This window comes from Neoarius graeffei, chromosome 22 (assembly GCF_027579695.1).
Source record: "Neoarius graeffei isolate fNeoGra1 chromosome 22, fNeoGra1.pri, whole genome shotgun sequence".
Lineage (NCBI taxonomy): Eukaryota > Metazoa > Chordata > Actinopteri > Siluriformes > Ariidae > Neoarius > Neoarius graeffei.
Genome location: NC_083590.1, coordinates 893,323 through 962,463, shown reverse-complemented (window position 1 = coordinate 962,463; position 69,141 = coordinate 893,323). Strand labels below are relative to the sequence as shown.

General features: G+C 40.6%; 1 protein-coding gene across 1 annotated transcript; it reads right to left on the bottom strand.

The window, feature by feature from the left end:
• Positions 1–10,088: 10,088 nt before the first annotated feature.
• On the bottom strand, positions 10,089–39,994 carry LOC132870492 (alpha-tectorin-like). Its single transcript, XM_060904148.1, has 27 exons — positions 39,924–39,994; positions 39,646–39,694; positions 39,469–39,495; positions 37,637–37,663; positions 35,642–35,763; positions 31,691–31,969; positions 31,427–31,522; positions 31,175–31,328; positions 30,819–31,072; positions 30,592–30,738; positions 29,934–30,513; positions 29,243–29,829; positions 28,542–29,094; positions 27,827–28,425; positions 27,064–27,610; positions 26,636–26,832; positions 21,868–22,077; positions 19,854–20,042; positions 19,475–19,764; positions 18,944–19,221; positions 17,267–17,386; positions 16,984–17,168; positions 16,722–16,882; positions 16,355–16,600; positions 11,799–11,961; positions 10,923–11,028; positions 10,089–10,601 (listed from the first exon to the last, which is right to left on the bottom strand). The coding sequence occupies exons 2-27, from the start codon at positions 39,683–39,685 to the stop codon at positions 10,594–10,596; spliced, it is 6,165 nt and encodes a 2,054-aa protein (XP_060760131.1). The 5' UTR covers positions 39,686–39,694; positions 39,924–39,994; the 3' UTR covers positions 10,089–10,593.
• Between the last annotated feature and the right edge of the window lie 29,147 nt (positions 39,995–69,141).

Below are 69,141 nucleotides of genomic sequence, written 5' to 3'. Positions count from 1 at the left end.
CATTTTCTCCATACTGAGTACTCCGCCATTACTGCTCATCACCGGTTTTAGCAACAACCCTCGGCTCACACTCCAGGAGAACTGGTGCAACTGAACTTACTTTCCCTTTTCTTATAGTTTTATTTTCTTTCATTGTTGGTACTGCACCCTCTTTCAATATGGGCTTATAGCCAACGCTCCTCAACAGATCAGAGGTCTTGTATGAGTCTTCAGTAAAACATGCAGAGCAGAGGAGAGACCACTTCATAGCCAGCCAATGTGCCCATGAACTTCTTGCAAAACATGTCCAAGTCTTTTCAGTTTGAATATTCTTGGGCCATGAATGCAACATAAATCCAGCTTCTGTCATGTTTCTGTACTGGCCAGCAACACATCTACGTGACATGGCGATAAATTATCTCAAAATGGAAGCTCTAAGTTGCAGTCAGCTCTGTGTTTTAGTATAGCTGTATAGTTTTATAGTTTTAGTATAGTCTTTTTTTTCATTTCCGTTTCCGGTTGAGAGTACGTCGTGCACGTTCTGGCTGCCGCTTCTCACCAGAGCTTTTTTTATTTTATTTTTATTTTCTTTCTTTTTCTATTTTCATTTTTTAATTTATTTTTTTCTGTGTGTTTGTGTAGTTTGATGTTTGTTTGAGTGTTTTGTCTGCTGGTTGTGGTGTAGCTCCAGACCCAGTTTTGGGCGTCGGTTCCCTCCAGGCCTTGGTTCGCCGTGGGTGATGCCTGTGCTCCCAGCTATGGACTGCAGTGAGCCTGTTGCTCATTTTACTTCATGGTTGTCCAGCGCTGTGTGCTTTAATGCTTGGCGTGATGTTCCGAGCGATGTTGCTCGGTGGCGTCGCAGCGGCTGTGCAGGCGGTTTGGGACACACCAGCGCTCTGCGTGGCGGAGCTTCTGTGCTCACTTTGTGGATCCATGGCGTGGTGTTGAGCAATGTTACTGATGGCGTCATGGCGGCGGTGCTGGAGATGTGGAACTCGTTTTCGTGCGCCTTTTGGTGGGACTGTGGCTGCTACACCACGTGAATTACATCCTGACCCCTACTCGGTGGACTTTTTACTTTTTATTTATTTATTTTTTATTATTATTATTTATTATTTTTTTTTTCTTTGTCTATAATTGTAAAGCGTCCTTGGGTTTCTTGAAAGGTGCTATATAAATTTAACTTATTATTATTATTATTATTATTATTATAGCGGAAATGGCGATGAGACCAATAGCCTTCCTGCGGTGTCATCACAGATGTCAAGGTCATTCACTCAGACCGTGCCCTATATGAATCATTTTAATTGTAAAAATTACTATATTAGATTTATTGTTAGTGTCAGCCATGTGATGATCTGGCAACTTGTCCAGGGTGTACCTTGCCTCTTGCCCATACTCAGCTGGGATAGGCTCCAGCTTGCCTGCGACCCTGTAGAACAGGATAAAGTGGCTAGAGATAATGAGATGAGATGAGATGAGATGAGATGAGCACTTTCCGAACTTTTGGGAGCTTCCAGAGGTCCAATGTGAGACCATCTAGTCTGGGAGCCTTTCCTGGTTTCATGGCATTTAGGGCTTCATCTACTTCAACTTGAGAGAAAAGATCAGTCTTGATGTCAGGGTGAATGCCAAATTCTGGGTTGATGACGCGGTCACTGTCGCTAGGATTGTCTGCGTTTAGAAGCTTTTGGAAGTGATTCTTCCAAATCATTAGCCTATCATCACCTTGGATAAAGACAATGTTCTTCTTTTTGCCGGAGAGTTATTTGACGATTTTCCAGGCAGTCTTGGAGCTACTTCCATTTGGGTTGTCAAATTTAGAGAGAGTGGTATTTATCCAGTCATCTTCTAGTTTGTCAAAAGTAGTGTGTAGTCTGTTTTGGTAATTCTGGACAGTTTCAGTGGTGGCCCTAAGTGTTTTTTCCCCTCTCTGTCCTCATGGGAGAACATTAATCATTGCAATAGTGGGTGGAGAACTTTGTGGAAGCTGTTCCTCTCCTACCATAATACAGGTTGAGATAAATGAGGTGTAATTTCTAGTTGAGGCAGATAAAGAATTTAACTTCTCAACAATGCTTTCATCTACTATATTCACTAGTGCTTTATCCTCTGTCAATGCATGCCAATTAAGATGTTTGTTATTCATTTTCCTTCGTGTGCAGACACTGAGTTGTATCATGGTAGTTACTATCCTATGATCACTGCCAATCGAGTCGGAGGAAGAGTGAGCTTGACAATTACAGTGGGGCAAAAAAGTATTTAGTCAGCCACCAATTGTGCAAGTTCTCCCACTTAAAAAGATGAGAGAGGCCTGTAATTTTCATCATAGGTGCACTTCAACTATGAGAGACAGAATGGGGGAAAAGAATCCAGGAAATCATATTGTAGGATTTTTAATGAATTAATTGGTAAATTCCTCGGTAAAATAAGTATTTGGTCACCTACAAACAAGGAAGATTTCTGGCTCTCACAGACCTGTAACTTCTTATTTAAGAGGCTCCTCTGTCCTCCACTCATTACCTGTATTAATGGCACCTGGTTGAACTCGTTATCAGTATAAAAGACACCTGTCCACAACCTCAAACAGTCACACTCCAAAGTCCACTATGGCCAAGACCAAAGAGCTGTCAAAGGACACCAGAAACAAAATTGTAGACCTGCACCAGGCTGGGAAGACTGAATCTGCAATAGGTAAGCAGCTTGGTGTGAAGAAATCAACTGTGGGAGCAATTATTAGAAAATGGAAGACATACAAGACCACTGATAATCTCCCTCGATCTGGGGCTCCACGCAAGATCTCACCCTGTGGGGTCAAAATGATCACAAGAACGGTGAGCAAAAATCCCAGAACCACACGGGGGGACCTAGTGAATGACCTGCAGAGAGCTGGGACCAAAGTAACAAAGGCTACCATCAGTAACACACTACACTGCCAGGGACTCAAATCCTGCAGTGCCAGACGTGTCCCCCGCTTAAGCCAGTACATGTCCAGACCCGTCTGAAGTTTGCTAGAGAGCATTTGGATGATCCAGAAGAGGATTGGGAGAATGTCATATGGTCAGATGAAACCAAAATAGAACTTTTTGGTAAAAACTCAACTTGTCATGTTTGGAGGAGAAAGAATGCTGAGTTGCATCCAAAGAATGCCATACCTACTGTGAAGCATGGGGGTGGAAACATCATGCTTTGGGGTGTTTTTCTGCAAAGGGACCAGGACGACTGATCCGTGTAAAGGAAAGAGTGAATGGGGCCATGTATCGTGAGATTTTGAGTGAAAACCTCCTTCCATCAGCAAGGGCATTGAAGATGAAATGTGGCTGGGTCTTTCAGCATGACAATGATCCCAAACACACCGCCCGGGCAACGAAAGAGTGGCTTCGTAAGAAGCATTTCAAGGTCCTGGAGTGGCCTAGCCAGTCTCCAGATCTCAACCCCATAGAAACCCTTTGGAGGGAGTTGAAAGTCCGTGTTGCCCAGCGACAGCCCCAAAACATCACTGCTCTAGAGGAGATCTGCATGGAGGAATGGGCCAAAATACCAGCAACAGTGTGTGAAGACTTACAGAAAACATCTGTCATTGCCAAGAAAGGGTATATAACAAAGTATTGAGATGAACTTTTGTTATTGACCAAATACTTATTTTCCACCATAATTTGCAAATAAATTCTTTTAAAATCAGACAATGTAATTTTCTGGATTTTTTTTTTCTCATTCTGTCTCTCATAGTTGAGGTATACCTATGATGAAAATTACAGGCCTCTCTCATCTTTTTAAGTGGGAGAACCTGCACAATTGGTGACTGACTAAATACTTTTTTGCCTCACTGTATATATACTATTCCTCCATCTTTTCCAGTATAAGATGTAGTCAATTTGGGATAGGTGACCAGCTGGGTGTCTCCATGTCCAAAGTTTATGTGCAGGTTTTTGAAATGCGATGTTTCCTGCTATTAGACTGTGTTGTAACAGGAAATCTTTGAGCAAAGAGCCATTTTTGTCTGTTGATTGGTGGTATGAAAATTTTCCAATAAAATGTTCGTTAAAGTAACCACAAATGATAAGCATAGCATGGGGTGGAATCAAAGCTACTACTTCACTCAACTGGTGATAGAATTCCTCTACTTCCTCTTCTGAGAGGTGGTTATGTGGACTATAGCATGATATGATAACAGTTTTCGGGTTTCCTTTGAATACGGCAGTAATAATTCGGTTACTGATTTTAGTAACTTTCATCAGAAGGTGGAGATGATGTGTTTGTACTACAATCCCCATGCCTCCAATAGCAGCACCGATGTCATTTTTCCAGGCAGATGCAGTGAAAAGAGTGTTTGTACCAAAGTTGTGGGAAATAATATCAGGATAATTTTCTTGGTGTACTTGTTGATGTTCTTGGATGCACACTGATGATAAATTAAAGGTGTTAATATGTTTGTTCAGCTCCTCTCTAGAGAAATGTGATGTAAGAGAGCGGCAATTTAATGTACCAATGAGGTACGGTACAGCTTCTTAGGTCGAGAGAGTCCCTTTTTGTTTCTGATATTGGACAATGCCCGTCCAGGAGGATTTAGGGTGTTATCTTCACCTGAAGTTGTTACAACTTTTTCAGATTCAAAAGAGGATGGTATAGCATGGGCTTGTATCATGCAGCTGTAGTCTGAAATCATTCATGTATTTCTATTAGCCAGATTACTGTGGTGACTGGCTGGGACTGATACAGGAGCAGTTCCCCAATTTTGGGGGGCAGAATCTCCTAACCGTTGACTATTGAAAGTTCTGCTTAGCAGACATGCAAGGGAGACTAAGACGTCAGTCTTTCAAAGTTTACCCTCCAATGCTATCTCCATTCCTGCTTCCCAAATGGATCTTCGCATATCCCTGCATGGGTGGCTACTGGGCGCTGTGCCTTGCCAAAGGGCAACCCAGGATTTGGTCCAGGACTGCTTATACAATATATTTGCAGCTAACCCCCATATCTGAGGGCATCTCCTCAATCTGCCACCTGAGGCAAGGCAAGGCAAGGCAAGGCAAGTTTATTTATATAGCGCATTTCATACACAGTGGCAGTTCAATGTGCTTTACAGAGGTAAAAGCAAAACAATAAACAATAGAAAATAAAATTACATAAAATAAATGGGAAGAAAAATAATAAGAATGTGGCAGTGGGGGCGTGGTCAAGCGGCGGTCTGTGACAGGAGGGCGGAGTCAGGGAAGGTAAGTGGCAGAATCACGACACCTGAGAACAATTAACCTGTGTTTGTGTGTCTTCCCAGTGACCGCGCCCTATATCAGGAGGGACAGCGAGAGAGGAAGGGTCTCTCATCCCTGAACCAGACGCTGGTTGTGTGTGTCAATACGAGTGATTATTGTTAAACTGAAAAGTGTGGCAATAAAGCCGAATTATAGACCTGATCTCTGTCCTGCCGTCCTCTGTGCTCCACCCACACTTAGGGAGTCCTACAGTGGTGCCGAAACCCGGGACAGTGGAGCACCAAACCAGCAGCCCCATGGAATCCTCCCCGTTCGCCGATCTGGTCCACGCCCTCGCCACGGCTCAGCAAAGCCAGCACCAGGCACTCGTCACGCTCCGAAAGGAGCAGGAGCGGCGCTTTGAAGCCCTGGTGCTGGCCCAGCAGGAAGATCGCGAGGCGTTCCGGCATCTCCTCGCGTCGGCGGGGTCCACCAGCGCTCCGGCAGCGGGCCCGTCTCCCCTCTTTGTCACCAAGATGGGCCCGTTGGACGACCCCGAGGCGTTCATCACGTTGTTTGAACAGGTCGCCGAAGCCTCGGGGTGGCCGATGGAGCAGCGCGCGGTGCGCCTCCTCCCCCTGCTCAGGGGAGAGGCACAGCTGGCCGCGCTACAGCTCCCCGCCGATCGCCGGCTGGCCTACGCGGACCTCCGCCTGGGCCGTCCTCCAGCGCGTGGGGTGCACACCGGAGCAACAGCGCCAGCGCTTCCGCGCGCTGCGACTGGAGGAAGTCGGCTGGCCGTTCGCGTTCGGCCAGCAGCTCCGGGACGCCTGCTGGTGGTGGCTGAGGGCCAACAATCGCGACGCCGAGGGAATCGTCGACCAGGTGGTACTGGAACAGTTCATCGCCAGCTTACCAGCCGGAACCGCGGAGTGGGTCCAGTGCCACCGCCTGGCGTTGCTGGATCAGGCAGTCGAGCTGGCGGAGGATCATCTGGCGGCTTTCCCGGCGGCAGGACAGCAGATGGCATCATCTCTTCTCTCCTCTTCTCTCTCTCTCTCTCCCTCTCCTCCTGTGTCCCGTCCTCGCCCCATTCCCCCACCGCGGAGGCGGGGGCCGGCACCACCCCAGCCGGCCCGCCGCACCCGCGGTGCCCTCCCGTTTCTCCCTTCTGTGTCTGTCTCTCCCCCACCTCAGGTGAGTGAGCCCCAGATCACCGGTGCAGAGGGTAAGCCCGGGCCGGTTTGCTGGCGCTGCGGGGAGCCGGGCCACCTTCAACCCAAAGAAGTGTGCGATTGGGCGGGTGGAAGTACGGTATCTGGGCTTCCACTTGGGCAACGGGCAGGTGCATCCCCAAATTAATAAGACGGCAGCAATTGCGGCCTGCCCGAGGCCCAAGACCAAAAAGGGGGTGAGACAGTTCCTGGGGCTGGCTGGCTATTATCGTAGGTTTATACCTAATTATTCGGACGTCACCAGCCCGCTGACTGATCTCACTAAAAAGGGGGCACCAGATCCGGTCCAGTGGACGGAGCAGTGCCAGCGGGCTTTCTCAGAGGTAAAGGCTGCACTGTGTGGGGGGCCACTTCTACACTCCCCTGACTTTTCTCTCCCCTTTATGTTGCAGACCGATGCGTCGGACAGAGGGCTGGGGGCGGTTTTGTCCCAGGAGGTGGAGGGGGAGGACCACCCTGTCCTGTATATCAGCAGGAAGCTGTCGGTGCGTGAGGGGCGCTACAGCACCATAGAGAAAGAGTGTCTGGCCATCAAGTGGGCAGTTCTCGCCCTCCGGTACTACCTGCTGGGGCGCCCTTTCACCCTCTGTTCAGACCATGCGCCCCTCCAGTGGCTCCACCGCATGAAAGATGCCAACACGCGGATCACCCGTTGGTATCTGGCGCTCCAATCCTTTAATTTCAAGGTGGTCCACAGGCCGGGGGCGCAGATGGTCGTGGCGGACTTCCTCTCCCGTCACGGGGGGGGAGTCGGCTGCAGGCCGGACGGCCACCCGGCCTGAGTCGGGCGGTGGGGGTATGTGGCAGTGGGGGCGTGGTCAAGCGCCGGTCTGTGACAGGAGGGCGGAGTCAGGGAAGGTAAGTGGCAGAATCACGACACCTGAGAACAATTAACCTGTGTTTGTGTGTCTTCCCAGTGACCGCGCCCTATATCAGGAGGGAGAGCGAGAGAGGAAGGGTCTCTCATCCCTGAACCAGACGCCGGTTGTGTGTGTCAATACGAGTGATTATTGTTAAACTGAAAAGTGTGGCAATAAAGCCGAATTATAGACCTGATCTCTGTCCTGCCGTCCTCTGTGCTCCACCCACACTTAGGGAGTCCTACGAAGAATTAAACAATAGTAGAAATACAATAATAAAATGAAGTAAAAGTTCAGTAAAAAACAGCAGAATAAAATACAATAAAAGTTAAAGTTTAAAACATGTAAAGATGATGATATTTATCAGTTGGCAGAAAGCATCTGAGAACAGCTTGGTCTTTAGTCTAGATTTGAAGCTGCCAACAGCAGGAGCATTTTTGATGTCCTCTGGCAGTTGGTTCCATAGCTGTACTGCATAGTAGCTGAAAGCTGCTTCAACACACTTTGTTTTAACAACAGGTTTTAACAGTAAGTTTTGCTGCTGCGATCTGGTAGATCTGATTGGGGTAGGCCGCTGCAACATATCAGAGAGGTAATTGGGCCCTGTACCATTTAGAGATTTGTACACCAGCAGCAATACTTTAAAGTCAATTCTGTAGCTTACTGGAAGCCAGTGAAGGGACCTTAGAATTGGAGTAATGTGCTCTGTTCTTTTTGTTCGTGTGAGAACCCTCGCCGCTGCATTTTGAACCAGCTGAAGTCGTTTGATGGTCTTTTTTGGCAGGCCTGTGAAAAGGCCATTGCAGTAATCAACCCTACTAGAGATGAAGGCATGTATAAGTTTTTCCAGATCATTTTTTTACATAAGTCCTCTTAGTTTGGAAATGTTTTTTAGGTGATAAAATGCCGATTTAGTGATTGCTTTCATGTGACTGTCAAAGTTTAGCTCGCTGTCAATGAAAACACCAAGATTTTTAACCATGTCTTTTGTTTTAATCCCCTTTGTGTCAAGAATAGTGGTAATCCTGAGGACCCGTTGGATGGGAGTTTTCTTCTCCACACCAAAAATTAGCAAGATTACTAATGATACACAACATTTATTATTTTTGTTGTAAAAGAGGACTTTATCCAAGCCTGTAATAAAATGGTCCAGGATGACCAATGGCTCTCCCAACCAATCAGGAGTGAGCTTTCTTGACTGTTTAATCCAATGCTAGAGAGAGGAAAGTTCCAGCCAGATGGTTTCACTGCTATTCAGATGCTAATTAGAGTCATTCACACCTCCAGCACTGTGCCCTCTGAGCCCCCCCTCATGATTTACGGCGTTCACAGACTATAAGCAGCTTTTCACTGCCAGGAGTTAGTGGGGTTTGTGAGCATTCATGGAGCTAAACATCTGTTTTTATTTTCCTGCAGTGTATAGAGCTATCAACACACACACACACACACACACACACACACACACACACACACACCACTGATTAACCCAACAAGAAAATCTTCAAGAAATCAAGAAACCTGCTTTTTGTGCTGACTACAAGAAATACATCTTTCAGAAACAGACCGTCACACCCCCACACACACACACATTTCAGCCACACTTTCTCCACACAAGTCATTAATGTATAGTACTATTTAAATTCTGTAAAGCTGCTTTGCGACAATGTTTATTGTTAAAAGCACTATACAAATAAACTCGATTTGATTTACTGACTTTAGTTGTTCTGATGTGGCAATATGTTGAGTGGAACTGCATTGAGATAATGTGAGAAATAATCCAATAGAGATCTTGCAGTCACGTGACCGGAAAGTACACAACCGCCATCTTGTCGGTCAAAAACACCGCTGAATACTGCTGCACTCGTTTACAGAATGGATCAATTTCAACCGACGGACGACACGACTCATTTTTCTAATGAACAGATAACTAGATATATGTCTAAAATAAATGATCTACAGATTTGTGACCCTTATGGCTTACCGGACGGAGTTTTCACGACCGGATTTTGAACTGCCAGTGGAATACCCGGACGTGTATAATTACCTCATTAACTTTCCCTCGCTGTTCAGTGGTGAAGCACTGCATGCCTATAAATCTCTGGACAGTTATCTTTACAGAAATTCAGGATTTGTCAGCGACTCAGATGTGGCATCTTGTAAACAAGAATCCTCATTGGATGGGTAAGTCACTTAAGTATTGAGTATAGCACTGACCAGCCGATTATAGAATAGAATAAGGTAATTCCAGCTGTAATTCCAAATCGTCCGTCTTGTTTACATGGATCTGGCGTTGGAGAGATAGAGGCTTGGCAGTGGAGGTTTGAGTGGCTGTTTTCTGAGCTTAGTCAACAGGCCGGCTCTGCCTGCAGCCTCGCTTTTGCTTCCGTTCCCGACACCGCCCCCTTCGCTTTGCTTCCGATAACAATCCACGGAGACCCCGCTGTTCTTGCTATCTCGTCCGGAATGTTGTGCATGCGATGGAAATCGCTACAAACCGTCATTTTCTGCTGGAAACCAATGTCCAGTAAGTCCATACGGTTGTAGTGGATATTGAAGTCCAGTACAGACAAACAACACGCAAAAATACACACAAAAAACATAAATGTGCACAGGTAGGGACAGCTTGTAGCCGCAGCCGTTGTAGTAGAATTGTATATAGTAGGGTTTTCCAGAAGAAAAGGTAGAAGTAAAAGCAGAAGTAGAACCAGAAGTAGAAGGCGGAATATGGCGTTTGACCGACAAGATGGCGTCTGTCACAATCTGGATCGGCTGTGACGTCACATGCAAGTGCTCCATACCAACCCAATAAGCCAAACAGAACATTCTCAGTTTTTCAACTTTATTGAAAGTGCAAAAAAACCCAAACATGGAAAACATTTTCAGGATTACTATACAGTCGTTCTACAGGATGAAGTACATTTTTCACACCATTTAAACAGCCAGAATTAATTTACTGTCCCTGTGAGTGTCAGCTGTACTGCGACTCAGATTACTGACTTTCTGCTGCATGATCCCCAGTTCTGGTTCTGTACACCAAAAAACTCCCTCAGGGTTCAAAGGAATCAGAAGAATGAACATAAAGGATGTTAAATCATGTAAACAGACAGAGTTGCTCATTGTGTAATTAACGATTAATGTTGCTTTAGGATTCAGAAATCATAGAAACTCATTAACTGAGAAATGAAAAACAGGAAAATCTTTGCTTATACAATATTTGCATTCAGAAACAGATCCAGATGCTCAGGAAATCCATCCATCCATGTTCTATACCACTCAGGGTCGTGGGTCAGGAAATCCAAGAAAATACATTTTCATTTCATCTTTGGCCTACACACCTGTAAATAACAAAAAGTAAAAATGGGCGTTATAAACAGAAAAAGATGAGATTTTTTTTAATAAAGGTCATTGATGTAAGTTTCTATCATACTGTAAATAGAAATAACACCATTGTGGTCACTGTTTTTTTAAAGTGTGAAGAGTAAGTTCAGATTTTTTTTTCATCCCAGTTGAGTGAAAATTCAAGCTGTGTCCAGTGACTTCTACATGGATAAAACAGGATCATGCCCACTTTGCGGTCAGTCACTACAGTTTAATGGAGTTAAGAAAACTGAAATGTGAGGAAAACATGGCCCATCTCTCTGATTGAGAGTTTTTACCTCTGTTAGTATTTGCGGTCAAGATAAAAGGCCCGATGGAGATGGAGGCTCGGTCATGGACGTCCACAGATCTGCCGGAGCGGTGGAGATACGCATGGTGACAGCGCTGCACAAAACACACAACATCAAGACAACATGTTTAAAGTCTTCATTTTATTCCTGTTTTTAGTTCCTGATTCACAGATGGTTTTAATTATTTCAGATGTTTGAGTCCCTGGTTACATCACTAAAGTGTTCCATGCTGTAGCAGCTCCAGTGAAGTCAGATGATGGTGTAAATATTAACATGAACATTAACGGAGCACCAAAACTTAGACATTTTACTTTTCAAAAAATAAAAAGGAACATTCAAATGAGGTGTTATTTAACTTTATTGACTAACTTTAACCTGTTAGGTAGTTAATTCTTTTCCCGTCTTAAACACTCTTTACTGTTCCCACTTTTGCCATCAGTCCCATTTGAATAATCTGAAGTCCTCAGGATGCTGAGAGGATAAAACTCAACATCACTTTACTGTAGGGGACACAAACTTTATCTCAGACTGGATAGTTATCAGCCACACAGGTCTTTTTGTATGTGTAAAATAACTGACTGTAGTCCATCAGTCAAGCTTCACAAAGTGTGCCTCCCCGGCTGCTCCCATTAGGGTTCACACACCCTTCCCATTCTGTCTCCCCTCTCTGTCACTGGAAATGCACCAGCACTGAGCAGGTATAATTAAGGTGTGTGTGTGTGTTAGGTACAGCAGTGTTGAAATTAGGCTGTTATTATTACACAGTGTTCCCCCATAGGCTTGTTGTACATGCACTTTGCATGTTAATCATCCTCTTGCTTTCACTGGGGTAAGATTCTAAAGTTCTGGAGTTTATTAACTCACCGTGGCACAGTTGTGATTTCTCAGAAGGCAAAGGTGAATGCTGCAGTGAAGGAAAACCATGGTTTCTTCTTCATGAAAAGAAAACATCTTGAAAGAGAATCGCCCAGTTGTGGAGACACCGTTCTCAAAAATCCTCACCGTGCCGTCGTTTACATTCGGACACCTGAAAATTTAATATACCACAAGCTTAAATCAGGAAAAGGTATATTTGGTTAAATTTACACATAGAGGCAGCCTTCTGGACAATTAATTAAAAGCAAAAATTCCACTACACTGCACATTCTTCATCAAGAAACATGAATTAAAGATCTATGTAGTTATGTATGCTGTATGCAGTTTAATTTTATGCAGTTGTAAAATTAAAAGATGAATCAAACATAAATAATTGATATTAAACATTAAAAAATCAAAATTAATTGATCCTTGCTGTTCTGCCAGAAAAAAGAGGGTACTGGGTGGGTAACACACTGGATGACCTTGACCACCCGACTCAGGGATGTAGGGAGCTGTATTTCAACAGTGGGCTAAAATATCTCAGCTATCTTCCTTGGGCTTGGTGATATTGCTGTAATCACTTTACTCGGCTATTAAATGGGAAGTTTGGTGAGGATTCCTTGGGACAGCTGAGCTTCGTGTGGGTGATGGTTACTAACATAAATTTAAAGGCTATTCTCACAGTAAAATAAAAAAAAAAATAGCAGCAGAATCAACTTTGTCCTTCTTTAAAATCAGCAGCCAGTTTCGGATGTTTATAAAGAAATTGTTATCACACTAAACAGTCAGTTGTTGAGTCTAATCCTTATGGATGGACATATTAGTGTTGGATATAAGAAATATGGGTCATGGTTTGTGTGGCCAAAGTAGGACAGGAATCCTGATGCCCTACGTCTGGCTGGAGTCTCATCACATTGCTCCTGTGGAGGACGGCCCCATATGGACAGGCGAAAGTTGCACTGGAAGACGCTCTGGACACTTACAGTAATACATTTATGGCTGAGGACTACAATCGCCCTGATAATTTTAGGACTGCAGTTGTCATGAACAGTTTTGCACTCAAGTCTCCATCAGTGAACAGTTTATAACTTCAACAAAACAAACTTCCTGTTAAACTATAATGAATTTCCTGGTTACACAGTTGTAGTTTGTGAATCTATAGGACACAGTTATAGAAGTGAGTTATTTATAATCACACTATCTGTTATCACCCAGATGGGGATGGATTCCCTTTAGAGTCTGGTTCCTCTTGAGGTTTCTTCCTCGTGTCGTCTGAGGGAATTTTTCCTCGACACCGTCACCTCAGGGTTGATCATTGGGGATAAATTAGGGATAAAATTAGCTCATGTTTAAAGTATTTAAATTTCTGTAAAGCTGCTTTGTGACAGTGTTGTTAAAAGTGCTATACAAATAAATTTGACTTGACAGGAAAGGTGTTCTGAGGAATATATGGAGTTAAGTTCATTGTATAGGAAATAATGACATGGTACATTTTGTTCAAAGATCTATGCTGACATCAGAACCCTGGCTCTGGAGGTTAAGAGCCTTACGGGTTTGAGTATTAGATGCTAAATTTTATCTACTGCTGTATAAAAACAGCTCAGCCACGTGTGTCATTGCTGTCACTGTAAGAAAGGTAAATGTTGCTCAGAACTGAGGCTATAACTTTGCATAATTTTTATTTATAAGCTATGTATATTATTTACAAGCGTGTTAAAATGTTTACTCATATTTCAATGCTCGAAAAACCTCATGTCCAATCGTCCCAGATGACTAAAGTCTGTGCAAGGATGAGTAAAACTTTAATGGTAATCATCTGATCGGACGACAAAAGTTAGTGCTGGCAACCTAAGCAACACAGGCACACAGGCGCTAAGGGAGCAGAACCAGTCTAAAGTAGCTCATCTCGTTTCACGGGAAATGCATTAAAAAGTTTTCTTCATCAACATGACAATATATACAAGTACAAAAATATTTTGAGGACATCATTAAAATTTCCTTGTTTTTGGTTATAATTCATTGAAGTATGCGTGTGTTCGAGTGTACTGGAAAAGCTTGGCTCAGAGGGGTCCACGCAATGATGTAATTATACCAATTGGCTCAGGACGACGAGGGTCAAGGACATTGTGTGCCAGCAGCGCGGTTGAAGTGGGCAGGTCTCAAACTTTGAACTTTTATATCACGATTGGAGTTAATAATAAACAATATCACTGAATACTATTCCTTACCTCTAACCAGTACATATGATTTTTTAATTGTTTTTGATGGTTTCATATATTTCATAATTATATAATTTTTATTTTCTAAATATTTATCAACATACCGCCATTGTGGCACAGGAGCCTGTAATTGGTGGACAGCCGACAAAGGGTGTCTCCCATTCGTTGTAAATTGTGACATAAAAATTGTAAACACATACGGGACCTGCTGATTGGCTGTTTACATACTGAAGCCGAGCGGAGATGTCCAGTGTCTGTTGCTGTTGTCTGAAGAAAACTACAGCTAAAAAAGCTCTACTACTGGATTACTTGGACAATCTTAGTTGGAAAGAAGCGCAGGATAAATATACATGGAAATTAGTTTATTAGCGGTTCTGATCCGTGCAAAATTCCTCAAAACAACTGGAGTGACGGTGCAGCTTTGTGGCCTAGCATTAGCTACTGTACATGTTGGAATATGCATTCTTTTTCCCGAAAAGTCCCGACACAGAAGAAGTTTTAAAAAACTACAGAAGCAAGAAAACCTTCTTTGTGTAAAGACTTTTTCCCGACATCAGCTTTTGGGAACAGAATGTTGTGAAATCCAAAGCATTTACTCTCAAAGGGCTTTGACTTGAACTGTGGGTTAGCTCTTATTCCCACTTGTCCATGTCTCATCAACCCTAAGGACATGTAGTTACACACTATCTGCACTCTATCATTTATACAGTGATGCTTATTATTGTTAAAACAATATCTGAAGTGTTATTATTTGTAAAATAACAAAATATCTTGCTCTAGACTTTCAAACAATATTGTAAGATTTTATTTTAATTTTATCTAATAGTGGATGGTGCAATAATTACAAACGCTAACAGAATCAGCACATTCCAGTTGTAGCTGTAGTTATATAGTAGCTATAATCATTCTTGTAATAATAATTTCAATAAATGGTTAATGTTCAGTTTCCTTTTCATTAATTCTCAATTCAAAGGCATAACTGAGTCACACAGGTTGATCAGTGTGTAATGGACAATAATAATTTTATCTAAAATAGTTTTTTTTTCCTGCACGAGTCGATTTATTTCCATTTCATGTGTGCAGCTGTTGTAAAGTTCAGTGTGTGTGTGTGTGTGTGTGTGTGTGTAGAACTCTCTTGAACTGTAGGTTCATTTCTACACTCTGGTTCCACGGTGACATTTTGCACAGGACTGGGGCCCTTTGATAACAGAAACAAAGCTCCAGCATTATTATTATTATTATTATTATCTTTCAAAACTTTACAACTTAATATACCCTAAATTATTAATTCCTCTACTACTAGAACTTCTTTCTTTCTGAATGCATCTGCATATCTCGGTGTTATGGTTTTGTGGATTTATCATAATTATGCTGCTTCACTGATATTAAATAAATAAATAAATAAATAAATAAACTGCATTCTGTCCTCTCCAAAATAAAATAAAGCTCTGGGCAAGTGGAATTGTTTTTCGGGCAAGTATGTTTTAGGTGCTGCTTGCCCATTGGGTAAGTAAGGCTGGGAGATTTTTTTGAGGACTGTATTTATTTATACACATAATTTATAAGTGCATATTTAATTTTGTATATAATAATTGAAATCTGTTTATATTTAGGTAAATTAAATCTAGTTAGTAAGATGGTTAACCTAGCTGAGACACTCGATAATTGTAGCACTAATTTTGATGTTCCTAGCATCTTAAGTGTAAAGTTTATGTCAGTCCTGCACGCTGTGGCACGTGTACCAAAAGGTGCACCTCGGGCTGCATGTGCGCCGAGTGAGCTCCAGCACGCGCGCCGTGAACAAGGCGCACCTGTTCTCAATTAATGAACTAAGTGTTGGGCTATTTAAGGACTGCGCTGATGCAAGGACGATGCAAAGTATTATGCCATGTTCAGTGTGCATTACCGAGCCTTGTTTCCCATGTTTGTGGTTTTCCTGGTTTCTCAACTCCTGTTCCTATTCCTAGTTCTTGTTCTCGTTTACCTCCGACATCCTGTTTGCACCTCGATTGACCCTTTGCCTGTTTTCTTGTTCATGACCTTGCCTGCTGATTTGGACTGTTTGCTTTGTGTGTGTGTTTCATGCACTTTTCGTATATATATCGCACTGTATTATAATAAACACTTCTGCACTTACATCCGCATCCCTCACGCATCTGACAGTTTACAGATGTAAAATAGTTTTGCAGGTCATAACTAGTCTTGCTGTACATACCTACCACCCTGAAATTTATAAAGAGTGTATCTGTACTTTTGTAAGAGTAAGCAGTCAGAGGCTCCTATTCCCCCGTGTCCTTGAACATACAGTATGTATCAGTACAGAGGGAGGAGGAAGTTACATACCTTCTAGTAATCAGGTCCCAGTGGAGAGTGTAGTTTCGCTCATTTACAGGTGTGGCCCAACATGAATCTATCACCATGGCAACCTGACGGCTGTCCACTCCTTCAACAAAGACTCCGATGTAGATTTCCTGGCCCAGGTGTACATTCACTGTGCCGGTGTAGGGATGGGAGAATCCAGCATCCTCATAGGGAATCATCCTGACTTGGTACATGCCCACTCCTTCTGGAAGAGTCTTGTGCACAATGCTTTGAAAAAGTATAGCCATAGACTAATTAGTACCTGGCCAACAAGCCTGGTGTTGACAATAAAAGCAAGAGAAAACCTACATCCCTTACGTAAAGAGTTTTTATTGGACTGTACTCCTACCTCTGTAGAGGATGAAGCTCAGTGTCCATACTAAATGCCTGGGTGAGCTGGTAGGTGCAGGAAAAAATAAACTCTATGCTTCTGTTCCTGTGAATTGGGCCTATGGATAAGTCCACCTCCCCTTGGATTAGGTTCTCATAAATGAAATGGCTGCCATTGGCCTGTAAATAAGGAAATTAAATTCACACTTTTACATTTCTGACTTCTTGATTTACAGGTGGCAAGTGTAGCTGAAATTTAAACCAATCTCAGTTAGGTGTACCATGAGATTGGTGCCACAGAGGTGTTCATCATTATCAAAGTGGAAGACCACTCTGCCATCTTGGACTGTTCCAGTGCAGCTGGGCTGATTCAAGTGCAGGGTACTAGCAGGAAAACCAGCTTCAAACAGCTGACAGCGGGATAGAGACAAAGTGCTCGAGCTGCTCTCACACTCCTGAAGAGAGTCTGGGAGAAAAAAGAGGTTAGTCAGAGAAGGCTTGTGGGAGTTAAGTAATTATGGCTTTTGGTTCCATGGCAATGTATTTTATTTTTAGTTTTTTTACCGCAAGTATCAGGGTTTGGTCTGGGATGATTTTCATTGCAGAAGCAGCCATAGATGCCATCTTTCTTCCCACACCACTCATCCTCAGTACAGTTCAGATCTTCACAGGGATCCACTCTCGCTAAACAGAGGAACAATAGAAGAGTCAGTGAAAAATAATACAGTCAAAATATGCCAAACATTTTCTTCTTCTTCTTATTATTATTAATATTGTTGTTGCTGTTTTTATGCCATTTTATTATGTGATGGCAGCCACAGGGAATCGCTCCCATTGTGCTGAAGAAACAGTGGCACTTCAGCACCATTGTTTTGGACAATCAGAAACAACGTGGGGCGGCACGGTGGTGTAGTGGTTAGCGCTGTCGCCTCACAGCAAGAAGGTCCGGGTTCGAGCCCCGTGGCCGGCGAGGGCCTTTCTGTGTGGAGTTTGCATGTTCTCCCCGTGTCCGCGTGGGTTTCCTCCGGGTGCTCCGGTTTCCCCCACAGTCCAAAGACATGCAGGTTAGGTTAACTGGTGACTCTAAATTGAGCGTAGGTGTGAATGTGAGTGTGAATGGTTGTCTGTGTCTATGTGTCAGCCCTGTGATGACCTGGCGACTTGTCCAGGGTGAACCCCGCCTTTCGCCCGTAGTCAGCTGGGATAGGATCCAGCTTGCCTGTGACCCTGTAGAACAGGATAAAGCAGCTACAGATAATGAGATGAGATGAGAAACAACGTGACCATGGGGTGGGGCCTGCTGATCACACACACCTGGAGCAGCGTAATCAGTGTCTTAATTCACTCTCCTCAAGCAGCCAGGGGAGGATAAAAAGGCACTGTGGCTCACAAAGGTCAGTCAGTTCTCACTCTCTCTCACACACATATTTTATATATATCTCATCTCATCTCATTATCTCAAGCCGCTTTATCCTTCTACAGGGTCGCAGGCAAGCTGGAGCCTATCCCAGCTGACTACGGGCGAAAGGCGGGGTACACCCTGGACAAGTCGCCAGGTCATCACAGGGCTGACACATAGACACAGACAACCATTCACACTCACATTCACACCTACGGTCAATTTAGAGTCACCAGTTAACCTAACCTGCATGTCTTTGGACTGTGGGGGAAACCGGAGCACCCGGAGGAAACCCACGCGGACACGGGGAGAACATGCAAACTCCACACAGAAAGGCCCTCGCCGGCCCCGGGACTCGAACCCAGGACCTTCTTGCTGTGAGGCGACAGCGCTAACCACTACACCACCGTGCCGCCTATTTTATATATATATATATATATATATATATATATACAAACACACACACTGACTAGGTAATCTTGCTGATCCCAAGGACAACAGTGAAGAGTTGGAGCACCCTGTACAGTTCGCCGGTGAATGCCCCCACTCTCGAAGCCTCTGGATCACTGAAAGACACTGGTGCAGCCAGTCCCCGCCCACAACCTCACCCTACGCCGGTTTGAGCTCTCCACTGCCTGCACAGACTTGTCATTCACCCTCCATACACTTCCCCCTCCCTAATTCTCCAATTAAAGTTCATGTTTACGTTGCACTGAAGACTTGGGTTCTGTGTCTGTTCTTCCCTTCACAGCAGCGAGTGCCACAATTACTAAATCCAATTTTTATTCGGATTCTTAACATCCCGTATCTGAGAGATGGGTGCATACATCCAGCAAACTTACAGCAAGATAGATCAGAGTGCCAGTCTGGGATTTGGAGCCCCAGTGTGGTGCAAGCAGCATCATAGGCCTCCACAGCTGAACAGAGCAAGTCTTGTCCCCATGTCTGTGGGTAAGCACACAAGTCATACACACAGGAAGTGAAGAAAGGTTCAGGGTCGATACGGAAATGGCAGTGCTGGAAAGGTCCACTGGTATTGGTGATAATGCTACAGAGCTCAGCACACTCCTCTCTGAAGGGGCAGTCGCTGATATCAAAAGTCTGGTCACTGGCACCACATCTACATGGACAAGGAGAATATGGAACAGGGAAATGAGAATGGTCCTGCACATTTTCAACTTGAGACATCTTTAGATGAAGATGTATTTTATATACATGAAAATAAATATCTCAAGTTTGCCAATTCTACCATTTTTAACTTGTGATTCATTTATAACATAGAATGGTTCAAGGCTAAATGCAGTGCTGAGTCTATGAGTTGTCTCTAATTTCACAGAATTATTTTGCTGTTATCTTAAAATATAATCAACTACCCTGGGCTGCTGATGTTTGATTTCCAGCTGTTCCCAAAAACAGTATCATTCGGTGCAAGTGCTCCATCCGGCAGGGTCTTGTCATCCACAGGATCTCCATTACTGTTACCACACATCCCACACACGGACCCATGGAGGCTTGGGCCCAACTTCACTAAAAGTGTAAAACGACCATCGAAGGAGACGATGAGCTCACGTGACGCATTCACAATGATAAAATTCTGCTCCTGATATATTTCTGCTAGATTACTGATTTGATAAGTAAATGAGTTTATTTCATTTCCATCAACCTGAAAGAGTAAAAAAGAAAAAAGTTCTCTGAGCATCCATGTCTCACACATATTTCTCTGAAAATGGATATAAAGTAGAAGTTTATTACCTTCAGTCTCCTGTTTTGTCCAATTGTAATGTGTGTTTGTGACCCTTGTTTAGTTAGCCATATATCCACTACAGAGACAAATGACACAACTGTGCTCCCACGATGCATGTTGGTGGCCACCACACGGAATCGCAAGTCGTTGTCAGAGACATCTCCACACGTCTGAGAAATCTCATAGGAGCAAGTACCCTAGAGAATGTTTGATCAATTATTAGAGCATTCAATACAGTAAAATCACTTTAAGTAACCATGCAATGTTAAAAAAAGATTCTCACTCATTACACGTTATCAAAGATTATTGTTAATTTATTTATGCTTATTTTATTATTTGGTTTCTTAGTTAATTACACTGCATAAGACTCACTCTCTCTCACTCACTCTCAGTAACTGCTTTATCCTGGTAGAATAGGATAGATAGAATAGAATGCCTTTATTGTCACTGCACAAATGTACAATGAAATTTAGTTCATCACAGAAGAGCAAAGCCGCTGCATACTGTACGTACGCGCCGCCACTCTTGGGCACTTCAGCCCAAGGCTGTCCTATGTTAACCTAATTGCATGTCTTTGGACTGTGGGGGAAACCGGAGCACCAGGAGGAAACCCATGCAGACACAGGGAGAACATGCAAACTCCACACAGAAAGGCCCTCGCCGGCCACGGGGCTCGAACCCAGAACCTTCTTGCTGTGAGGCGACAGTGCTAACCACTACACCACCATTCATTATGATCAGGCTTATAATGAACCTGGAGCCCATCCCAGGAACACTGGGCATGAGCCGAGAACACATGATATCAGTAAGGGAGAGCGGGAAGGCTTGGGATGGGGGAGGCCTGGGACAGTTTGCATTCCCATAAACGAATTTCACCCAATCAGGTTTTAGATTAATCAGAAGTTCGATGTTCCCCTGAGAGTGACCTCCTTCCTTGGAGCTGAAGCTGGACACTGCAGTAAGGTTTGTGCAGCTCGATATTTTATCAACCAGAATGTGTCTTTTCACTTCCTCCTCCATTCTATGGTGTAATGTACGCTGGAAAATTGGGGATTTGTTAGGAATTAAAGTCTGTAGATTGAGTTACCAGATATAGTATTATTTATTAAGCTTAAATTCTGAAGAAAAAATATTTCAGGAATTTTTTTTCCCAAAATGCCCAGATGGGGAGAGTTGGGACAGTTCATCATGTTACATTTTTTTTTTTATTATTGTGGTTTATAAATCTAAAATTGTTTTAAAGGTTTGTTAAAAATGTGGGCGTGTCCCTGCATGAGGATGAAGTTTATTTCATTCCTTCTTGAGAATTCATAAGTTTAGTCGAGTCAGGTTTTGGGTAAACAAACATTTTTCTATTGCTGCACCAGCATTGTATGTTCATACAGTTCATATGGCACAGGGTTTGATCATAAATAAAAAATTAAACATGTAGGAGCTAGGGGTTTTATTTTTGTCCCAAGTCTCCCAAAATCATGTCCCATGTCTCCCCTCAATGTCCCATGTCTCCCTGCAAACAAAATACTGACAGTAAAAGTGAGTCCTGAAGGTCAGTATATGTGCTGAGCTGAGAAACTCATGTTGTGGTCGGTGGGTGTAGTAAATACTCTCGAATGCAGTATGAATGTGATGTGGCCTGTAAAGAATTTCACACAATCTACACAAGCTGAGAACTCATCCCCAGTCTCCCCGCCCTCCCCTGTGATGCCAGTCCATTGCAGGGCATCACGCACACACATGCACACACTCATTCACAACTAGGGGCAATTTATCTTCGCCCATCCACACACTGGAATGTTTTTGAGAAGTAGGAGGAAACTGGAGAACCCAGTGGAAACTTGCATGGTAGTGAGAAGAATGTGCACCAACTTAATAACCTGAACTCAGGAATGAACAGGGGCCCCTGGAACTGTGAGGCAGTAATGCTACCCAGTGCACTGTCATGTTGTCATGTCATGTAATTTTTGCTTTTTAAAATATATAATAGCACTGTAAATTGCGAAGAAGTAAACAAACAGTTCTAACCTGAAAGTGGGCCACAGCCCCATCAAAGGTAAAATAATGTGGATCGCCTGAGACCATGCAACTTGACATTTGACTGTAGCAGCCGAGTATACCGTTCTTGACCACACACTCCTCAGTGGGAGTGCATGAGGTGGAGACGCAGCGCAGGTCATTGAGAGAAAAGCACTCACAGTGTTGTGAACATCCTTCAGTCCAGAACCTTTCACCAATCTGCAAAAACAAAATTCAGTGCCTTTACTCATTAGAGATTAAAGCAATTTATTGCCTTTCTAGCCCTATACTGTGCATGTAATATAGAACAAAATAGTGTTCTCCAAGGCCTTGGTGCAACATTCCATAAAGTGATGACAAGAAACACACATGACAAGAAGTATCTCAAAATTAGAAAAGAAAATGGCGCAGAGCAGGAATACAATAAATGCAAGACAAGACATTAAATATGACACAAGACATCATAATTGGCAGGATAAGCAGCTACAGATAATGGATGAATGGATGGATGGATGGATGGATGGATGGATTGACGGACATCATAATTGGTGTAACAGTGCAACACACAGTAACACACAGCATTATAGCTGACTGGTGTGTGGTGAATAAAGCTGCATCACCACAAGTCCATGAGAAATAAAGTGACTATCTAATATTTTGTTCAGTTTTGATTATGGCACACATTTATCATGGCATTGTTTTGACACCCTTATGTACTGTCATAGCATTTATTTCTGTCCAGAGTTCCATAAATTTTTCACTGAGATCTTGTATTGATGATGGAAGAGTTACACCAAGTCTTGGTCCAAGTAAAGTAAACCAAGAAAAGTCTTCTCCAGCACATCCCAGAGACTCTCAGTGGGGTTAAGGTTGGGACTCTGTGGGGGTTAATTCAGGTGTGTAAACAATTCCTCATGCTCCCTGAACCACTCTTTCACTATCTGAGAGCTAATGTTGTGTGTGCCATCAGAGAAGAAAAAATCCAGTGATGGGATAACCTGGTCATTCAGTACATTCAGGTAGTCAGCTGACTTTGGACTGGATAACCGTTTCATGTCCCGGGGCGCCCTCATGACTGTGTTACCTTCTGGCTCTCCCTTTCAGTTATGCTGTCATATTTAGTCTTACCAGAGTCCCTGCTAGCACGGAGTGCCAAACATACACTGTTCTTAACCAATATTTGACAATGGGCATACCTAACAATTGGCTTTTCTCTCTCTCTCTCTCTCTCTCTCTCTCTCTCTCTCTCTGTGTCATGCTTCACATGCCACTCCTCTCCTCTGACCTGCCTGATCCATCCTGATGCCCTACTTCTGGCTGGGGTTCTCATGGCTTTGCTCCTGTGGAAGGTGGCCCCATATAGACAGTCTAAAGATACACTTAGAAGATAGCTCTGGATAATTAATACAAGCAGTTTAGCTCTGATGGCTGAGGACTACAATCCCCATGATAATTTTAGGACTGCAGTTGTCGTGAACAGTTTTACACTCAAGTCTCCATCAGTCAACAGTTTATAACTTCAACAAAACAGACTTCCTGTTAAACTGTAATGAATTTCCTGGTTACACAGTTGTACTTTGTGACCCTATAGGACACACTTAGAGAAGCAAATTATTTATAATCACGCTATCTGATATCAGATGGGGATGGATTCCCTTTTGAGTCTGGTTCTTCCTCGTGTCGTCTGAGGGAGTTTTTCCTCAACACCATCACCTCAGGGTTGCTCATTAGGGATACATTTATATGTTTAAAATTTATATTATTTTTCCCTTAAAGCTGCTTTGTGACAATGTCTATTGTTAAAAGCTGCCTTTTTGTACAAACAACATTGACTTGACTTAATTTTATTTCCCCATAACGTTGCTGAGCCTCAACCTGACCAACTGAACCAACCCCAGATCATCATACTCCCCCCAGAGGCTTGTACAGTGGACACTATGCATGATGAGGTGGATCTTCATGAGCTTCCCTTCTTACCCTGACATGCCCATCACTCAAGAATAGGGTCAATCTGGACTCATCAGACCACATTACCTTTCTCCATCACTCCAGAGACAAATCTTTATGCTCATGAACAAACTGAAGCCTTTTCTCCTGATTAGTCTCACTAATGATTGGGTTTCTTATGAACACAGTGGTTTAGTCCCAATCCTGTGAGTTCTTGTTGCATCATGCATGTGGAAATGCTTTTGCTTTCACTATCCAACATCACAGTGAGTTTGTTACCATGTGGTATGTCTTCTGACATGGTTATATATTTTAAGTTCGTTTCTTAGACAAGGATATTTTTTAAGCTTGTTACCTCATTAACAGTTTCGGCGAGAATCTCCCGCCTTCTTCAGAAACAGTCACCAGATGTCGAGTGGTGACGTACCTTATCAGCTGATGTTGCGTTACGGAGGCGTGAACGTCCCGCCCAATTTGACAGGTAGTTCACGCCTCCTGCTGTCAGGTCGCTCCTCCAGGACGGCGCTCCAGGTGTGCGACAGCGCGTACGCTCCCTCATCCTGGTTCATCGTCCTCTGCGCCCGCTTACGTATCTCCACTGCCTCTAAAATCCAACGCTGGAATCTATTTTCTTCAGCGCGAATGACTCTGGCCTCTTCCCAATTCATTATGTGATTTTGCCGTTTGCAGTGGTCTGAAATGGCTGATTTTAGGTTTTCTTGGTTTGCTTTTTCTTTTTCGGATCTTGTGAGTCTTTTTGTTGTTTCTTTTTCACACTCTATTTGGTGTTTTTTCCTGCGAGTGTGGAAGCATCTGCCCGTTTCACCAATATAGGCTTTATTACATGACCGGCAAGGGATTTCATAGATGACGTTGCATTTATTGTCCAGTTGTATTCTGTCTTTGGGGTGAACTAGCAGCTGTCGGAGGTTCTTATATGGTTTGACCGGGGTGTTGATGTGGTATTTCCTCATGGATCGTTGGATGCGTTCTGTGACTCCTTTTATGTATGGTAGTGTGACAAAGCCCCGGTTTGTTTTTTCGGTGTTTTTTCTTGTTTGTTTTCTTTTATTTGTGTCTGTAATTTCCCTTTCCGAATTGCCCACGGTGGATATTGGCAGTTTTTTAATGCCTGTTGGATGTGTTGGTCCTCCTCCTGTCTGTCTTTCTCCTCTGTGATGCTCTGTGCTCGGTCGTATAGTGTTCTGATTACTGACATTTTGTGTGCGATGGGATGTTCAGATGTCCAGAGAAGATATTGGTCGGTGTGTGTAGGTTTTCTGTATGTTGTGATTCTAATGTTTCCTTCTTCTGTGTGGTGTATTTTTAGGTCCAGAAATGCTATTGTCTTGTCCGTTTCCTCTTCGTGTGTGAATTTGATGTTGCCTGTCTTGTCTATGGAGTTTAGATGATCCGTGAGTTGTTGTGTGTGGCCTGTTTTGGTTATTTCGAGAATGTCATCAACATATCGTTTCCAGAAAATGGGTTTGCAGTCGTCCGGTGCTGTTTCTATGGCTCGGGTTTCCAGATCCTCCATAAAAAAGTTGCATAGAGTGGCAGATAGCGGGTCCCCCATTGCAAATCCCTCTTTTTGTCCATAGATTATGCCTCTAAATTGAAAATATGTGGAAGTGGAAATGAAATGTAATAGTTTTGTTATGTCCTGTACTGTAAGTTTTGTGCGTTTTTTCAGGGTTCTGTCTGCTTTTAACCGGTTTTCTACTATGTTGAGAGTGTTTGTGACCGGTGTTTTTGTAAAGAGGGATATGACGTCATGCGATACAAACATTTCATCCTTTTTTATCTTGATTTCCTTTAATTCTTTCGGCAGTTGTTTTGAGTTTTTGCAGTGGTATTCCGTAAGTCCGAGGAGTGGTTTGATTATGTCTGCCAGTGTCTTGGAAAGGTTGTAAGTAACTGATCCTATACTGTCTACTATGGGTCTTAGTGGTGCTCCGGGTTTATGAATTTTCGGTGTGCCGTATATCCGAGGGGTGATGTTTGCTGTGGGGATGAGGTGGTTGTATGTTTGTTTATCGATTTTGTTGTCATCCAGTAACGGTTTGAGTAATAGCTTTAGTCTTCTTTCCTTTTCCTCCATCGGGTCTTTTTTTAATACTTCATATGTCTTTGGGTCCGTGAGCATTTCATTCATTTGTTTTTCATATTGATTAGTGTCCAGGATAACCGTGGTCCTCCCTTTATCAGCCGGTAATATTGTTATTTTCTTGTTCTTTGTGAGTGTTCTGATGGCTTCCATTTCCTGTTTGGTTATGTTTCTGGATGGCGGTTTAGCTGAGGTGAGGATGCCTGCTATTTCGTTCCTTAATGCAACATCAGCTGATAAGGCACGTCACCACTCGACATCTGGTGACTGGTTCTGAAGAAGGCGGGAGATTCTCGCCAAAACTGTTAACGAGGTAACAAGCTTAAAAAAAATCCTTGTCTAAGAAATGAACTTAAAATATCTGAAATAGTTAGACATAATGAACATCCACTACAGATTCTGACATGGTTGTTTAAAAATAAGAAGCTACTCACTGTGTTAGTTATGGTTAAAAGAACTGTTGCCAGCTGAAACATATTAATCACTGCAATAATTATTTAATTAAAGTCTCTTAAGCGTTTGCTTATTTAAGTCCCAACAGTGACTTTTTTGGCCAGGCAGTGTAATTAGCAATTTCTGCGAGACATATCATGCATAGAAAATGGTAAAATTCCCATTTTAATTCAGTTGCAAAGTTGTTCGATTGCAACACTACAAACTGCAGAAAGATCCGAAGTGGTGAAGAGCGATGCGAGGCAGTGTAAAATGCTGTCAGAAACTCACCTGGAAGTAGAACCCATTGTATGAGCAGCCACACTGTTCTACAGGCACACAGTTTAGTCCACTCCTTACAAAGCCTTCATTGCAGAAACAGCCCTCTCTGCACGCGCTCCCACAGGCGTCGTCCGTGCTGTTGTTACATGTGTGTCCACAGTCTGAACCACACAGCTCATAGTGACTGTTTGTAGAACAGTTTATACCTGAGGAATTAGCACACATCAATGGTATGCCCATTCACTATCCAACTTTAGCTCCACATTACATGTGTGCATTTGTTTAAACAACATGTGTGGGTAACATTAGACTTTACATGGCTTATAGCTTAATAATATTAATGTGAAAATATTGATATCTGTATCATTAACCTGATGCAGACACATATTTTTGTTTCATCGTTCAGGAACAAAAGTGAATTGTTTTAATTCACTTACGACATGTTGTATTTTCTCTCCAGGGATAAATCACGACATTGGCAGACTGGCAGGCACTCACATACGTTTCAATGGAATGGCACAGTACATCATTACTGTGCTCAGAGAGGCAAAGATCAAAGACACAGTCATTAAAATAGGCCTGTGGATCAACGTGGGCATGACAGAAACTCAAAGGACCCTGAGTGTCCAATATGATTGCACACAGAGACTGTGCTGTAGCTGGGTCTTGGCATGATGAGGCTCCACGTCCATCATTACATGTGTCATTCCCCACTTTCCAGTCAGCTCCAAATTCAAAAACAGAGGAGGTCAGGATTCCAGATTGCATACGGAAATCATCGCTGCTGTTACCATTGAAGTTACCACAGAGGCCACATGTGGCACCACTGTAATTCCCTGGGACTGTGATGCGCACCACTGAAGAGCCATCATAACTCACACTGAGGCCAAAGTCAGTTATAATAAATGTGTTCCATCCAGTGGAGTAAACTGACACACGGCCAGAGTCGAGATGGGCAGGAAGAGTCCTGGTTATAGTGTCAATCTGGTGGAAAGAAAGGTAAATCATACATTACGTTTTAGAGTATTGTAATATTTATGGAATTATGTTTCTTTACTATCTACTGTAAATCTATTTTCATTGTCTTTTCTCATTGAATAATCACTTTTTCACAGATCAATATTTACCAAACTGTTTTTTTCCAACTTTTTAGCAACAGTCAGTTTTTAGAATGAGAATTTTAGTTCTTTTTTTAATCACCTTAGCAGTGCCATACATGTTGCGTGAAATGTGCACCAGGTGTCCTGAAACATGGACATAAACTTCAACAGTGATTGACACTGAGCGTCCATTCCATGCTTCATTTTGTGCAGTGACCTGAAAATATGGCAGTCCCAGAGTATCATTACATACAGTCGCCAGTGTATATAGGCATGTGCCCTGGAAGTCAAATCTATGTCCATCAAAAGAGGTGTAGTGGGGGTCCCCTGCAGCAGAGCATGTGGCACTGGGTCGAGAATGACAGCCATATTCTCCTTCAATGGCACGGCATATTTCCTGCTGCTGACAAGATGATGAATTACAGTGGACAATACCGGACATCCCATCACAGAGACAATGGAATTCGCACTGTTCCCCAAACCAGAACTGCTCTCCACTCTGTCTGTAGCGGCCTTCATGAAAACAGCCACAACTCGTAGGGGGAACACATTGATCTCCACTGAGCAGTAGCCCATCATCACACTGGCACCCTTCCTGGCAGTGCTGGGTACAAGGGAATGGAAAAGACAGACTGGGACAGGCTGCAGGGCAGGATGTGCCACATTGCTCATAGTGGCTATGGGCTGGGCATGGGAAAGCTGAAGAAAAAAAACCCAAACATTCTATACAGCTTATTGCCATTTAGAACAGTATCTATAAAAGTTCACCGAAGTATACTATAGTCTTGTTTTAAGCTATTATTTCAAGTACTCACAACAGTTGGTGATATTTCTCCATTCTCCCACAGTGATGCCATTTTGCTGGCAGAGTACAGCATAGTCCCGTAGAGCCTCACACAAGGCCTCTCTGGCACCATGTGTCTGTTCCAAATTGTGTCTGCAATCTGTTATCCATATCTGAGGGTCCAGGCTGCTGTGGCACTGAGAAAATGGCCCATCTGGAGAGGCCATGATGCTGCAGTCCTCAGTGAAATCGCTGCTGTTCTGTCCTGGTGGGACATCTGATCCTACACAGAATGCTGAAAGAGACCCAACTCTCCAGCTATCCCCAAACTCTTGTGCAGTATTTAGCAAGACTCCACCTGGGCTATAAAACTCATCTCCTTGGTTTCCATTGAAATTTCCACACAGACCAGCAAGATTGCCACTGTAGGTGTTGGGTGCTGTGATTCTAATTAGGTGTGACCAGTCAGATCTCACAGTTACTTCGAATGATGTTTCTACAATTATACTATTTACACTGCCATGGTAGATAAGGATTTGACCGTTGCCAACACTGTATGGTAGAGCAACCAGGACTCCATCAACCTGAATGGGAAAAAAATAGGTTGCCAAATGAAGTAAATACTTACTGTAGATGTTCTAGATAAGGTTCCATAATTAGTATTTTAATGCATTGACAATTATGCATATGGATTTTAAGGGACTGTCTTGTTTTGGTAAAAGATTAGCTTACCTGTGTATTTCCTCCTTCCCCCATGTCTATAGAGATCTGAAACCCCCCTGCCTCAATTTTCAAGATCTTAGAAAAGCTAAGAGGACCCATGGGGACTCTTTGTAGTTTTACTGCAAAATTAGGTAGTGTGGATGATCCATTAACTTTGGCGAGGATGAGTTCACAGGCTCCTGGATAACTGAAAGCCAGTCCATCAAAGGTGTGATATGAGCCGAATTGGTCAACCCAACAGGTGGCATAACTGGCAGGTCTGCAGCCCCTTACACCATTACTGGTGGTACACACCTCCTCTGACCCACACTGATGACGTTGGCAGGTCATTACCATGTTGCTACAGGTACACAGCCTACTGCAGTCATTGTCCAATATCACCGATTGACCTTCAGTATAGTAAAGTCCTTCAAAAGTGCAGCCACAGTTACTTTGAAGGACACATTCACCACCACTAAGGACATAGCCTGCATCACAGATACAGCCTTCCTGGTTTGGTAAGGTGCAGTTTAAAGGCGAAGTGGGGTTACTGCATGTTGCTGGGCAGCTTGTTCCTTGGAACTCATAGTGACTGTGTGGCATAGGGCATGATATTTCTGGAAATGGTTTGTAGCAGAACAACATAATTTGAGTTTAAGCTTGAACAAAATCTTTTCAGAGCATGTATGGCTAGTCACAGCACAAAAAATATTCTACTTACCACAGAATCCTGTTCTTCTCCATTGACCTAACTGTATGCCTTGCTGCTGGCACTGAGAAGCATAAATGCTGATTGCTTGACACAGAATTGGTTGGTATCCATCTCCCACACATAGATCATAGACACAGCTGTCTATAAACATCTGAGGTGACAGGCTTGAATGGCAGTTGGAAAAGGGACCACTTGTATCTGCCAAGATTCCACAGTGGTCCGAGTTACTGTAAAGGTTCGTCTGATGTGTGGTACAACCTGCACATGCCGGACCTGAGCACCGGGTATTCATGCAGCCGGGATCTGTGTCTCCCTGTACCTTCCAGGAGTTTCCAAATTCCAAGTCTGAGCTCAGGATTTCTCCTGAAGGTGTACGAAAATCATCTTCTGGTTGATGGTTGAAGTTACCACACAGACCGCATGTGCCATTTTGGTAGTTATAAGGTACCCTGATGGTTACATAGGAATGTGCATCATATGTAACAACCAGTCCAAAAGCTGTACTGATTACAACAGAAAAACCTGACTGATAGACTTGAATGGAGCCATTGTGGAGGCTGAATGGTGTTGCTGCAAAGGTTCCATTCACCTGGAGGCACAGTGGAATTAAAATCAGTTAATTAAAAAAAAGAGAAAAAAACTTTCATTGAAGTGAAATTTTACGGACCTTGGCTTCATCTCGATGACCTTTTACTAATTCCAGTTCCTCCTCATAAACAAATACCCTGACCAGGCGTGTCCATGACACGCGTGTACTACCCCGATGCTCATTCTTTCCTTCAACGCGATAGTATGGCAAGCCATTGCCACAGGCCTGCAAAGAAATTTATGTTTAGAGTTTTTCATAGCGCACATGTCTCATCGTGAATTACCCAATAATAAATTATTTTAAACCTCAGACAAGACGTAGGTACAGGTTCCTTGAAAGTGAAAGACTTTATTATCGAAGGTGTAGTAGTGGGGATCGCCAGAAATAGTGCAGGTTCGGCGTTGTACATTTTGGCAGCTGTACTGGAAAGCAGCTGGATGACAGGCTTGAGAAAATGTACATGGCTGTGACGTGCACTGGAGACGCCCCCGAGTGCAAGTGCATTTCTGCTGGCAAGAGTTATCTGTCCAGAATATGGTGCTGTGTGGCACATCATTACCTGGTAGAATACAGCAGTTAGATTAATTATAGTTTGTCAAGATAAATCTGAATATGTGACAACTAAGTTTTCAACAGCATGTATTAAATGTAGTGTCATTACCATTAAACTGACAGTGTTGTGATCCATGATCTACACGAAAAGCCCATCTGCCTGGGACATTCACATTGCTGCTGTGGGTAAAACTTGTGTAGTTGTGTTCAAATGACCCGGGAATGGAGAAATATTCATGGGAGTCAACTGTGTCATAACCAGCCTGACAATAATAATTAAGAAGATAAATTTATTAACTATGTTTTGTCAGCTTCACAGATTAAACTATGATAATGGATGATTTCAGTAAATCATGCATACCTGCATATTCTGGGTTGTTTGAGCAATCACACCATAGTTCATCAGAATAAATGAAATATCGCCATTGGAAATCAAAACTACTTGGAAAGATGTTTCCTGAAACAGGATTCAAAGATGTCAATAAAATATTTCTTTATTTTGTAGATCACTTTGTTGCAAAAGTAGTTTTGAAGACATTCTCTATAAAAATTATTTGTGGTTATTTGTTAAGAATTCACACATAGTGGTCATTCTAATTCTAAGACAATACTAAGATCATCTTACCGTGCCAGTGGTAGGAAAGTATGCGACTCTATCCCACGTTGCAACAAAGACCCAAGTAGCGGTAAATCTCAGCTGGCGGAAATATTGATTTATATCTTGAGTTGCTCGCGTGAGAACACTGCCAGAAGTGTACTGCCGATATGAGATGACACCATTTCCACGATTATCGATGTCGGTCCAAAATGGAGCGATGATGTCAAAGCTACCATTTGCAGGGAATTGGTAGGGAGTGAACCTGCTCGAAGCTTGATGAAAGGTTAGAAATCCATTGTTGTTTACCTACAAGAAAAAGTTCAGATTCTAATTCACAAAAATCAAAAGCTGCTGTTTCTGGATTGACCAATATGGATCACTGTAAATAAATTTTAATCACTGAAATAAAGTATAAATTTTAAATAATAAATAAATAAATACATACATTTTAATCACTGTAAATAAATAAAGTTGGGAAGGTGAGTTGAAATTGAAATTAAAACTGAAAACAGTGATTTGAAAAAATCTTTGATCTGTATTGCATTGAAAACCATACAACAGCACATTATTTGATGTTTTACATCATGAATTTTTTTTTTAATTAAATACTGATTTCAATTTAAATTCTTGCAATACATCAAAACTCTTATATTGTATTTTATCAATTTGGTAATGTATAGAATAAGTTAGAAATATCAGATTTATTTTAACACATCTGGAAAGTCACATCTCAGAGAAAGGCATGGAGGAACTTATTGCTTACATGCTCTGAGACTGAAACAGTGATGAACAGAAAGCATTTACAAAAAAAAAAACTAGATAGAACTCGATGCCAACAGCGTCGATGGGGATGCCTCCGCCTGGTAGACTACATGCCTTATTAAGTTGTGACCTCAAAGTAACCTTGACCTTTGGCCTTCATATTCTTATCATTTCATCTTTGTCCCCAGGTGCACAAATGCTGAAAGTGTGGTGAAATTCCTTTTATTAGCCTTTGAGATATTGTGTTCACAATGTTTTTGAACAGACATTTGACCTTACAGTGATCTTGACCTTTGCCCTTTTGATCTCAAAATTTAATCAGTTCATCTTTGCTGCCAAATGCACAAATGATAAAAGTTTGGTGAAATTACTTGTATTAGCCTTTGAGATATTGTGTTCGCAAGGTTCTCGGACAGACATTTGACCTCACAGTGACCTTGAGCTTAGACCTTTTGATCTCAAAATCTAGTAATTTCATCCTTGTCCCAAAGCGCACAAATGGTGAAAGTTTGGTGAAATTCCTTTCATTAGCCTTTGAGATATCGTGTTCACAAGATTTCGGGACAGACGGACGCACGGACAGACGGACAACCTGAAAACATAATGCCTCCTGCACCTTAAGGTGGCGGAAGCATAATAATAAAGCACCTGTTTTCAGTCTTTTAGACCACTAGTCTTTTTATGCCTCCACCACCTTAAGGTGCAGGAGGCATTATGTTTTCGGGTTGTCCGTCTGTCCATGCGTCCGTCCGTCCGTCCATCCCCAAACCTTGTGAACACGATATCTCAAAGGCTAATGAAAGGAATTTCACCAAACTTTCACCATTTGTGTGCTTTGGGACAAAGATGAACTGATTAAATTTTGAGATCAAAAGGGCAAAGGTCAAGATCACTGTGAGGTCAAATGTCCATCCCCAAACCTTGTGAACACCATATTTCAAAGACTAATGAAAGGAATTTCACCAAACTTTCACCATTTGTGCATTTGGATACAAAGATGAACTGATTAAATTTTGAGATCAAAAGGGCAAAGGTCAAGATCACTGTGAGGTCAAATGTCTGTTCAAAAACCTTGTGAACACAATATCTCAAAGGCTAATAAAAGGAATTTCACCACACATTCAGCATTTGTGCACCTGGGGACAAAGATGAAATGATAAGAATATGAAGGCCAAAGGTCAAGGTTACTTTGAGGTCACATGTCTGCCCCAAAACCTTGTGAACAACAAAATATTATCTGTTCTTGTAAAGTTCAAGGTTAGGTGGCATATCATAATTTGCATGATAACACTAAATACCAAGTTGACATTAACTTAATCACAACTTCATAAGGCGTGTAGTCTACCAGGCGGAGGCATCCCCATCGACGCCGTTGGCGTCGAGTTCTATCTAGTTTTTCTAACTCCATGGTGTTAAACTCATTTTGAACAATGAGCCACATTAGACTTTGTCCAGTCTCAAGTAGACCAGAAAAACAAACAAACCAAAACGAACAAACAAACAAGTTTTGTAGCCTATTAGCATTGAATAGTGACAAGTAGCCTTTTATTGCTTGATCATTAGTGATATCCAGTGGCAGCTGGTTTGAAGCACAGTGAATATCACTTATATATAATTTATAAGTTTATATATAACTTTTGGCATTTGAATCTGAATAGTGTTTTATCTAAATAACAAACAAAAAAAATTGTAACCCTTTTGTTCAAACCAAAAAAAAACACTAAATTTACAGTTTTGTCATGTGTCCTCTTGTGAAATTTGTACTTTGATGAGATAGCGTGTACTCAGTCTATCAACTTTCAGTTTCTCCTCCAAACATTTTAGCAGAAAAATCAAGTAAAAAATCCACTTTGTTTACATTCATTACACCTGCAGCTGAGTCTATACTACGCCTACTGGCCATGTATTATCGAAGTGTCACCAAAACAGGTTCGAATATATTCACTCACTGGAGCTCAAATGTCAAGCTGTGTAGTCACATGACATCTGTTGCTGATTTGCTGTATGAACCTTCAGTGGAGAGGAACTGTGCCTCCAGCACTGGGCTCATTAAAGTTGGCCCACAGCCTCACCCCATATCACTCTGTGTGTTTTAGATTAGATTAGATAGAACTTTATTGTTTTATTGTGTTACTGCAAGCAGTGCTCTTACACTCAGTTAAAAAAAATAATCGCAAATAATCCTGTCTAAAACATTTATTAACTGCAGGTAAGGTTGATGTGGATGCCCAAAATATGAAACCTGATATTGATTTTTCTTGTACCTGACTTCGCCCTGTGAGAGCACTGATACGGGGCGCCCCTCGTGATATCCATGCATGTTAATTAGACATTCACATTATGTTATAAATACACACACACACTTGTATGTTGTGTATGTATATATATCCCTCATATCAGTGGGCTAACAGGGCTAAGCCCCATCTTTCAAAGGTACAAGAAAAATCAATATCAATCCAAATATATATATGTACACACACACACACACACACACACACAGTGTGAGACTGGGAAATACACCACTCGTATTTTTTATACAAACTATATCCAGGACATTAAATAACATATCTTCATTCGTGAGGAAATCGGTGAGTTGTTTTGATAAATTTGGGGACTTTTTGTTTGTGAATGTGTCGATATAAGAAAAAGAAAATCACACATTGGCTTGAAGATATGAAGTTTATCTTCTTGTGTTGAAAAACTCACATTTTTCATATGAAATACATGGCAGATCTGAATGACATCTTTCCTGATACTTCACTCCGATGATGTTACTCCCAGTGTTTTCCCACTGACTAGATGCGCGTTGTCAAAATGGCGAAACGGTTCAAAATTAAAATGCTTTTGATTCACCTGCTTATGTTTTTGTGGATGTCTCCATATGATATAAAGAACATTACACAATGGATATGAAGATTATCTTCTCGTGTTGAAAATATTTTCACTTATTCACTCATGATATATCCACTCACCACTCGAAGATAAACTTCATACTGTATCTTCACACAACTGTGTAATACTCTTTCTAATTTACCTAAATAATTTACTTCGGTTACAGTTAACATGACTGTATGCAGATTCTAAATGCGTATGGATTAGATTACACATCTGGATCAGATGACAATCTTTATTCAGCCAGTTCTGCTCCATGGGCTGTATGTTTAATACCCTTGGTCTAGCTCAGCTAAATATTTAATATTTAACAGTTTTACTTACAAATGTTTGGATGTATGTGTTTCCAAAGTATATAAATTCTTCGTGGAGAGTGATAGCAGATGAGCTTCCATCATCTATCCGTCCATTTACAATGTCTCCATTTCCAAATGGGTAGAAGGGTCCTAGGGTACAGCAGATCAGAAAGGCAAAGAATGAAACCAAGAGAAGACAAAATCAATTAAAAATACATGAATCTTACACTAATCTTCTATTAACTCACATTATTATGGCAAAGAATCTCACTTAACTAAGGCATGTGTCACAGTTCCAAGCTTCTTATTACTCAATATGTAATTATGCAAATACAAAATATCTATTTTAATATCAGGTGGCTCTGATTAATCTCATCTCATCATCTGTAGCCGCTTTATCCTGTTCTACAGGGTCACAGGCAAGCTGGAGCCTATCCCAGCTGACTACGGGCGAAAGGCGGGGTACACCCTGGACAAGTCGCCAGGTCATCACAGGGCTGACACATAGACACGGACAACCATTCACACTCACATTCACACCTACGCTCAATTTAGAGTCACCAGTTAACCTAACCTGCATGTCTTTGGACTGTGGGGGAAACCGGAGCACCCGGAGGAAACCCACGCGGACACGGGGAGAACATGCAAACTCCACACAGAAAGGCCCTCGCCGGCCACGGGGCTCGAACCCGGACCTTCTTCCTGTGAGGCGACAGCGCTAACCACTACACCACCGTGCCGCACTCTGATTAATCACTAAGATAAAATTTAAAAAAGAGCTCACATTCCTTAAGACATACCAGTGACTACACTAATAGCTATGATTTATGTTCAATAGGAGTATTTAAGTATATTTTAAAACTATTTGACTGGTATTTCAGAATAATAACTGGGTGGAAACCTAATTGACTCCATTGTTTATTAGCTCTGCTAAATTAGGGATAGGTTAGGGATAAAATTAGCTCATGTTTAAAGTCATTAAAATTCTGTAAAGCTGCTTTGTGACAATGTCTATTGTTAAAAGCGCTATAAAAATAAACTTGACTTAAAAGACACTGAACTCTATCAGTAAAAAGAGTTTGTGGACCAGTTTTCACAAGGATGGCAGACTTTCAGTCATGCTGATCTCTCCTGCTCCTCAGACCTGCCTGATCCATCCTGATGCCCTACTTCTAGCTGGAGTCTCATCACATCTTTCCTGTGGAGGATGGCCCCATATGGGCAGTCAAAAGGCACACTGGAAGACACTCTGGACACTTACAGTTTTGCTCCAATGGCTGAGGACTACAATCCCCATTATAATTTTAGGACTGCAATTGTCATGAACAGTTTTACACTCAAGTCTCCATCAGTGAACAGTTTATAACGTCAACAAAACAGACTTCCTGTTAAACTGTAATGAATTTCCTGGTTACACAGTTGTAGTTTGTGACTCTATAGGACACAGTTATAGCAGAGCTCCTGCGTGGGCCAAAGGCCTGTGTGAACGGAGCCCCATAGGCATAGAGTGTGGATACATAAAGAAACCCATCGAGTTGTTTTCTGATGGTTTCGGTTCTGTGCGTGTCTGCCACCACAGGAAACCCAACAGCTGAATAGTGAGTAACCCATCAAGTTGTTTTCTGATTAGTTAATTCTGTCTCAACATACTGTATTACGTGTGTTATTCATTTTGATAACCGTGTAATAAGGGCCTGAGACCTTCATGCAAAACGTGCACACTTCTAAAAAAAAAAAAAATGTTGATTTTTTACGAACAAACTATAACTCTAGAAAACTCTTTAATGGTCTTTCTAGTTTCATAACACAATTTCTTACCATTAGTATGTTGATAATGCCAATGCTGAGTGTTTTAAATATTTCCTCAATTGCACTTTTTTTTTAATGAAACCTGAAATGTGCGAGAGTCTGACTGAGGCATGCACCATGGCACACAGGTATGACAATCATGGAGGGCTGTGTGTGTGTGTGTGTGTGTGTGTGTGTGTGTGTGTGTGTGTGTGTGTGTGTAAAAAAATATTACCTGTTGATTGGGCTGTGGTTTGTCTCACTGCAATAAAAAAAAAAAAGTTTGCTGGCATTAAAATACAGGTCACTATCATCGGGGAAAAAAATTACAAATGAGCTTTATTCAATGCAATTTTCTTGTTAGAGTTCTGAGAGTAAGAGCAGTTAAGTCAAGTCAAGTCAACTTTATTGTCAAATATGCTATACATGCTTGACATACAGCACAGATGAAATTTCAGTCCTCTCTGACCCACGGTGCAAACAGGCAATGCAATAAATAAAAATAGAATAACTGAAATAAACAATATAAACAGTATAAACACTCTAGATAAGAAATAGACATAGACTAAACACTCAAACACACACACACACGCATATATATATAAATAAATTGGAGCAAAAGGACATAAAATAAACAGTCAAGGGCACTTGACTTTGATTAAAATCAAAGCTTTTCAAAATCAAAGCTCTAATCCTCGGAGCTACATGCGCTGCATTCAAACAAGAAGTACGTTCCCAGGAATTTTTAATCCCATTGAGTTTTTATCCTGGGTTTTCATACTGGGCAGTGTATTCATTGTATTATATTTTGTTTTCAATATGATATTATTTTTCCAATATGTTTTTTTGTATTCTTGTCTCATGGTGAAATCAAACTTGTAAATAAAATCACTGCCCTGACTCTACTCATCAGGCCAGAGCTATTCTCTTTCTGTGTATGTTTTGTACAACATAAGGAAACACTATACAGTAGTAACTAGAATGGTAAAGAAATAAAACAAAAAAGGCTGGTTATGATATAAGAAAATTCTACAACCCAGAAACAGATGGGAGCTCCGCTTTGAGGCAGTGCCTAAATCTATATATTAGAATAGAAGTGAGTTATTTAAAAATCACACTATCTGTTATCTGTTATGCAACCCCCCCCCCCCCTTTTTTTATTATAGGGCACACTGTTATTGGAGCCTAGCTCTGTTATGTGACCCCCACCATTACACTGTGTGTGTGTGTATATATATATATATATATATATATATATATATATATATATATATATATATATATAATCTTAATACCTTTTTTTATTATGTGTTTATTTATTGTATCTGAGGTGGAAGCTTAATAAAACAAAAACAAAACAAAACATCCAGATGGGGATGGGAACCCTTTAGAGTCTGTTTCCTCTCGAGGTTTCTTCCTCATGTTGTCTCAGGGAGTTTTTCCTCAACATCGTCACCTCGGGCTTGATCATCAGGGATAAATATATTTATTCGGGATAAGTTTATTAGTTCATATGTTTGAAGTTTTTATTTTTCTGTGGAACTGCTTGCGACAATATTTGTTGTTAAAAGCGCCCAACTTCATCCTCCTACACTGTCACACTAAAATATTAGCACTGGGATCAGTAACTCGGGTAATAAGATTACTCCATCTGTACCACTGCTGTCAAGGATGGGTCAGGGATGGGTGAAAGTGAGAAGCGTTTTATTTATAAAAGAGACAACAAGCACACAATCCAAATCGGCAACGAGAAAACATGCACAAGGTCAAGTGAGGCACAAACAGATAATCACAGGTTAGTTTCATTCATTCATTCAAAAAACAAGGAAACAGGAAACCGGGAACCCCATCACGGCTCAGGCCTGTGTCCACACAGAGCAACACTGGCCTGAGCGTGTGTTTTCAGTCTTTATATCGCCTCACTGATGACCCTTCACCTTGTGCAGGTGTGCATCGTTAATGGCCAGCGTGCGAGAGTCTGACTGAGGCATGCACCGGCACACAGGTGGGACATAATCACAGAGGGCTGTGTGTGTGTGTGTGTGTGTGTGTGTGTAAAAATATTACCTGTTGATTGGGCTGTGGTTTGTCCCACTGCAATAAAAAAAAAAGTTTGCTGGCATTAAAATACAGTCACTTTATCATTGGGGAAAAAAATTACAAATGCTTTATTCAATGCAGTTTTCTTGTTAGAGTTCTATGAGAGTTAGAGCAATTAAAATAATTCTGGGGTTAGAATCTTACCATGTAAAATCAGCACACACAGTGGAATTAGACACCTCATTGTGTATGACTGTTTAAAACATGTCAGTTACATTACACACACACACACACACACACACACACACACACACACACACACACTTATGAATATTCACACAATTTTCTAATACAAATGTGATTTTATTCAATGTAATTAAAATAATTAAAATATCAGTTATCATAAATATAAACAGCTTTTTAAGATTTTACATACAGTGTGCTTAAAAAAACAAGCCCAGTCTCTGATGTTCTGTCCTTACCTGAGGAACTCCTGCAGAGCAGCTCAGAGTCACAGTAACCCCTCTGTCCTCAGCATCACCCTGAGGATGTACTTTATAAAACAGCAGTGGGTGGACCATCATTACTCTGAAGAATCCTTTAACCAAATCAAGGTCTTAGACATGCCCATTTATTTACTTCCTTGTACCTTTGCCAAATAGGTTTCAAGAGAAAATCGTTCTGTTGAATGTTCTGGGTTAAGTCGATGATCATTTATTGGCTGGACTTTGTGAAGTTACATTCAGATAATTTCTTCAGCTGAAAACATACAATGCAGTCTGGAAATATTTCATGATCATTGCTCAATTAATCCAAACTGTGAACTATATTCTGTAAAAAATGCTGTTGCAACCTTCAGGTTTCTGGGCTCCACAATCTCCTGGGACCTGAAGTGGGAGACCAACACAGGCCAGCAGAAGTTGTACTTTCTGTGCCAGCTCAGGAAGCTCAACCTGTCTAAGGAGCTGCTGACACAATTCTACTCTGCCATCATTCAGTCTGTTCTTTGCTCTTCCATCACTGTTTGGTTTGGATCGGTCACCAAGCAGGAAAAGAACAGACTGCAATGGACAATAAGGTCTGCAGAGAAAATTATTGGTGTCAGCCTGCCCTCCATCCAAGACCTGTACCTGTCCAGAGTCAGGAAATGGGCAGGTAACATCTCTGCAGACCCATCATACTCTGGTCACAAATTGTTTAAACTTCTCCCCTCTGGCAGATGCTACAGATCACTGTACGCAAAAACAACCAGACACAAGAACAGTTTTCTCCCTCAGGCTGTCTCTGTGATGGACAGCTAAAACCGGACTCAAATATCAGTAACATCAACTGTGAAATATCTGCACACTCATACCATCATTCTGTGCACACTGTATATTTATATTTACTAAGTCATCCTTGCACTATGCACCATTTTGCACCAAAAGATTAATATACATCCTTGTCTATACATATATTTACCCTTCTACATGTACACAGCAACATCCCCAGTGTTGAATTAACACCCAGAGTGTTTATATAGGTCCAACTGGACACAAATTAACTCTGAAAGTGTTAATTCAACAATGAGGAATTTGCTGTGTACATAGCTTTTTGTTTTGTTTTTTGTCTACACTTTTTTTTAATCTGTTTGTACTAAGAGAGCTAAGTGAAACCGGAGTCAAATTCCTCGTGTGTGTTCACATACCTGGCAATCAGTGGTTCAACTTCATATATTCCTTCAGTGGAGCATATTCACTATACAATGATGTTATAATCTCATCTCATTATCTCTAGCCGCTTTATCCTGTTCTACAGGGTCACAGTCAAGCTGGAGCCTATCCCAGCTGACTACGGGTGAGAGGCAAGGTACACCCTAGACAAGTCACCAGGTCATCGCAGGGCTGACACACAGAGACAAACAACCATTCACACTCACATTCACACCTACGGTCAATTTAGAGCCATGTCTTTGGACTGTGGGGGAAACCGGAGCACCCGGAGGAAACCCACACAGACATGGGGAGAACATGCAAACTCCACACAGAAAGGCCCTCGCCGGCCACAGGGCTCGAACCTTCTTGCTGTGAGGTGACAGTGATAACCACTACACCACCATGCCGCCCCAGCACCATTTTAGTTATTTTATATGTGAAAAAATGAGTTGTAACATAGTTGATAATCACTATATTTAGATGCAAAAATATTCCTGTTTTTGCCCTTATTCTGAAAAAGACAATATTCCTATGAAGCTGTTTACATGGCAAATGAAAATTAATATTCCACTAACATTCCTGTTTACATGCAGACATACACACTCCAATCATCGAGTCTGTGTGTACAACACACAGAGCTGACCGTTAACAGGCAAGAGGTCGTGGGCTGCAAACTGCCCTAAACCCCAAGTTAAAGGTTATCCATGTGGGGCAACCATGGCCTAAAGTTTAGAGAAGCAGCCCTGGGTCCAAAGGGTAGCTGGTTTGATTCCATGGACCGGCAGGAAAATCAATAGCTGAAGTGCCCTTGAGCAAGGCCCCTAACCCCCAACTGCTCCCCAAGTGCTGTGTGTGTGCTTGTTATATGTCACTCTGGATAAGAGTGTCTGCTCAGTGCCTGTAACGTAATGGAATATTAATCTGCTTGTAAACCTAAAGGTGCTGTATAAATAAAACTAATTTAAATCTATATACAGTGTCTACAGTAAATGCGCAGGTATTTAACTGAAGGCAGATGGGTCTGATAAAACACATCAGCTGCATCTCATTCCTCTTAAATCTGTTGTCCTCCTGATCTTAACCTTTAAACAATAAAATCACTCTTTGGGATTGTTGTCAGTAAGACAGAAACTCTAATGAGAGAGTTTTAGCCATTGCATTTTTGAAATCTTGACTCCAAATCCACTTTTCTCATGAAAGAATATTGTAGAACCCGGTATATGAAAATGTTCAGGAAGACTCGGGAGGCAGAGCTCTGGGCTCGCGTTTATTCACACCACATTTTCACACACTCACTCACCAAACCCAACCCAGTGAAACAGGTCTGTCACCAACATTTTCATTCCATTTAAGTTCTTGTTCCTCAGCATGGATGTGTGTCCATGTGTGCCAGTTCATCCATCCATCCATCCATCTCTCTCTCTCTCTCTCTAGTTACATCTGTCCCGAAAAGCACAAACAAACTCCATTAAGTAGACTTGCAATAAAAAGACACAGGTGTGAATCGTCACATGTTACCTACCGGTTCATCCACAGCTGATGCTTGACCATGCCCCCACTTTCACAAATACAGTACAAATAACAGATATGTATTGTCTGCTGTGTTACTGAAGGTTATTTTTTATTAGATTAAAATTTTCATCATTGTTTTTCCCCAAAGCTTAAAGTCAAACAACCCCCCCCCCCAAATAATTTCCTTTACACTGACAGATAATCTCCACACAGGACACGTTCGAGTGCTCACCTGTTCATGTTAGTACCTGTAAACTGTGTACAGATCATCTTTCTTTTAAAATAAAATATCCCTGGGCGCTGACATCTCACTCTGATCTGGTTTATGAACTTATTACTGATCAGGAGTTTAATGTACTTTGTTTAACTGAAACATGGATTAAGCCAAATGAATATATAATGTGTGTGTTCACTGCTTCAGATGGGTTAAATGCAGAGAGGAAATTTCACAAGTATGTGATGAATAAAGTTGTGCTTTCTTTTCTTTTCTTCCTATGTAGCATTAAATGAAGCGAGTCCTCCTGGATACAGTTATATACACCAGCCTCATTTAACTGGCAGAGGAGGAGGCGTTGCGGTTATTTATAATGATTATCTAGGTGTAACACACAAACCTAGTTATAAATTTAATACATTTGAAGTGGGGTGTAGGGGGCTCTGGGTAGGGGTAGTACCTTTGATGTCTGGCAGCTGTGCTCCTCCGAGAGCAGACGGGCATCACTGGCCCTCACCCATCCCCTAAATCTCTCATGTGTTGGCTCCAAGCGCCACACCCTGGTACATCGTCTCAGCTGGCGGGCCAAACCATGTGAGGGGGTGGTGTTGACACTGCACCACTAGGGATGGATGAGCTGCATTCCCAGCCAATGGCCTGGGCGGAAGGGTTCCTAGTAAACTCAACGGCCAAGTGTCCGGGGCCAGGGCGACCACTCAGTTATAGGTGATCTCGGCCGTGGCTAATGACCTGGAGAGGGATGGGCTCCGCCAGGCCAAATTGCCCAAGAGTCGCCTGATGAAGAAGACCACCAACCACCCCATACCGGCTCGGTCGTCGCCCGGGTCAACAAGGATCGCGCCTGCTGCTGTACACCAGGGCGGAGGCGATAAGTATATTACTGGTGTAAGAACTAAGATACGTGCCAGAGAGAACATTGTTATTGGCACTTGGAACACCAGAACGCTATGGCAAGCTGGAAAATTGGAAGAATTAACTCACGAGATGAGCAGATACCATTGGAACCTTCTAGGTCTTTGCGAAACATGATGGACAGACATTGGCGAAACAACTACAATGGATGGTCACAAGCTGTACTACAGTGGGAAGCAAGAAAAGCATGAAGAAGGCATTGGCTTCCTTGTTCACAGGGACATCGTGAACACCGTTTTGGGCTGCCGCCCAGTCTCAAGCAGACTGATCACCATCCGGCTGAAGGCATTACCCTTTAACATCACGGTCATCCAAGCCTATGCACCCACCACAGATTACAGCGATGAAGACATCGAAGACTTTTATAACCAGCTACAAGAAATCGTGGACGAGACACCGAAAAAAGACATCCTAGTGGTACAAGGTGACTGGAATGCCAAGATAGGAGAGGATGCACTCACACATTGGAAAGGCACATGTGGACCATCATGCAACCAACTGACAAATGACAGAGGTCTCCGACTTCTTGAATTTGCTACCGTCAACAACCTGGTCATAACAAACACACTTGGTAACCACAAGATCTCCAGAAGATGGACTTGGCACAGCCCAAATGGCCAATACCATAACCAGATCGACTACATCATGGTCCCCAAACGCTTTTGAGCTGGTGTCAACATTGCTCGCACCCGTACCTTTCCTGGGGCCGACATTGGGAGTGACCACGATCTGGTGATGATGACGTTCAAAGTGCGCTTGAAGAAGATCAACAAGCCCAGGTTCATAAGGCTACGGTTCAACCTGGACAAGCTGAAAGATCCAGCAGTAAAAGAAGAGTTCCAGGCAACGATTGGAGGGAGGTTCGCACCCTTGACCATCTTGAATGAGAACAACCTTGACATAGAGGCAATCGTCGAATCTTTTAACACGGCAATAGTCGAAACAGCCAGTGAGATCCTGGGGAAACAACAACGCCCCAAGAAACCATGGGTCACATCAGAGATACTGGCATTGTGCGACAAGAGAAGAGATTTGAAGAAGGAGAAGAAAGACCTAGAGGGAGCCAAGAAATACAGGGAAGCAAACAGTTGGTAAACAGTTGGTAAAAGACCTCACCGCTAAGAAACAAGGACGACCAACAAGTATCCAGGACAAAGCAGGAAAATGCCTCACTGATAACAAAGGGATACTGGACAGGTGGACAGAATACTGTTTGGAGCTTTACAACCACCAGCTCAATGGTGACCCAACAGTACTCAATTGTCCCGCAGCAATAACAGAAGAAGGCACACAATCCATCCTACAAGAAGAAGTTGAGGCAGCAGTTAAAGCACTGAAAAAAGGCAAATCTGCAGGAAATGACAATATACCTGGAGAACTGGTGCAAGCAGGAGGAGAGGGAATGATAACAGCCCTTACTACCATCTGCAATAACATCTGGAACACTGGAGTATGGCTGTCCCCTTGGACACAGTCACTGATCATCACACTGCCCAAGAAAGGGAACCTTCAGCTTTGCAACAACTTCCGCACCATGAGCTTGATCAGCCACCCAAGCAAAGTTATGCTGAAGATACTTTTGAACAGGCTGAAATCTGAAGCCGAGACCATCATTGCTGAAGAACAGGCTGGTTTTAGAGCGAAGAGGAGCACTACAGAACAGATTTTCAACTTGAGAATAATCTCTGAGAGATACCTCCACCACCAACAACACCTCTACCATGTATTTGTTGACTTCAAGAAGGCCTTTGACAGGGTCTGGCATGCCGCCTTGTGGTCTACCATGCGGAAGTACAACATCAACTCCAACCTTGTCAGAGTGATTGAACAGCTGTATGACAAGGCCACAAGCGCAGTCCTTCTGAACGGAGTTTCGGCTCCGCAGTGATGTTATCCATTCCACATGCTTTGCCATCAGCTAGCTGCCTTATGGCTTGGGAAATCTCAGGGGGGCTGATGTATACCACCTCCTCCTCTATATTACCTGTACAGTAAGGTTCGCTTTTGACACAGTTAAATAGAGCAGCATAATGCTGCCCCCATAGTTCTGTGATATTTTCTCCACCAATTACACCCTCAATATTACATGGCAGTGATGTTTTAGCCCTATTTATGTTTTTGACTTCTTTCCAGAAATCAGTGACATTTCTGTCAAGCAGTTCCCCAGCCATGGAGTCTGCTCTCAGGGCTTGCTCATGCTTGCCCACAAAACGCACTGCATATTTGTATCTAGCATTGGTTACCTTTTTATGTTCCAGAACAGGCCCCTGCCTAGGTCTACCAGCCATAACCCAAGCCTTATGGGCTGCTTTAGCTTCCGCATGGGGGCCAGCAACATACCTGTTCCACCCAGGTTTGATGTTTCTAACTTTATTAAAATGAGTGAGTAACGGTTTACTGGCCTCTAATAAGGCAAACACAATACCATTATACAGTTCACAAAGATCAGCACAGTGTGAGATGTCTCTACAGTTAACATTGGTACATAGAATGGCATGCATAGGTAGATATATTTTACTCAAGAATGCATCTGATCTTCCACAATAAAAAGATACATCCTCTGAGGAGAGTTTAGTCCAGTCTATCTTCTCCTCCCTTACGCTATTGTCCTCCCTCATTATCTCAGGGAGGCTGCCAGTGTCAAATATGATCTCTATGGGAAAATGATCAGTTGTGGTTGCATCATAAAGCACTTTCATATGCCCAAGTGTGGCATGAGCATCCGCAGTACATATCACATGATCAAGCCAGCTAGTTGTTCTGTGGGCCTCACTATAGTAAGTGAAGCTGTCTGCAGGTAGAAGCAACTGACTAGACAGAACCAAATTATTGTCCTCACACATTCTTAGCATATGTTTAGCAAAGGGGGAAGTAATATGAGAAATATCAGCATTCATGTCTCCCATTACAAAAACAGTTGTACAGCAGTTATCAGCAATGAATGAGTTAATAAATGCCAGCCTATACACATATTCATCATCATTTTGGCAAGACTCATACGGTGTGTAGATATTCAAAATAATAAACTCTTTGTTATTCACCCTGACCTGGACCCCAATGCACCAGTCAGTTTCCAGTCTGACAACATTAATCACTGAGTCAAGCCTTTTATGCCACAAAATGGCCATGCCCCCCGGGATTCTCCCCTTGATGATACCCTGGGAAAGATCCGTAGTTGACTCCCCAGCTCCATGAAAGTCATCATGGATACAGTTCAAACCCCCCAAATCCTGCTTGCAGAGGAATGTCTCCTGCAGACACAAAATGTCACAGTTTTGTAGAAGTTTATCCACCTCGACTCGTCGAGCCCTGTCCCCTGCACCGTTACCTATGCGCAACCCGCGACAGTTATAAGAGACAACCCGCATCGCAGCTCAGGAGGATGTAGCCACAGCTTCATTGTTCCCTGATTGCAGCAGTTCATTTCCCCCCACAGGAATATTATCAGTGGAGACTCTGTGCCCGCGGGGCTCAAAATACCTCCTAACATACACCCCAGCAGGCCAGATTTGGGGACAGTACATATCAGCCACCTCTTTACAGTCTGCAACGACATGAAATGAGCCGTATCTGCTCCCATGCGATTCTATCTTTCTACATGCCACAGACTTGTTGGCTAATTTCTCAGATAGATAACTGCGCAAAGTCTCAGCATCCACATCCGGAGAAAATCTAGTGGCAAATATACTCACTCTCCTAGTCGTGATCACTGAGATGCGACTCTCTGCGCCAGTGCCAATAATTCCAGGAGGCCTCTTCCTTTGCTCCCGTTTCCCCCGAGCCGGTGCGGGTCGCACCTTGGGTGTCAACTTTCTGATTCCATTGCTCACGACAGAACTCCACGATTGTGACTCGGTCGGTGTGCGTGGCTGAGCGCTCTCTGCAGCCGCTGGAGCCGGAGGGGGAAGCGCCACCTCTACCTGCTGAGCCGGGTCTGCCTTCCTCTGTGCCTGTGAGGTCCCTGCTACAGCCGGGTCCATAGAGCAGCTCCTCTCCATCGCCATCACCCATCGATTCACAGCCGCAGTAGCTACTGTCAGGTTTTCATTCACTTCAGCCTGTGCTTCGATGGTCCTCCACAACCCAGTAACCTCACTGCCCAGTTGCTCTACTCTCCTGAGGAAGGCCGATGCGTCTATACTGCCAAAGCCAACAGGTGGTAGCTTATCCAAATGGTGCGAGACAAACATAGGCATATTTTCCCCAAACTCGTTAAACAAGCTCAAGCATGCCTTCACGTTTTTAGCGTCCTTGTCTTTTCCCGTATGATTAATTTTACGTTGTGTTGTTGTTGAGCACACTTCAAACAGGAACCCCTTCGATTTTGCAATCCATTCCGATGAGAAGTTGTTTGTAGCTAACAACACGATTTCATTGTGGTCAAGAGTCCTCATTTTGTCTGAAATAAAGTTCAAAAACTCATCCACTACAATCATCTTCCCACATTGGGTTTTAAAAACTTCAGGTTTATCACAAGGGCAAGCAGTGATTTCTCCCGACACACTGCCACCCGCCATCTTGATTACGCTATATATATATAACGCTATATAATATAACTGTATCAGATCAGCAATTAGAATGTTTTACTCTCCTTAGAGAAACTAAATTACTTTCATTAATCTCTGCATCAAAAGGCTCAACTTGTGTACTACAACCCCGATTCCAAAAAAGTTGGGACAAAGTACAAATTGTAAATAAAAACAGAATGCAATAATTTACAAATCTCAAAAAATGATATTGTATTCACAATAGAACATAGACAACATATCAAATGTCGAAAGTGAGACATTTTGAAATTTCATGACAAATATTGGCTCATTTGAAATTTCATGACAGCAACACATCTCAAAAAAGTTGGGACAGGGGCAATAAGAGGATGGAAAAGTTAAAGGTACAAAAAAGGAACAGCTGGAGGACCAAATTGCAACTCATTAGGTCAATTGGCAATAGGTCATTAACATGACTGGGTATAAAAAGAGCATCTTGGAGTGGCAGCGGCTCTCAGAAGTAAAGATGGGAAGAGGATCACCAATCCCCCTAATTCTGCACCGACAAATAGTGGAGCAATATCAGAAAGGAGTTCGACAGTGTAAAATTGCAAAGAGTTTGAACATATCATCTACAGTGCATAATATCATCAAAAGATTCAGAGAATCTCGAAGAATCTCTGTGCGTAAGGGTCAAGGCCAGAAAACCATACTGGGCGCCCGTGATCTTCGGGCCCTTAGACGGCACTGCATCACATACAGGCATGCTTCTGTATTGGAAATCACAAAATGGGCTCAGGAATATTTCCAGAGAACATTATCTGTGAACACAATTCACCATGCCATCCGCTGTTGCCAGTTAAAACTCTATAGTTCAATGAAGAAGCCGTATCTAAACATGATCCAGAAGCGCAGACGTCTTCTCTGGGCCAAGGCTCATTTAAAATGGACTATGGCAAAGTGGAAAACTGTTCTGTGGTCAGACGAATCAAAATCTGAAGTTCTTGATGGAAATCAGGGACGCCGTGTCATTCGGACTAAAGAGGAGAAGGACGACCCGAGTTGTTATCAGCGCTCAGTTCAGAAGCCTGCATCTCTGATGGTATGGGGTTGCATTAGTGCGTGTGGCATGGCCAGCTTACACATCTGGAAAGACACCATCAATGCTGAAAGGTATATCCAGGTTCTAGAGCAACATATGCTCCCATCCAGACGACGTCTCTTTCAGGGAAGACCTTGCATTTTCCAACATGACAATGCCAAACCACATACTGCATCAATTACAGCATCATGGCCGCGTAGAAGAAGGGTCCGGGTACTGAACTGGCCAGCCTGCAGTCCAGATCTTTCACCCATAGAAAACATTTGGCGCATCATAAAACGGAAGATACGACAAAAAAGACCTAAGACAGTTGAGCAACTAGAATCCTACATTAGACAAGAATAGGTTAACATTCCTATCCCTAAACTTGAGCAACTTGTCTCCTCAGTCCACAGACGTTTACAGACTGTTGTAAAGAGAAAAGGGGATGTCTCACAGTGGGAAACATGGCCTTGTCCCAACTTTTTTGAGATGTGTTGTTGTCATGAAATTTAAAATCACCTAATTTTTCTCTTTAAATGATATATTTTCTCAGTTTAAACATTTGATATGTCATCTATGTTCTATTCTGAATAAAATATGGACTTTTGAAACTTCCACATCATTGCATTCCGTTTTATTTACAATTTGTACTTTGTCCCAACTTTTTTGGAATCGGGGTTGTACAATACACAGCACACAAATATACAACACACAACACACACAGCACACAAATATACAACACACAACACACACAGCACACAAATATACAATACACAGCACACAAATATACAATACACAGCACACAAATATACAACACACAGCACTCAAATATACAATACACAGAACACAAATATACAATACACAGCACTCAAGATGGCGCCGGAGAATGGCGACATGGTGCTGCTCTGGTTACTCTGCCTGTTAATTGTTTGTATAAGTGTGGATCGCGTGGATTGTTTGATAAAATATGAGAGACTGGAATTACTGCATAGTCGGGACACTGTACAGCAGTCTCCTCCAAGACTGTTGTACTCATCAAACGACTTTGTAATTACATTGATACCACCGCCTGAGAATTTCTCGGCCTCGGGTCACAACCAACCAGCCCGGAAGTGTGGGAGAAGAGCCGGGGCTCTCGTGCGTCTTCGGAGGCACAAACATCGCTGCCCACTACCCAGCATAATTCTGTCTAACGTTCGATCGCTGGCCAACAAGACGGACGAGCTGTCCCTTCTGATCAGTTCCAGACGCGACGTAGCTGACTGCTCGGTGATGTGCTTTACAGAAACCTGGCTCCACGAGGGTGTGCCAGACTCTGCAATACTACCAGCTGGCTTCTCACTTTTTCGGGCGGACCGCACGGCGGGCTCGTTAAAACAGAAGGGCGGCGGGGTCTCCTTCCTTGTGAATGATAGATGGTGCACCAACATAACAACAATACATCGGTTTTGCTCTCCGGAATTGGAGGCCCTCACAATTCAATGTAGGCCCTTCTATCTACCGAGGGAATTCGCCTCCATCATCCTGGTGGCTGTTTACATCCCCCCGCAGGCTGTGGCTACATCTGCTATAGAGCAACTCTCTGCCCAAGTCACGGAGTTGGAGAGAGCACACCCGGACTCGGTCCTTCTGTTAATGGGAGACTAACCATGTTAACCTCAACAAATCACTCCCCAGGTACAAACGACAGATTCACCTTGCTACGAGAGGTGAGAAAACATTGGACCAATGTTATTGTACTCTTCCGCAGGCGTTCCGTGCTGTGTCACGGGCACCTTTAGGTCAATCTGACCATAACATGATTTTTCTAATACCTCAGTACCGCCAACAATTAAAAACTGTTAAGCGATCTATAAGGACAATAAGACAACGGACTCCTGCTGCTGAGGGAATGTTAATTGATTGTATGGAACAAAGGGCCTGGAATGTTTTTCGCGAAGCATGCGATGGTATAGACGAATTTACTGACACAGTCACTTCCTATATCAACTTCGTAGAGAATGTATGCTTTCCATCAAAGCCTGTGGTTGTTTTTAGTAATAATAAGCCATGGTTCAATAAAGAGATTAAACAATTATGTATAGAGAAAAATCGTGCTTTTAAAAGTGGTGACGGGGGCGTCGTGGCTCAGGTGGTTAAGGCGCCATACCATGAATGCGGGCGACCCGGGTTCGATTCCGGCCCGAGGTCATTTCCCGATCCCTTCCCGTCTCTCTCTCTCCCGCTCATTTCCTGTCTCTACACTGTCCTATCCAATAAAGGTGCAAAAAGCCCAAAAAAATATCTTTAAAAAAAAAAAAAAAAAAAAAAAAAAAGTGGTGACAAAGATCTATACAGGGTAGCCAGATATGAATTTGAACGGGCTGTTAAGAAAGCAAAGACTAGATATAGAGATAATCTTGAAGATAAATTAAAAGATAAAGATTCCAGGGGGGTATGGCAGGGACTACAGAGGATTACTGGGTACAAGACTAAACGGGCTGCTCAAGATGCAGACCCCCAGCTCCCAGATAAGCTTAATGAGTTTTACTGTAGATTTGATTGTCCCAGACCTGTCACAGCCCCCGCACTTAGTACAGTCCCTGTAACCCCACCATCTGTGGTCAAGGAACATGAAGTCAAAGCCCTGTTCCGCAAACAGAATGTGAGGAAGGCTGCAGGGCCAGACGGTGTGTCTGCTTTAACTTTGAAGAACTGTGCCCATCAACTTGCCTCTGTTTTTACAGATATTTTTAATTGGTCTCTTTGTGAGTGCAAAGTTCCTGCATATTTTAAATCTGCTGTAATCATCCCTGTACCTAAGAAATCAAATACTAGTTGCTTGAATGATTATAGGCCTGTTGCTTTGACCTCTATTGCAATGAAGGTTTTTGAACGGCTTATCTGTAAACAGTTAGCCAGTGTTGTGATAGATAGTTATCAGTTTGCCTATTGCGCTAACAGGTCTGTAGATGATGCTGTGTCTTTGTGCCTCCACAGCATCCTGCAGCACCTGGAGGCCCCAGCTACATATGCAAGAGTATTATTTATAGATTACAGTTCTGCTTTTAATACTATCATACCCACTATACTTTTTGATAAACTCCAGCTGATGGGAATCAATCAATCCCTCTGTCACTGGATCTTAAACTTTCTATCAGACAGGAGGCAGGTTGTGAAAATAGGCAACCTGTTCTCCAAATCTAGCACTCTTAATACTGGAGCCCCACAGGGGTGTGTTCTCTCCCCTTTGCTCTACTCCCTATATACCAATGACTGTGTGTCACATTCTGATAATGTTAAAATCTTTAAGTATGCCGATGACACGGGCGGCACGGTGGTGTAGTGGTTAGCGCTGTCGCCTCACAGCAAGAGGGTCCTGGGTTCGAGCCCCAGGGCCGGCGAGGACCTTTCTGTGTGGAGTTTGCATGTTCTCCCCGTGTCCGCATGGGTTTCCTCCGGGTGCTCCGGTTTCCCCCACAGTCCAAAGACATGCAGGTTAGGTTAACCGGTGACTCTAAATTGACCGTAGGTGTGAATGTGAGTGTGAATGGTTGTCTGTGTCTATGTGTCAGCCCTGTGATGACCTGGCGACTTGTCCAGGGTGTACCCCGCCTTTCGCCCGTAGTCAGCTGGGATAGGCTCCAGCTTGCCTGCGACCCTGTAGAAGGATAAAGCGGCTAGAGATAATGAGATGAGATGAGATGCCAATGACACAACTGTAGTTGGGCTCATCAGTAACAACTGTGAGTCAAGCTACAGATCTAAAGTAGAAGCCTTAGAAGTATGGTGTAAGGGGAGCAACCTGTTTTTAAACGTCAATAAGACAAAGGAACTCATCATTGACTTTAGGAAAAATAGGCCAGTCCTCTCCCCTCTGATCATTGATGGACAGGCAGTGGAGAGAGTGTCCAGTTTTAAATTCCTTGGCACCACCATCTGTCAGTCCCTAAAGTGGGAGGTTAACACCAATATCATCATAAGTAAAGCCCACCAGAGGCTTCACTTTCTGCGACAGCTCAGGAGGTTTGGTGTAGCTAGGGTTGCAATGCTACAGTTTTACAGAGCCACTGTGGAAAGTGTGCTGGCCTTTTCCATCATGGTCTGGTACAGTAGCACCACCTCCTCAGAGAGGAAGCAGCTGGAGAGGGTGGTGTGTTCTGCATCCAAAATTATTGGACAGACCATTCCATCTATAGCTTCTATCTATGCCACCCGTGCCAACCACAAAGCCCAAAAAAGTTCTGGATGACCCCTCTCACCCTGCCAGGTATCTTTTCAAATCACTGCCCTCTGGTAGGAGAGTTCAAAGCCTTAGGGGTAAAACATCCCGTTTCTGTAATAGTACGTACCCTGCCATGATTAGGCTCCTTAATCACTTCTAAATGACCTCTGATAATGTACCTTACTGGAATGCACAAGTCACTTTACGAGTATTGGAAAACAGCACAAGTTAAACTTATGGTTTTTTGTGGTTTTGAATGATGGTCGATGTCATTGTTTGTGATGTCATTGTATGTTCTGTGTATATATGTTCCCCCCTTGTTTTAACTTGAAATGGCACTAAGACAAATTCCAATCAACTGGGTTGATATGGCAATAAATTATTGAACTTGAACACAAATATACTACACACAGCACACAAATATACAATACACAACACACAGCACACAAATATACAGTCCACAATGCACAGCACACAAATATACAACGCACAGCACACAAATATACAACGCACAGCACACAAATTTACTACACACAGCACACAAATATACAACACACAGCACACAAATATACAACACACAGAACACAAATATACAACACACAGCACACAAATACACAATACACAACACACAAATATACAATGCACATCACACAAATATACAATGCACAGCACACAAATATACAATGCACATCACACAAATATACAATGCACAGCACACAAATATACAATACACAGCACACAAATATACAATGCACATCACACAAATATACAACGCACAGCACACAAATATACAATGCACAGAACACAAATATACAACGCACAGCACACAAATATACTACGCACAGCACACAAATATACAACGCACAGAACACAAATATACAACGCACAGAACACAAATATACAACGCACAGAACACAAATATACTACACACAGCACACAAATATACAAGCACATCACACAAATATACAACGCACATCACACAAATATACAACGCACAGCACACAAATATACAATGCACAGCACACAAATATACAACGCACAGAACACAAATATACAACGCACAGCACACAAATATACTACACACAGCACACAAATATACAACACACATCACACAAATATACAACACACATCACACAAATATACAACGCACAGAACACAAATATACAATGCACAGAACACAAATATACAACGCACAGCACACAAATATACTACACACAGCACACAAATATACAATACACATCACACAATATACAATGCACATCACACAAATATACAACGCACAGCACACAAATATACAACGCACAGCACACAAATATACTACACACAGCACACAAATATACAATGCACATCACACAAATATACAACGCACAGCACACAAATATACAACGCACAGAACACAAATATACAACGCACAGCACACAAATATACTACACACAGCACAAAAATATACAATGCATATCACACAAATATACAACGCACAGCACACAAATATACAACGCACAGCACAGAAATATACAACGCACAGCACAGAAATATACAACGCACAGCACACAAATATACTACACACAGCACACAAATATACTACACACAGCACAAATATACAATACACAGCACACAAATATACTACACACAGCACACAAATATACAACACACAGCACACAAATATACAATACACAGCACACAAATATACAATACACAGCACACAAATATACAACACACAGAACACAAATATACAATACACAGCACACAAATATACAATACACAGCACACAAATATACAATACACAGAACACAAATATACAACGCACAGCACACAAATATACTACGCACAGCACACAAATATACAACGCACAGAACACAAATATACAACGCACAGAACACAAATATACAACGCACAGAACACAAATATACTACACACAGCACACAAATATACAAGCACATCACACAAATATACAACGCACATCACACAAATATACAACGCACAGCACACAAATATACAATGCACAGCACACAAATATACAACGCACAGAACACAAATATACAACGCACAGCACACAAATATACTACACACAGCACACAAATATACAACACACATCACACAAATATACAACACACATCACACAAATATACAACGCACAGAACACAAATATACAATGCACAGAACACAAATATACAACGCACAGCACACAAATATACTACACACAGCACACAAATATACAATACACATCACACAATATACAATGCACATCACACAAATATACAACGCACAGCACACAAATATACAACGCACAGCACACAAATATACTACACACAGCACACAAATATACAATGCACATCACACAAATATACAACGCACAGCACACAAATATACAACGCACAGAACACAAATATACAACGCACAGCACACAAATATACTACACACAGCACAAAAATATACAATGCATATCACACAAATATACAACGCACAGCACACAAATATACAACGCACAGCACAGAAATATACAACGCACAGCACAGAAATATACAACGCACAGCACACAAATATACTACACACAGCACACAAATATACTACACACAGCACAAATATACAATACACAGCACACAAATATACTACACACAGCACACAAATATACAACACACAGCACACAAATATACAATACACAGCACACAAATATACAATACACAGCACACAAATATACAACACACAGAACACAAATATACAATACACAGCACACAAATATACAATACACAGCACACAAATATACAATACACAGCACACAAATATACAACACACAGCACACAAATATACAATACACAGCACACAAATATACAATACACAGCACACAAATATACAACACACAGCACACAAATATATAATACACAGCACACAAATATACAACACACAGCACACAAATATACAATACACAGCACACAAATACATAACACACAAATATACAACACACAGCACACAAATATATAATACACAGCACACAAATATACAACACACAGCACACAAATATATAATGCACAGCACAAAAATATACAATACACCACACACAGCACAAAAATATACAATACACCACACACAGCACACAAATATACAATACACCACGCACAGCACAAAAATACATAACACACAAATATACAATACACAGCACACAAATATACAATACACAACCCACAAATATACAATGCACAACCCACAAATATACAATACACAGCACACAAATATGCAATACACAGCACACAAATATACAACACACCTGACACAAATATACAATACACAACCCACAAATATACAATACACAGCACACAAATATACAACACACAGCACACAAATATACAATGCACAGCACACAAATATACAACACACAGCACACAAATATACAACACACAGAACACAAATATATAATACACAGCACACAAATATACAAGACACAGCACACAAATATACAATACACAACCCACAAATTTACAATACACAACCCACAAATATACAAAACACAGCACACAAATACACAATACACAGCACACAAATATACAATACACAGCACACAAATATACAATACACAACCCACAAATATACAATACACAGCACACAAATACACAATACACAGCACACAAATACATAACACAACACACAAATATACAATACACAGCACACAAATATACAATGCACAGCACACAAATATACAATACACAGCACACAAATTTACAATACACAGCACACAAATATACAATGCACAGCACACAAATTTACAATACACAGCACACAAATATACAATACACAGCACACAAATATACAATGCACAGCACACAAATATACAATACACACCACACAAATTTACAATACACAGCACACAAATATACAATACACAGCACACAAATATACAATACACAACCCACAAATATACAATACACGGCACACAAATACACAATACACAGCACACAAATACATAACACAACACAAATATACAATACACAGCACACAAATATACAATGCACAGCACACAAATATACAATGCACAGCACACAAATATACAATACACAGCACACAAATATACTACACACAGCACACAAATATACTATACACAGTACACAAATATACAATACACAGCACACAAATATACAATACACCACACACAGCACACAAATATACAATACACCACACACAGCACAAAAATACACAACACACAAATATAAAATATACAATACACAGCACACAAATAGAAAATACACCACAAACAGCACACAAATACACAACCCACAAATATAAAATACACAACCCACAAATATACAATACACCACACACAGCACACAAATACATAATACACAAATATACAACACACAGCACACAAATATACAACACACAGCACACAAATATACAATACACAGCACACAAATATACAATACACAACCCACAAATATACAAAACACAGCACACAAATATACAACACACAGCACACAAATATACAATACACAACCCAAAAATATACAATACACAACCCACAAATAGACAATACACAGCACACAAATATACAATACACAACACACAGCACACAAATACATAACACACAAATATACAACACACAACACACAAATATACAACACACAGCAAACAAATATACAACACACAGCACACAAATATACAATACACAACCCACAAATATACAATACACCACACACAGCACACAAATACATAACACACAAATATACAACACACAGCACACAAATATACAACACACAGCACACAAATATACAATACACAGCACACAAATATACAATACACAACCCACAAATATACAAAACACAGCACACAAATATACAATACACAACACACAGCACACAAATACATAACACACAAATATACAACACACAACACACAAATATACAACACACCACACAGAAATATACAATACACAACCCACAAATATACAATACACAGCACACAAATATACAATACACAACACACAGCACACAAATACATAACACACAAATATACAACACACAACACACAAATATACAACACACCACACACAAATATACAATACACAACCCACAAATATACAATACACAGCACACAAATATACAATACACAGCACACAAATATACAATACACCACACACAGCACACAAATACATAACACACAAATATACAACACACAACACACAAATATACAACACACCGCACACAGCACACAAATATACAATACACAGCACACAAATATACAATACAACACACAAATATACAATACACAACACAAAAATATACAATACACCACACACAGCACACAAATATATAATACACCACACACAGCACAAAAATACATAACACACAAACATACAATACACAACCCACAAATATAAAATACACAGCACACAAATATACTACACACAGCACAAAAATATACAATGCATATCACACAAATATACAACGCACAGCACACAAATATACAATGCACAGCACACAAATATACTACACACAGCACACAAATATACTACACACAGCACAAATATACAATACACAGCACACAAATATACAACACACAGAACACAAATATACAACACACCAAACACAAATATACAATACACAGCACACAAATATACTACACACAGCACACAAATATACAATACACAACACACAAATATACAATACACAGCACACAAATATACAACACACAGAACACAAATATACAATACACAGAACACAAATATACAATACACAGAACACAAATATACAACACACCAAACACAAATATACAATACACAGCACACAAATATACAACACACAGAACACAAATATACAATACACAGAACACAAATATACAACACACCAAACACAAATATACAATACACAGCACACAAATATACAACACACAGAACACAAATATACAATACACAGAACACAAATATACAACACACCAAACACAAATATACAATACACAGCACACAAATATACAATACACAACCCACAAATATACAATACACCACACACAGCACACAAATACATAACACACAAATATACAACACACAGCACACAAATATACAATACACAGCACACAAATATACTAAACACAGCACACAAATATACAACAAACAGCACACAAATTTACAATACACAGCACACAAATGTACTACAAACAGCACACAAATATACAACACACAGCACACAAATATACAATACACCACACACAGCACACGAATACATAACACACAAATATACAACACACAGCACACAAATATATAATACACAGCACACAAATATACAACACACAGCACACAAATATACAATACACAGCACACAAATACATAACACACAAATATACAACACACAGCACACAAATATATAATACACAGCACACAAATATACAACACTCAGCACACAAATATATAATGCACAGCACACAAATATACAATACACCACACACAGCACACAACACACAAAAATACAACACACAGAACACAAATATATAATACACAGCACACAGCACACAAATATACAATACACCACACACAGCACAAAAATATACAATACACCACACACAGCACACAAATATACAATACACCACGCACAGCACAAAAATACATAACACACAAATATACAATACACAACACACAAATATACAATACACAGCACACAAATATACAACACACAGAACACAAATATACAACAAACAGCACACAAATTTACAATACACAGCACACAAATATACTACAAACAGCACACAAATATACAATACACCACACACAGCACACAAATACATAACACACAAATATACAACACACAGCACACAAATATATAATACACAGCACACAAATATACAACACACAGCACACAAATGTACAATACACAGCACACAGCACACAAATACATAACACACAAATATACAACACACAGCACACAAATATATAATACACAGCACACAAATATACAACACACAGCACACAAATATATAATGCACAGCACACAAATATACAATACACCACACACAGCACACAACACACAAATATACAACACACAGAACACAAAAATATAATACACAGCACACAGCACACAAATATACAATACACCACACACAGCACAAAAATATACAATACACCACACACAGCACACAAATATACAATACACCACGCACAGCACAAAAATACATAACACACAAATATACAATACACAACTCACAAATATACAATACACAGCACACAAATATACAACACACAGCACACAAATATACTACACACAGCACTCAAATATACAACACACAGCACACAAATATACAATACACAAAACACAAATATACAATACACAGCACACAAATATACAATACACCACGCACAGCACAAAAATACATAACACACAAATATACAATACACAGCACACAAATTTACAATACACAGCACACAAATATACTACACACAGCACTCAAATATACAACACACAGCACACAAATATACAATACACAACACACAAATATACAATACACAGCACACAAATATACAACACACAGAACACAAATTTACAATACACAGCACACAAATATACTACACACAGCACACAAATATACAATACAAAGCACACGAATTTAGAATACTCAGCAAACAAATATACTACACACAGCACACAAATATACAACACAGAGCACACAAATATACAATACACCACACACAGCACACAAATACATAACACACAAATATACAACACACCGCACACAAATATATAATACACAGCGCACAAATATACAACACACAGCACACAAATATACAATACACAGCACACAAATACATAACACAAATATACAACACACAGCACACAAATATATAATACACAGCACACAAATATACAACACACAGCACACAAATATATAATGCACAGCACACAAATATACAATACACCACACACAGCACAAAAATATACAATACACCACACACAGCACACAGATATACAATACACCACGCACAGCACAAAAATACATAACACACAAATATACAATACACAGCACACAAATATACAATACACAACCCACAAATATACAATGCACAACCCACAAATATGCAATACACAGCACACAAATATACAACACACCAGACACAAATATACAATACACAACCCACAAATATACAATACACAGCACACAAATATACAATACACAGCACACAAATATTCAATGCACAGCACACAAATATACAACACACAGCACACAAATATACAACACACAGAACACAAATATACAATACACAGCACACAAATTTACAATACACAGCACACAAATATACAATACACAGCACACAAATATACAACACACAGCACACAAATATACAACACACAGCACACAAATATATAATACACAGCACACAAATATACAAGACACAGCACACAAATATACAATACACAACCCACAAATTTACAATACACAACCCACAAATATACAAAACACAGCACACAAATATGCAATACACAGCACACAAATATAAAACACACCACACACAAATATACAATACACAACCCACAAATATACAATACACAGCACACAAATACACAATACACAGCACACAAATACACAATACACAGCACACAAATATACAATACACAGCACACAAATATACAATACACAACCCACAAATATACAATACACAGCACACAAATACACAATACACAGCACACAAATACATAACACAACACACAAATATACAATACACAGCACACAAATATACAATGCACAGCACACAAATATACAATACACAGCACACAAATTTACAATACACAGCACACAAATATACTACACACAGCACACAAATATACTACACACAGTACACAAATATACAATACACAGCACACAAATATACAATACACAGCACACAAATATACAATACACCACACACCGCACACAAATATACAATACACCACACACAGCACAAAAATACACAACACACAAATATAAAATATACAATACACAGCACACAAATATAAAATACACCACAAACTGCACACAAATACATAACACACAAATATACAACACACAGCACACAAATATACAACACACAGCACACAAATATACAATACACCACACACAAATATACAATACACAACCCACAAATATACAAAACACAGCACACAAATATACAATACATCATACACAGCACACAAATACATAAAACACAAATATACAACACACAACACACAAATATACAACACACAGCACACAAATATACAATACACAACCCAAAAATATACAATACACAACCCACAAATAGACAATACACAGCACACAAATATACAATACACAACACACAGCACACAAATACATAACACACAAATATACAACACACAACACACAAATATACAACACACAGCACACAAATATACAACACACAGCACACAAATATACAATACACAACCCACAAATATACAATACACCACACACAGCACACAAATACATAACACACAAATATACAACACACAGCACACAAATATACAACACACATCACACAAATATACAATACACAACCCACAAATATACAATACACAACCCACAAATATACAATACACCACACACAGCACACAAATACATAACACACAAATATACAACACACAGCACACAAATATACAACACACAGCACACAAATATACAATACACAGCACACAAATATACAATACACAACCCACAAATATACAAAACACAGCACACAAATATACAATACACCACACACAGCACACAAATACATAAAACACAAATATACAACACACAACACACAAATATACAACACACAGCACACAAATATACAATACACAACCCAAAAATATACAATACACAACCCACAAATAGACAATACACAGCACACAAATATACAATACACAACACACAGCACACAAATACATAACACACAAATATACAACACACAACACACAAATATACAACACACAGCACACAAATATACAACACACAGCACACAAATATACAATACACAACCCACAAATATACAATACACCACACACAGCACACAAATACATAACACACAAATATACAACACACAGCACACAAATATACAATACACAACCCACAAATATACAATACACAGCACACAAATATACAATACACAACACACAGCAAACAAATACATAACACACAAATATACAACACACAACACACAAATATACAACACACCACACACAAATATACAATACACAACCCACAAATATACAATACACAACACACAGCACACAAATACATAACACACAAATATACAACACACAACACACAAATATACAACACAACACACAAAAATATACAATACACAACCCACAAATATACAATACACAGCACACAAATATACAATACACCACACACAGCACACAAATACATAACACACAAATATACAACACACAACACACAAATATACAACACACCGCACACAGCACACAAATATACAATACACCGCACACAGCACACAAATATACAATACAACACACACAGCACACAAATATACAATACACCACACACAGCACAAAAATACATAACACACAAATATACAATACACAACACACAAATATACAATACACCACACACAGCACACAAATATATAATACACCACACACAGCACAAAAATACATAACACACAAATATACAATACACAACCCACAAATATAAAATACACAGCACACAAATATGCAATACACAGCACACAAATATACAACACAACACACACTAATATACAATACACAGCACACAAATATACAATACACAACCCACAAATATACAATACACAGCACACAAATATACAATACACAGCACACAAATATACAATACACAACCCACAAATATACAATACACAGCACACAAATATACAATACACAGCACACAAATATACAATACACAACCCACAAATATACAATACACAACCCACAAATACAGAATACACAGCACACAAATATACAATACACAACCCACAAATAAACAATACACAGCACACAAATACATAACACACAAATATACAACACACAGCACACAAATATACAATACAAAGCACACAAATATACAATACAACACACACAGCACACAAATACATAACACACAAAGATACAATACACAACACACAAATATACAATACACAACACACAAATATATAATACACCACACACAGCACAAAATACATAACACACAAAGATACAATACACAACACACAAATATACAATACAAAACACACAAATATATAATACACAGCACACAGCACACAAATATACAATACACCACACACAGCACAAAAATACATAACACACAAAGATACAATACACAGCACACAAATATACAATACACCACACACAGCACACAAATATACAATACACCACACACAGCACAAAAATACATAACACACAAATATACAATACACAGCACACAAATTTAAAATACACCACAAACAGCACACAAATCCTTAACACACAAATATACAACACACAGCACACAAATATACAATACACAACCCACAAATATACAATACACAACCCACAAATATACAATACACCACACACAGCACACAAATACATAACACACAAATATACAACACACAGCACACAAATATACAACACACAGCACACAAATATACAATACACAGCACATAAATATACAATACACAACCCACAAATATATAATACACAGCACACAGCACACAAATATACAATACACCACACACAGCACACAAATATACAATACACCACACACAGCACAAAAATACATAACACACAAATATACAATGCACAACACACAAATATACAATACAAAACACACAAATATACAACACACAGCACACAAATATATAATACACAGCACACAAATATACAACACACAGCACACAAATATATAATGCACAGCACACAAATATACAATACACCACACACAGCACACAACACACAAATATACAACACACAGAACACAAATATATAATACACAGCACACAGCACACAAATATACAATACACCACACACAGCACAAAAATATACAATACACCACACACAGCACACAAATATACAATACACAACCCACAAATATACAATACACAGCACACAAATATACAATACACAGCACACAAATATACAATACACAACCCACAAATATACAATACACAACCCACAAATACAGAATACACAGCACACAAATATACAATACACAACCCACAAATAAACAATACACAGCACACAAATATACAATACACCACACACAGCACACAAATACATAACACACAAATATACAACACACAGCACACAAATATACAATACAAAGCACACAAATATACAATACAACACACACAGCACACAAATACATAACACACAAATATACAATACACAACACACAAATATATAATACACCACACACAGCACAAAAATACATAACACACAAAGATACAATACACAACACACAAATATACAATACAAAACACACAAATATATAATACACAGCACACAGCACACAAATATACAATACACCACACACAGCACAAAAATACATAACACACAAAGATACAATACACAGCACACAAATATACAATACACCACACACAGCACACAAATATACAATACACCACACACAGCACAAAAATACATAACACACAAATATACAATACACAGCACACAAATTTAAAATACACCACAAACAGCACACAAATCCTTAACACACAAATATACAACACACAGCACACAAATATACAATACACAACCCACAAATATACAATACACAACCCACAAATATACAATACACCACACACAGCACACAAATACATAACACACAAATATACAACACACAGCGCACAAATATACAACACAAAGCACACAAATATACAATACACAGCACACAAATATACAATACACAACCCACAAATATACAATACACAACCCACAAATATACAATACACCACACACAGCACACAAATACATAAACACAAATATACAACACACAGCACACAAATATACAACACACAGCACACAAATATACAATACACAGCACACAAATATACAATACACAACCCACAAAAATACAAAACACAACCCACAAATATACAATACACAACCCACAAATATACAATACACCACACACAGCACACAAAGACATAAAACACAAATATACAACACACAACAAACAAATATACAACACACAGCACACAAATAAACAATACACAACCCACAAATATACAATACACAGCACACAAATATACAATACACAACACACACCACACAAATACATAACACACAAATATACAACACACAAATATACAACACACAGCACACAAATATACAATACACAACCCACAAATATACAATACACCACACACAGCACACAAATACATAACACACAAATATACAACACACAGCACACAAATATACAACACACAGCACACAAATATACAATACACAGCACACAAATATACAATACACAACCCACAAATATACAATACACAGCACACAAATATACAATACACAACACACAGCACACAAATACATAACACACAAATATACAACACACAACACACAAATATACAACACACCACACACAAAAATACAATACACAACCCACAAATATACAATACACAGCACACAAATATACAATACACCACACACAGCACACAAATACATAACACACAAATATACAACACACAACACACAAATATACAACACACCGCACACAAAAATACAATACACAGCACACAAATATACAATACACCACACACAGCACACAAATACATAATACACAAATATACAACACACAACACACAAATATACAACACACCGCACACAGCACACAAATATACAATACACCGCACACAGCACACAAATATACAATACACCACACACAGCACACAAATATACAATACACCACACACAGCACAAAAATACATAACACACAAATATACAATACACAACACACAAATATACAATACACCACACACAGCACACAAATATATAATACACCACACACAGCACAAAAATACATAACACACAAATATACAATACACAACCCACAAATATACAATACACAGCACACAAATATGCAATACACAGCACACAAATATACAACACACCACACACAAATATACAATACACAGCACACAAATATACAATACACAGCACACAAATATACAATACACAACCCACAAATATACAATACACAGCACACAAATATACAATACACAACCCACAAATATACAATACACAGCACACAAATATACAATACACAGCACACAAATATACAATACACAACCCACAAATATACAATACACAACCCACAAATATACAATACACAGCACACAAATATACAATACACAACCCACAAATACAGAATACACAGCACACAAATATACAATACACCACACACAGCACACAAATACATAACACACAAATATACAACACACAGCACACAAATATACAACACACAGCACACAAATATATAATACACCACACACAGCACACAAATATACAATACACCACACACAGCACACAAATATACAATACACCACACACAGCACAATAATACATAACACACAAATATACAATACAAAACACACAAATATACAACACACAGCACACAAATATACAATACACAGCACACAAATATATAATACACCACACACAGCACACAAATATACAATACACCACACACAGCACACAAATATACAATACACCACACACAGCACAAAAATACATAACACACAAATATACAATACACAACCCACAAACATACAATACACAGCACACAAATATCCAATACACAGCACACAAATATACAATACACAACCCACAAATATACAATACACAGCACACAAATATACAACACACCACACACAACTATACAATACACAACCCACAAATATACAATACACAGCACACAAATATACAATACACAACCCACAAATATACAATACACAGCACACAAATACACAATACACCACACACAGCACACAAATACATAACACACAAATATACAACACACAGCACACAAATATACAATACACAGCACACAAATATACAATACACAACCCACAAATATACAATACACAGCACACAAATATACAATACACCACACAGCACACAAATACATAACACACAAATATACAACACACAGCACACAAATACATAACACACAAATATACAACACACAACACACAAATATACAACACACCACACACAAATATACAATACACAACCCACAAATATACAATACACAGCACACAAATATACAATACACCACACACAGCACACAAATACATAACACACAAATATACAACACACCACACACAGCACACAAATATACAATACACCGCACACAGCACACAAATATACAATACACCACAAACAGCACACAAATATACAATACACCACACACAGCACAAAAATACATAACACACAAATATACAATACACAACACACAAATATACAATACACCACAGACAGCACACATATATATAATACACCACACACAGCACAAAAATACATAACACACAAATATACAATACACAACCCCCAAATATACAATACACAGCACACAAATATGCAATACACAGCACACAAATATACAACACACCACACACAAATATA

Excerpts from the sequence above, each read along its gene's own strand:
- LOC132870492 (XM_060904148.1), bottom strand. The coding sequence starts at position 39,685 with ATGAGGTGTCTAATTCCACTGTGTGTGCTGATTTTACATG. Across the intron at positions 30,514-30,591 it reads GTCATCGAGATGAAGCCAAG|GTGAATGGAACCTTTGCAGC; the intron begins GTCCGTAAAATT and ends CTGTGCCTCCAG. Across the intron at positions 17,387-18,943 it reads GCACTCTGATCTATCTTGCT|CGAGAGTGGATCCCTGTGAA; the intron begins GTAAGTTTGCTG and ends TCCTCTGTTTAG.